Raw genomic sequence first — 72089 nt, 5'->3', positions numbered from 1 at the left:
GTATTCATTATGAAGATAGCCAATTTGAAGGTCGGACGAATATTGATAGACACGGGTAGCGCGGCCGATATCATCAGCCTGGCTGCCTTGAAAAATCTAAGCTTCCCAGAGGATGCTCTCCAAGACATCACTCACCCGTTGGTCGGATTTGGGGGGAATGTCATCCACCCGGTGGGCCGGATAGATTTACCCGTCCGATTTGGGAAAAAAGGGGAAGGAAGAGATATGGTCGTCTGCTTCTTGGTTGTGAAAGAGCTTACTGGATATAATGTCATACTCGGTCGTCCTACGCTGAATGCAGAAAAAGCAGTCATTGTGCCTCACCTAATGCTGCTAAAGTTTGAGAGGACGGACAGGAAAATAGGTACAATCCAAGGAAGTCAGAAGATGGCAAAAGAATGTAATCAGTTGGCGGTTAAGCCTACTGCGCGCGGACTAAAATCGTCCGAGCCAAAAGAAGAAGGAACCTCACTCCCAACACACCAGGTCGGCCAGAAGCGTAAGGCGGCCAAGATAGAGCAAGCATAGCAGCTAATGACTGTTGGTCGGCCAGAAGAGTTACGACCCCAGCCGGCCGACAGTCACCAGGATATAGTGCTCGACCCCGATCAGCCAAATCGGACAGTCAGTGTGGGCAATATAGCTTTGGGTGTGCTTGGGGATGAGTTAATTCAATTATTGAGAGAGTTCAAGGATGTATTTGCGTTTGAGGTCGGCGAGATGCCAGGTATAAGTCCAGAACTGGCTGTGCACAAATTAGCGGTAAATCCGGCCGTTAAACCTGTCCTCCAGAAGAAAAGAAATCATGGAGAGGAAAGGAATCAGGCGGCCGCAGCAGAAGTTAAGAAGCTTCTGGACGCCGGTTTCATTCGGCAATGCTTTTACCCAGAATGGGTGGCTAATGTGGTCCTTGTCAAAAAGCCGAATGGAACTTGGAGAATGTGCGTGGATTACACAGATCTAAACAAGGCATGCCCTAAAGATAGCTTTCCCCTGCCCAAAATCGACCGGCTGGTTGATTCGACGACCGGGCATGCCCTGATGAGCTTTATGGACGCATACTCCGGATTCCATCAAATTCCGTTATGGGAAGAAGACCAGGAGAAAACGGCGTTCGTGACTGAGCAGGGGTTGTACTATTACAGAGTCATGCCATTCGGCCTTAAGAATGCCCCAGCTACCTTTCAGCGACTTGTAAACACAGTCTTCATAGATCAGCTTGGCCGGAATATGGAGGCGTACATTGATGACATGATTGTCAAGTCAAAAGAGCCGGCCGACCATTTGAAGGATCTAAGAGAAACTTTTACCGAACTCAGGCGGCATAAGATGATGTTAAATCCAAAGAAATGTGTCTTTGGTGTTGAGTCCGGTAAATTTCTCGGATTTTTAATTGATCAACGTGGAATCGAGGCCAACCCTGAAAAAATCCAAGTTGTCTTGGACATGAAGTCACCAAGGACAATTAAAGAAGTCCAAAGATTGACCGGCTGTTTGGCCGCACTTGGTAGATTTCTGTCAAGATCAGGGGATAAGTGCCGCTATTTCTTTCAAACCATAAAAAAGAAAGCCATGTTTGAGTGGACAGAGGAAGCCGAGGAAGCATTCGTACAGTTAAAGGGCCACTTACATACATTGCCTCGGCTTGTCAGTCCACTTAAGAGCGAGAAGTTGTTCATCTATCTTGCTATCTCAGAGCACTCCTTAAGTGCCATCCTACTTGCTGAGCGGGACGGCCGCCAGATCCCTGTCTACTTTGTTAGCCACGTCCTACATAACGCTGAGCTAAGGTATCCCCCCATTGAAAAATTTGGTTTGGCATTGTACATGGCATCAAAAAAGCTGCGGCCATATTTCTTGGCACATTCAATTGTGGTCTACACAGACCAACCCTTGAAGAAACCATTTACAACGCTAGAGGCAAGCGGCCGTATGCTCAAATGGGCCTTGGAAATGAGAGGTTTGGATATTACATTTGAGCCAAGAAAAGCAATCAAGGGGAAAGCCTTCGCTGATTTTTTAGCTGAAATGACTCGGCCGGATCTTCAGACGGCCGGAGATCAAATCTGGAAAGTATTCGTGGATGGCAGTGCGACAGCCACTGGTTGCGGTGCAGGTGTTATATGCCAGTCACCTGAAGGAGATAAGTTTGAGTACGCCCTGAGATTCCAGTTTCAAGCCTCTAATAACGAGGCCGAGTACGAAGCCCTCTTGGCCGGCCTCAGAATGTGTAAGGCGGCAGGAGCGACAAAAACTGACGTGTGCTCGGACTCCCTACTTGTAGTCGGCCAGGTGAATGGAGACTTTGAGGCGAGGGAGCCGGCCATGGTAAAATACTTGAAGATTGTAAAAGAGGAGGCAGAAAGCCTAGATCATTTTACCTTACAGCAGGTCCCACGTTCGTCCAATCATCAGGCGGACGCCTTCTCTAAGTTAGCATCCTCAGCATCATGTGATACTCCCAGGTCAGTGTTTTGGGAAGTAAAAGAGAAGAGGAGCATTGATGTTGAGCCAGTGCATGCAATTGATAGAAGCTCCACTTGGATGGACGGGATCATATCTTACCTCAAGGACGGATTACTCCCGGCCGATCCTAAAGAGAGCTGGTTGATGAAAAAGAGAGCGGCTTGGTTTGAAGTTAAGCAAGGGGAGTTGTTCAAAAAGGCATTTGTAAAGCCATACCTGAAATGCATTACTCCTGAGAGAGGGTATGATGTCTTGGATGATATTCACCAGGGGCAGTGTGGTTCTCACATTGGAGGACGAGCTTTGGCTGAAAAGGCTGCCCGCCTGGGTTACTACTGGCCGAGCTTAAAGTCGGACGCAATGGAAATGGTGAAGAAGTGTGACAAGTGCCAGAGGTTCGCAACATTAATTCACCGACCCGCCAACAGCCTTTCGGCCATCAGTAGTCCGCTCCCCTTTGCCAAATGGGGGATGGACATCTTAGGACCATACACACCAGCGTCCGGCCAGAGGCAGTATGTGTTTGTAGCAGTAGACTACTTCACAAAATGGGTAGAGGCCGAGGCTGTCCGAGGCATCAAGTGGACAGATGTTACAGCTTTCATATGGAAGAGTATCATTACACTCTTTGGCGTTCCTCAGTCTATGGTGTTTGACAACGGACCTCAGTTCGAAACGCCTCAACTAAAAAAATGGTTGGAAGACCAAGACACAGCTCATTGCTTTGCTTCGGTCGGCCGCCCACAAGCCAATGGCCAGGTAGAGGCGTACAACAAATTGATCTCCAATGGAATTAAGCGCAAGCTAGAAAAAGCAGGTGGCTTGTGGGCTGACGAATTGATTAATGTGTTGTGGTCCATACGAACCACGACCAAAAGTTCCACAGGAGAAACTCCCTTCTTCCTAGTCTATGGTGCTGAGGCGATCCTTCCAATTGAAATGTACGAGCCCACTCTTAGGGTGATGCTAATGATGAAGCGGCCAATTGGGAAGCCATGAAGACCGCCCTAGACTTCCTTCCTGAAGCTAGGGGCAATGCGGCGCTTAGACACGAAATCTATCGTCTTCGGATGTCCAGGGCATATAATCGCCGAGTGTCAAAGCGGCCGATAAAATTGGGAGATTTGGTCCTAAGGAAGATGGAAGCGGTGGGGCGAGCAAATGAGGATGGCAAGCTGACCCCAAATTGGGAAGGGCCTTATCGAGTCAGGGAAGAGGTCAGAGATGGGACTTACCGTCTTGAAGCCATGAACGGCCGACCCATCCCGCGCACATGGAACACCGACAATTTGAAGAAATATTATGTTTAATTACTTAGCCAAAAAGTTGTGTATACAGCTAGGTCTGTCGACCGAGCAATGTAAGCCGTACGGCCACGACAATGTAATTTTGACAAATTAATGAAAAAGTCAAACATTGTTATAATTATTTTTCCATTTTATTAATGCTTATTTGTACAGTCATAACTTATACGGATAGGCCGCGTGAAAGTTGCAAGTAGGTTGCTTGCAACATAGCAACACGGTCGCAGAGCAAAAATAAATTAAGTAAAATAAGAATGGGCAGCTTGATCCCAAAATTCACATGAATGCGTCCGCCCTAAATTAATGCGGACGATAGGGGTAAGGTACCCTGTGAAACCTACATAGTGGGGCAAGGGCATACCAAGGCATTCCAGCCTAGCCGAGCATGAAAATTTTAAGTTGAGATCACACTTGGAATTTCCTGAGTGCGTCCGAGCGATAGTTTCAACGGGCAAACTCAAATAAAGCCAATCGAACGGCCAATTTATGTGTTGATTCGGCGTACCACCTAGTCCAAGGGCAATCATTATTATGATTTGATTAACTTGGTAAAAGTCATACCACCTAAGGTATAAATTCTACCAAGCCAATCAAATCACCCAAAGTATGGACTAGGCGAACGCCGAATAAAGGGGCATACCCCCCAATTGTACGAGGATATAAAAACCAGAAAAGTACGCGTATAAAAATGGAAAAAACTCGTTAAGTATGAACTATGCAAAGTGTAAAGAAGAATCATCAAACTCAAATTAATAAAAGGGCCGCACAAAAGGCGGTAAAATTTCTTACATAAAAACCGCTCAAAAAGGCGGTTGGAAAAGTCAAGAAAACTATACATAAATATAGCTTAAAAGCAGAGAAAGCTGAAAGTCAGGGGGCGGCCAGGGCAGAAGCTAAATCAAGGACTGGGATGGGATCCTGAAGAGCTGCAGGAGAGGCGTCCTCAGCTGGCACCTCTTTGCTCTCCGCTTCACAATCATTGCCGTCCGCCACTTGATTTTCCTCATCCTCTGAGGTTGTTGGTGTGGCGTCCAGCTCAGGAGAAGGCTGGCCAGCCTTCTTAGCCTCTTCCCTGAGGCAGACGAAGTTGAGGCGCTTGGTGAAGCGCTCTTGAAAATAGGCGGCCTCCCCATCCTCCACCATGAGCTCGAACGCTTCGAAGAAGAAACTCTTCAGCCTATCCTCAGCGTTCTGCTCAATGCGGACGACCTCGTCTGCGCTAGGGGCCCGAGGCGTCTTCATCTGGAGAGTCAAGTCCTCAACGGACTTCTTCAAGGTCTCCACCTCGGCCCTCAGAGTGTCCGACTCGTCCAAGGCCTCCTTCAAGTGTTTTTGGGCCAAGACCACATCACTCTGAAGCTTTTTGGAGGCCTCGAACCCTGCCCTCCAGCGTTCGCCGTCCAGCAAGGCTTGGTCCCTCTCTTGTCTCATGGCCTCCCTGGACAAGGACTCTTGCTTTAGGGCCTCGCCCAGCTTCACCAAATCCTCCGTCTGCCGCGCAGCCTTGTCGGACAGCGCGTTGATTTGGGTCTCAAAATAGCGGCGCTGGACGGCCACCTCCCCAGTCATGGCATCCTGGGTCTTCTGAATCTGGGCCCAGGCGTGCTTCAGCCGCTCGTTCTCCTTGTCCTTCCATTCCAGGAAGGCATTCAGCCGCAGGAAGAGCTGCGTACAGGGTAAATGTGTTAGCAAAATGAGCGAAAAATTGGCTAAGTGTATTTGAGGGAAAACTTTACCTCAGCGCTGCAATTGATCATAGGGCCGAGGAAGCCCTCATGAATTCCCCGCAGCTTATCTCGCTGCTCAGCAGGGACGGCCCGGGCCATGGCCTCCCGCATCGCCTTCCTGTCCGCTCCAGTAAGGGACTGGCCGGGCAGCTTCATTTGTAGCTCCTCTGCAATGTCTGTAGGCGGACGCAAAGAGTTAAACGTAAGCAAAAAAAAAAAAAAAAAAAAAAAGAGATCCAAAGTTATTGGAGCTGACCGTCAGAGAAGCTTGGAGGAGTTGGGAGGTTGAAAGTGAATGACGGGGGCGGCGCAGGCTCATTACTCTCCTCCCCCGTTCGGCCGGGCTGATCGCCGGCCGACTGATTGGCATCAAGCCAATCAGATTCATTGACTCTTTGGACGGGTGGAGTCATTTCTGGCCCGGTCGGTTTTGCCTGGGTCGACTTACCCCTATCTTCCGATTTCTCGGACCTAACATGATCCGGCATGGCGGCCGGATCTATGGACTTGGAGGCCCCGCTATCGCTCAGCCGGGGTTGTTCTCCTTTGGACTGTCTTGAGACAGTCCGCGACGTTGTCTTGGCCGCAGAAGTGGAAGTGGTCTTGGATGCGACCGTCTTCCTTTGCTTGGAGGCCTTGCCGTCCTGATCCGTCTTGGACGCATGAGACGACTGCTTCCGTTTGGATCTGGGGGTTGGAGTGGCCAGCTATAGAAACAAAAGTTAGAAAAAGAAAGCAAGATAATATAATAGGCCGAGCCTAGTTAGGAAGAAGATCTCTTCCGAAATGCATACACGGACGTAAGGAAGAAAGCTAGATGGCGAGCCTACTTACTCCTTTAGTTTGCTCGTACAGTCTCTGGCGAGCCTTGTACCGAGCCAGGTCAATCTCGGACATGTTGACCTCCCCTTTTTGCTCCTTGTCCAGCATCTTGTACGCCTCAGCTGAAAGAGGAAGAAAAAGAGTTAGAAAGTTTTTCAAGTTCAAATAATATGTGTAAGTGTAAGAATATGTGTCCGTGCATCCACCTTGGGGCAGGTTCCTGTATAGGCCATAGGCGGACATGAAGGTGGGATCCCGCAGCCAGCTGGATAAAGGAACCCAGTTGCTTGGAACGCGCTCGGTTTTGCCGTTCCTTTTCACCCGCTTGACTTTGAAATATTCAAGCTGGTGCTCCTGGCTGGGGTGGACGGGTGGCTTATCGGGCTTGAGATCCCCACGTCCAAGTTGAATTGGCTCAGCATTGAACCGATTCATCCGCAAGTTAAATTCGACGTCCTTAGTTTTGATGCGGTAGAATCGGTGCTTCCAGTCACGCCACTTGGAGACGCGGTCCATCACCACCATGTAATCCCTAGTGGTGCTCAAGATGAGCCAGCCGTCCGTATCCGCGTCCAGCCTAGTCAGTGAGTGCATCTCACAGAAAACTGCAAAGTCTGGCTCGAAGCCTTTGCAGATGCACGTCACCAGGTACCCAAAAATGTTCAACCAGCTGTTCAGCATCAGCTGGAGGAGAGCAATATCATACTCGTCCAAGATCGTGCGGACGAAAGGATGGAGGGGGAAGCGCAGTCCAACGTCTAAGGCCGCCCTGTAGACGCTGAAGGATCTTTGGCACGACCTCTCTTCTTCCCAGGCGGCCAAAGCACGGGACTTCCTTGGAGGTTGGATCTCAAATCCTTCCCCAAAGAGGAGGAATGCCTTGTATTCCTCAAAGTTGTGGTTCAGGTACCCCAAGGCCGTGCTACCCACCATGCAGGCGTACGGATCCTTGAAGTTGTCAATGTTGGCAACCTCCTCCTCTTCGCCCTCTGCGGCCGCCGCTCCACCCTCGGCCGCATTTTCAGCTTCGCCCTCCTCTCGTTGAGGAGCGCTCCCAAACTTGGAGGACAACACTCTATCGAGGTGAGCTGCCTCCGCCGAGCTGCGGCTCTTAGAACTATGGCCGCCCCGGGGGGAGATTGTGTCTTCAAGTGGTCGTTTGCCCTTATCTTTGGCACCGGCCGCCTGACTCCCAATAGGAGGGGCTCTGCGAGGGGGCAGGTCGGACGGTTCGTTAAGAGAAATCCCCGTTCTTGGTCTATCCGACCCGCCATATCGGAGATAGAGTTCTGAAGGAGTGGGGACGGACGCACAAGTGTCCGCTCGAGAAGAGGAAGGAGGCCCCTCACAGAGTAGCAACTCGGCCCCATCCATGACCGAGCTGGCATATTGGGGGAACCTCAACTCCGGAGTTTGCCCGGACGTTCCCCCCACTAAAGAAGCGCCTTGAGTTCTTTGACGCTCCTCAAATGATGAAGTTACCTCCACGGCCGAGCAGTGAGTGCCCGTGGAAGCGGTCGTAGGAGTGGTAGAAGGGGTCTCAGCATTAACTCTGTTTGGGTCATAAGGCGGCCTAGGGTTTACCAGACTTCCGTCTGGATTTCTGGCCGCGTGACGGTCGTGCGTTTGCATTGTCCGTGCCATGTTCAACTGCAGGGACAGAGAAGAATGGGTGGATATGAGTTGGTACACACTAGAAATGGACCCACTCCATGAAGAAGACAACTCGTCTCCGTCCACTCTAGACTCCTCAGTCCTAGGCGAACGGCCGGCCTCATGAGGAGAAACGGACGAGGCCGAGTGTTGAGCCAGCTTTTAAATAAACAGAAATAAAAAGACAAGGAAAAGAAAAACAGGCGGCCTACCTCTGTACGTGTTGAAAACTTGGAAAAACTTGAAGATTGATCGGAAAACTCAACCAATGTCACCGGAAAACTCAAACGCACGGCGGAGCACTTGAAGATTCAAAGGGAAAAACACTTTCTCTCTCTAGAAGCTCTGACTTCTCTCTAGAAAATGTAAAGTTCCAAAGTGCCAAAATGAAGTCAAACCCCTTGTATATATAGGAAAAATTTGTGGGGGTAAGATAGTAAATTCAACTTTCCCGCCCAACTTAGCTAAACGGTTACAATTTGAAAAAAGTGACCTAGAATTTGGAAGGACAAGGAGTAACTCCGTTAAACTAGACGGAAAGGGCGACCTAATAAACGGCTCGTCCAAGGGAAAGCTGGCAGAACTAAGGCTCTTTCCGAAATGGCAAGACGGTCGCAAAAATCGACGGCCCAGTTTCGTCCGCGCCGCTTGAATAGACAAGCGTTCGCCCTAAAAATGTCAGGCGGACAGAAAGTTGACAAAACTCTAATACATCTGTACGCGCCAAGGCTATTAAAGGTCAGAGGAGCCGGCCTATAAGCGTACGAGCCATCCCCTCTGAGGGGCAAATGTTGAGGGTAAAAATACCCCGTATACGTGGACCAATCCCACAGTGACACGTGGCCCAATTATGGGGTGACACGTGTCACCACGGGAAGATGCCACGCAATCCAGAGTTCTTAAGGTCTCAGGCCAATCCCATAGTGACACGTGGCCCAGTCATAGGGTGACACGTGTCACCACGGGAGGATGCCATGTGTCTAGGCAAAGTGATCCTTCTAATAATCAGCACGCCAAAAAGCCCTAACAACGTCAGGCCCAAATCCCGAGAGATGACGCTGAAAGCCGCAAAACGGCGCCTCCAGAGGGGCACGTGGCGTTCGCTGATTGCGCAGCCAATCACATCACGCAAATCTAGGGTATAAACCCTAGAGAGGGGCACGAGTCCCACCCCTATAAATACCCCAATCATTTATGATGGGGGGGGATTTTTCAGACAATCAAAAACACAGAGCATTAAATAAGCTCCAACTTCTCTCTACTTTCTCTCTCTAGCCTTTTCCGTTCTGATCACTGACTTGATCGTCGGAGGCGAATATTCTGTTGAACGGAATATTCGTGGTTTTGCAGGTGGGACCAACGCATCGCCAGCAGAGCGTGACCAGTATCCTAGGATATCCAAAAAAGACCCGAAACAAGGAGCGTCTTGAGGAGGGAAAGAGAAGAAAAGATGAGTTAGAAAGCCAATTGTCATCCTTGATGCTTGTTTGTGAAAAATATCAATTTGATGTGTGTGTTGAGGATGATGATGATGATCATTTTGAACAACCAAGAGTGTGTGAGGATCCTATTGTTGAGCATAGGAGTGAAGGAAAGGGAGTTGAGAGTGATGATGATTATGATGATTTTGTGAATCTAAACTCCTCTTCCTTGGTTGATTATGATGAGTCTCAAGTGTATGAATGTGACTCTTCTATCCATGAGTGTTTGGACTTGTTTGAGGTTATGTCCAATGTGTTTATTGAGAGTCAAATGAAAACCCATAGCCTTCTAAGTGAGTTCATTGATGATGCTTCATGGGAGAGAGATGATTTTGAGTTATATTTGCATCCATTCATGCACGGTTTTGAGGACTTAGGTTTTGAGTTTGTGGAAGGAAAGGTTGTTTATTGTGGTGCAAAGAAGGATGAGGTTGATTCCTTTGGAGTTTTTGAGCTTGAGGGAGATGTCGATTGTGAGAGAACTTCATTTGAGGACTCTATGATTGATTTTCATGCCCTCATTGGCGATGTGAGACCTTGTGTTGAGGGAGTCGTGAACCCTTTGCCTATTTCTCATACCCCTTTTTCTCAAAGGTTTGACCACATCCCCTATTGCCCTATTTTTCTCCCTTCCTTTTTTGATAAGCCTATTGGGGACTCCCTTGTCTATGATGATCTTAATTTCCCTCATTCGTCTATTGTTGAGGAAAAGGGTGATGTTGCCACCCAAAAATATTTTAGTGAGGAGGATTTGCCTTTTTCTTTTTCTTTCCATTCTTTTATTCCCCCTTCTTTTTCTTCTTCTTCTTCTTATTTTCTTGTTTTTCCTTTTGATCCTTCTTCTTCTTTCTTTTGGCACCTCCCTTCTCACTTGCGTGCAATGATCTTGTTTCACGTTTTTCTTCCGTCATTTGCCTACCTTCTATCATATGAAATGTGTAGTAGTGCATTTGACAAGCTCTTGCGATCGTTGCAATATTATTTTACTAGAGCGGTCAAGCTTGGACCTTAAGCAAGCCTTTCTCGGGAAGTAACTCGTGTTTTAGAATAGATTTTCTTTTGTTTTTAGAATAGATTTTCTCTCATGGAAATTTTTGTGTGCCTTTTGCTAGGTACATGAGTTGATATACTTCGGTGCTTCGATTTGGATCAAGAATCGAGGAAGTTCGACTCCTATTTTTGCTAGCATATGGAAACAAGGTTTAATTCTTGAGAAATTAGCTTTGAAAGGTTAAATTGGGTCATTTGCGGGTATTTACACCCACCTAATATCCGGTAATATCCTTCCTTGCTCTTTCTCTAGTGGATGATGACTTGTTAGACATATGTTGGTTTGTTGGATTGATCTCCTTGTTTTCCCCTCCCATCCATGGATTATATGATTTATGTTTGAGTGTAATGTCTCATTCAAGCTTGGGGGAGGGTATTCTATCATGTTTGGTGGGATGTTGATTCATGTATGCTATGCACCTTTTTATATGCTCTTCCATGTTCTTATATTTTGAAAAACTCCAAACAGATTTTTGTTTCTATCAAAGCAAATTTGCAATGTGTTTTGTTTTGTTCTTGCTTTGGACATAATAACATTTGGACTTGTATAATTGAATTCTTTTCTTCCTAAATGGTAGTGGTGTGCACGGTTTGAGATTACGTTTGGTTGATTCTAGGATAAAGCATGCTAAGGTAGTTGTTTAGATCTAGGGGGATCACGAAACCGGATTCTACTTGTTTGTGGCATGTTTGGTGGTTGCTCCCTATCTTCGATTTGACAACCTTAGTGAGTTTTTGCTACAACCATGTGAGATTTATATTTGTTCAAGCTTTCATCATATTCTTGCATGAGCGGCATGGGGTCCTTGACTTTGCAAGCCTAATCTATAAAGCTTGATGTATGATTCTTAAACCCGAGACCGAGCTATCTAGGGAGGACAAAGACACCTTTTTCGGGGTGGTATTTTTCATTTTTAGGTTAGTTTGATTCATATTTGTTTTTGGGTTTCCATTTGCCTTCTTGCAACCATTTGAGCCTTATACCTTATTTTCAAGCCACATCTTTAGTTCTTTGGCCTTTTGTTTCATTTTCTTTCTATTCTTGGTTTTTTGTGAAGCAAATTGATCACGTATGATGGAGTTTGTGGTGGATAAGTTGGAAATTTGGTTTTTATGAGTGCTAGTTTGTGATTAAGTCTTCTTTGTGAATAATGGCAAGTGTTTGACTAAAAGCCGTCCTTAATCATAAAAGGCATGGACTAATAAATTGCATTATAGAAAAAGCCGTCCGAATTTAGCAAAAGGCGAGGACATTGCAAGTTTAAGTAAAAAAAAAAGAAAGAAAAAAAAAATTTGAAAAAAGTAAAAATTTAAAAATATTTTGATGTATTCTTTTCTCCTTCTAAGCATTGAGGACAATGCTTCATTTAAGGTTGGGGGAGAAGCGTTTACGCTTTTTGAATATATTTCTTGTGAGTATAGCTTCAAATAAGCTTGGGGGTGTTGCTTTTGTTTGGTGATTTCTTGATCGTATTGTTAAGGATTGATCACCCTTTTGCTTCACTTTTTAGGAAAACCTCCAAATTTTAAATTTTAGCCTACCTTCACCCTTTATGCCTTATGTTACAACCTTTGGGAAAGACCTTTCGACCTAGAAAGTTGAGTCACTATTCGGGGGAGGGAATCATGGGTCATTGCCTAAGGAAAGGGGATGCGAAGTCAAGATGTCGAGTAGCCCCAAAAAAAAAAAATTGATTTTTTTCCGATTCCTTCGCGGAATCTATGAGATGCTCACTAAGGAGAGATATGAGATTAGTAGGGGGAACGCGGTAAGACCGTTTGGGATGAAAGTGGAGTGTGATAACTAGTTCCTATGCTTAGCATATTTATGTTTCAATCAACCTTAGGTATCTTATAGCGTGCACTCCCTTACTTGTTTAGAAAGATTTGCATTCACTTGTGCTTGTACATTTGCAAAAGTCCTTTCATGAACATTTGTTTGCTTTTCTTGTATTTTGTTTTCTTTTTCATGCTTTCCCTTGTTTGTATTATTATGAGAGTTATGGGTAAACTCTTAGGATACCCTTACGAGAGCATCACTCGTCCTCTAGGGCGATCTAGGGGTTTAAATGGCTTGTCTTTAGTTGCTAAAATTGACCGTGATTCCTACGAAAGTGAGTTACCTATTTGAAATATGTGACTCTACCAATCAAATAAATCTAACAAAATCCCATAAAACAACAAGTTCTTTAAGCATATATCACATGTAATTAAAGTACATTATGTACACAATGAAAACATTGCTAGCAAAATAAACAAACGAAGTAATAAACAAAGGGTTAAAAAGAGCACATTTGAGCATGAGGGATAACTCAAGTGATTAGAGCTTTCTTCCCGGCTTTAGATCTTGAAATAAATTCTCATCACTTGCCCTTGTAGTTCTCTAAAAAAAAGGCACATCTAACTCTAGATACACTCTCTTACATCACACACTTTGCACTTGGGCAAGTAAGATGGTTTTATTTTGTGTGCATAAGCTTTGTTTCAATTGTGCAACTCACAAGTTGAATATCTCAGGCAGTCAGGGACTCAGGGTTAGTGGTTTAGTGTTCATTTGAGTTATTGTATCAATGCAGAGATTTAGGCATGATCTTCTATCAGCAATGGCACAAATATGAAAACTAGGAACTAACTCAAGTGACTCAGAAATTACACTATTTACATACACCATCTTTCACCCATCCATAAATGTAAAAGATAAGAAAAGCAACCGTGGATACAACTGATTACATTAAGGATGATATCGCTACTGGAGATACTGCTTCTAAAAGACATGAAACACGACTAAGCAGATCAAAAAAAATATGCCAATCATGATAGCCAATCTAAAGTTATCCGTCCCTTCTTATCTCCAGTTGCTGCTTCTGACTACCATCAAAGAAGCTGTCCGTGTGTGTGTTAGCGGGTTGTTTTTAAAATCAATTGTCAATCCAGGATTAGTACTACAGACGTGTTGTCACTTGTCAGGCTAAATGTGAGCGGTTAAGCTGCAATGTATGCGTCCTCAAGCTACAATCTTTGACCTGATTTCCAACAGTAGGATTGTCTGTCAGATTACAAAATTAAACTTTGTATATATCTAGAGAAGGAACACCAAGTTTCGGGATCTAACCTGCATGGCGGCTAACATGGACAATACTTCCTTGCTTTTTTCAAGCAAGACCCTTTCTTTTGTAGCAATATTTGACAGTTCAGCCACCAATGAATTCACTTCCTCCACCTACAAATATACACAACAGATTAGGTTTATTCATATAAGGATCAAAATAACACTACCGTAAACTCTGCAAAGGGGCATTAGAACTTTTCACAAGCCTTATCAAATACAAATATCTATTTACTTGGCTTCTGAGCCAAGAAAATTAGCATTCATATAAACAACATAACAACAAAGCCTTAGTCCCAATGATTACCGCTCATATCACAGTAATAAATTTCTTTCCACTACTTTCTATTCAGTTTACCATTAATACACTATATACAAAAGTTTTTGCTCTAAGATCTTGTCAGCACTCTTGAGACATTAATCCATTAAGATGCCAGCTACAGATGGCCTTTCGCTTTTTCCAGATCTAGAGAGATACTACGTTCTTCTAGGGTGTATTGCAAAATAGCTCTACATAATTAATTAATTAGTCATTTTTATCATCACCATAATCTTTTCCACACATTCTAGGCCTGACTAGGTTTACTAATAGGTATTATCTTCAGGCAGGAAACAAGAGGTAACATTTGGTGCTAGGATATTACATTAACACTAGACAACTACACCTTTCATAAAACATAAACCTTTTGTGATGATTTTGCCTGAAAATCATTACCTTTTTGCTAAATTATCACCTACTTCAATATTAGGCTTTATCTGAGTTGTTTAAATTGTTTTTAAGAAAATAATTATGGAAATTTGGCAAATTATGATCCCATCAGCATACCAATAGTTTGCAGGAAACTATCTTAACACAATAATTAGTACTACAAAACTGAACTCAAAAGCTATATTTAATGTAGTATGATACCTTTGGTTAAACATTAATTCAGAATTAATCAATTTTGTTCAATTCTCAGTATTTTAATTTATGAAGTCAAGTTATTTCACTGTCACCATGTATTAGAAAAAGTATAAAGTCTACACCTATTGCCATGTATTGACCAATGAAAAACAGAAAAGTTTTGTTTTCATCAATGAAGTGAAGGGGCCAGCTGAAAATGAAAGTTTATATTAGTTTGGCTGAGAATTGAGGCACTGGAAATAAAAGCTTATATTGGTGAGGAGACTCAAGAAAACATATTGCCTAAGACATATCTAGATTTTTTTTTTCAATCATCATTGAATATTTAACCCCAAAAAGATTTATTTATTGAATACCTTATACTTTGCATATGCAAGCCTATCGCATGATAGCCTCCTACAGTACATTGATATGAAATGGGGATAGGGACTTGGATAGGTTCATTCAATTTATCCATCTTTCTCAGTTTGGTATGAGTAAAGAAAAAGATGGAGATGTGCAACAAATTTAATAAATGCCCTTACTGCACTCCATTCTTCTGATTAACGGAACAATTTTCTTGTCATCCTCATGTCTTACCCCTCCCTCTTAATTTCTTATATACCACACCTCCCTAAATATAGAAATAGAAATGGAGGGATTTTTTTTTTTTTTTTTGGGGGGGGGGGGGGGGGAGGGGGGAGTGTTATTCCCATTTATAGCCCCTACACACAAATACATGGGATAAGGGTGAATTGAGATAGTAAATCCTTATTCCTTATATATCAAACTTCCTTTTGTAGTTTCCAAGCCTATATAAATTTGATATGGAGCAAACAAATGGAATCAAGGGGAACATATGATAAGCAGAAACTCTACCTTAGTCAAAAGAGAGCAAGTTGAAGAAGCCATGGACTGCATTACATCGACAGCTGAACCAACAGCTTCCTTTACACTCTGAATATCAGCCTGTTAATGACAATAAACAAAAAGATCATTACAAAACTCTACGTATCCATTATTTCTGCACTTGCATATTAATATATGTACAACATACAGTTGCTCCCCCAACTACTGGAAGACGAAGGGTGCTAGCCTTTAATGCCTCAATAGCTCCTAGCAAGGAATTGGTGTGATCTTTATCCAGAAGGGACCACTCTTCCAAATATGCCATCTACAAATGAAATGATGCAAGTAAATTAGTTCCTCACAACTGACCAAGAAGATAGCCATACAAACATCAAGTAGACTTAGAAACTTACAAAATGTTCAAGGAAAAAAAAAAAAAAAAAAAAGAGAGAGCAAAACCTATACCAAGTGGCAGAAGTGGCTTTCTAAAAATTTATAGTACTTAATGTAGAAATTGATTCTTACAAACATGTGTTAGTGTATTATACAATGGCATCAGTTGTAGGTTTATAGTTACTTCCATTTTGGAAAGGAAGGAAATGACACTTTATCAGGAGCAGGCTGCAAGATAATGATTGAGAACCTCATCTTTCCAGCCTCAAATTGCTTGAACAATCTTTGCTACACTTTATAGAATAGTTCAGACTAAACAGTCATCAATGAAAAGTAAAAATATTTTAACTTGTGTTTATGACATCTGGTCGATAAGTGCACTAATGCAGTAAGTGAATACAAAGTATTGTTTTACAGTGAAAAAGCTATCAAAAAGTATATATTGTACCTATGCCAAGTTTTCTTAGGCAGTAGAGGGCAATGGGGCATCTGACTGTTTATCAACTAATACACAATACACATAACAATACTAGATTTCGGAGAAGTATTTCCTAAATCACCACCAGTAACAGCAGTGAAACTCTCAAGCCCTCCAAAAGTTGAAATAACAATAACAATTAGTCACTCCATTCTCAAGCTGCCAAAGAGTTGAGAATCTTAAGATCCTAAAATATTAACAAACAATTCCACGAGAAAAGGATAGATAGAATCTCAAATCAGCATACGAAATAGTAAAAATACTAGAGAACAGCAACGACATAAGATTAATAGCACATAAAATGGTGCAAACAAGGAGATAAACAAAAAGAAGGATGAATAAGAATTTATACTTGTCCCCGAAGGATGGAGCTGAGCTTCAATTTTTGCCTCAGTAGTTGTACTTGTGTTCTTTTATGTCTGACAGAGTCACGTAAAGCAGTTATTGCTATCCACGCATTCCACAAATTTTTCTGCAAGACCCAAAAATATCTTATAACACACATATGGCAAAAACATTAAACATACAAATACTAATAAATCACATGAACAAACAAACTTTCCACAAATTCTAAGCAAAACTTTCAAATCGATTTACTAGAAATATATTGAAAAGACCTAAGCAGTCAAGTTAAAATTTTCAATGTAATAGTAAAGTCATATAGATGAAGTTCTTCACAAGTCAGATCAAGTGATCAGCCACTTTGCACACATTTGTGTTAGAAATACCAGTGCAAGGTTAACACTTGACGGGACAGGACAGGACAAGCATAACCTTCTGCAGCGATGCCGAATTAATCAAAGAGGGGAGTCCAATTCCACCTGGATCTTCAAATACAAATTTTGTAATAAAATTAATTGTTTCTTACAGTCTACACACCTGATAGTTACAAGTCATACATTATAGGTATTTGCAGGTATCGACACTTATCTTTAGCTAGGTTTTCTGACTTATTTTTAATACACTATTCTTCTGATGCAAATTATTCACAAACTTTACCTGCTGTAATTGAGCTTCAGGTATGACACAGAATAGTATGAACTGAGTACTAATTTAACCTTCCTGGTCCACCAGCATTATTATAATCTCAACCCTTCCTTCCAGGTATTAAGTACTCAGTACCCAAGGGAGCAGGATGAGCCATAATGTAAACTACAAGAAACTTTCTCTCCGATAACAGCAAGATTGACCCAGAGAATTGCATATGTACATAGAGCCTTTGAAAGTCTTCCAACTAGAAATTGTTCTACTCTTGTTCAATTCTTTTTACTATTAGTAAGCTACAGTGCTCAAGCATGTAAATACAAGATTTTCTTTAGCTTTCTAAGATAGACAACACTCACAACAGCTTAATTAGATAGGTAAGACAGAGCACAGAATTTCTCTAAATAGATCTAAGCTGGATGAGATGACGAATCTCAAAAAGTCACATGAAAATAGAGGCTTCTGCTTCAAAGCAGGCTATGTTTGCTAAGCGCAAAGCTGCAAAATCAATTGACATCCCCTAAATAAAAACATACCTTACTATTACAGTCAATTAAATATTCAAGATCTACTGACTCCTCAGTCCTCACAAATGAAAATTGAAGGTTATAATCTTGAAGCTTGTATATCCAAGATCCCCCCCAGCCCATATCTATTAAGTCATAAATTAAGTATGACAACACTGACATACTTTGGATAAAGTCATTAATGACAAAATCCAAAAAACCTGATTATTATATTTATTTCTATCTTTGTTCTTAAACTAGCGTCAGGAAATTGGACAAAAGTAAATGTTTTACCAAAAGCCTTTTCGCCCAACCCCTATGTGTTTCACAAAATTATCTAAGCATTAATATCATATAACAAAAAATGATATGCACATTGGTGAAAACAAGACAATATGGAAGAAGGAAGAAAAACAAAAGGAACTTATTTTAAAGCCTATGCTCACCAATCAGTAACAAGTACAGCAAGGTTGTATTAATAGTCGATGATTTATTTAAAAAGGAAGAATATTACTTCCCTTTTCATCTCCATGTCAATGAGCTCTCTTGAGATGGGATTAAAATTAACATATAGTTCCGCCCTTCTCAATGAGGGGAAAAGGGCAGAAAAAATAATTACATTAATTAGTAACAATATCCATAAAAAAAACTCCCTTGTTGCCTAATTCTGATAATCGAATCAAGTATGTTTCCTGGTTACGAATGTATCATTTTAAGATAATTCAAAAGAAAAGTGCACAAATAATGGTAGTGTACCTCGGCATTCTGTCTTTGCACTGATAAGGCAGCATCTGCTCTAGCATTAACAAACCGCCATTGTAATTGTCTGTTATAAAGAAGTCTCAACTGATGGGCATCAACAATTCGATTCTCCCCAACCTTGCCTCTTCGAACATCAACTGCAAAGCTTAGAACAGATGGTGTATCCCACGGACTACAACCGACAGAGCTTCCAATGGAACTTCTCACCCGAGATGGACTAACTCCCCTCATTGGTGAAGATATTGGTGTGTTCATAAGCTTACTAGGAGAAGCTGCTCTGACAGCACCTCGAATAGGTGATGACATTGCCCTGGGAGATGACATAGGCCCATCACTGAACTTTCTTGACTGGCTTAATTTCGGAGGGGCAGAAAACTTTGATGTAGGACTTGGTGACAACCCCAACCCAGGATCCTGTAGTCTCCTTAACCGCATATTAGTCTCCTGCCAGAACCTTGCCGAGACTACAATACCACGAGGCACACTACGCCCATGAGACCCATTATTAACATCCTGCGCTCCAGAAGTGCTACCAGAAGAAACACTGTCAGTATCCGAAGCTGTAAGATCAGACGGAACAGAAGAATCATTCACAGAATTCTCATCCATAGCACCCCTTATCCCATTCAAAACATCACCATTACTCGAGTCAAGGTTCAATATCCCATCAAATGACGCCCTTCTACTCTCATCAAGAAAAGAATCCTTCAATGCCCTAGCCACAACACTAGATCCAAGATACTCCTTACTCTCGTTATTAGAACAGTCTAAACTCCTGGACAACATATTCAATTCCCGGTTTCGAGCAGGCCATCGTTGCTGATCACCAGGCTTAGAATTCGAGTTCGAGTTATCAACTTGATCTCCACCTCCATCAACCTTCCCCTTTACAGGAGTCCCTCTCCTCCTCTCAGGTGTAGCCTTCCTAGCACTATTACTACTCCCATTACCCTGATTCACAGCCTTAGTCTTACTAATCGGAAGCGAAAACGATTCCCCTTGAAAAGAGACAGATAAACTCCTAGTTGAAGTGACTAAAAGCTTAGTGGCAGCTGAAATTTCACCAGCATTGGCAACAGGAGTAGGTTTTACAGTCCCAGATCGCCTCCGGTCCACAGATTGCGACCGCTTCGGCGTCACCGGAGTTCTATTGTTTCTAGCTGTTACAGGGGAAGGAAATCTTCTAGAAATTGAAGAAGAAGTTGAAGTACTTGAAGTTGAATTAGTGGTAGTTGTACTAGTTGTTGTGCTACTATTTGCAGAAGAAGAAGAAATTGACATATACCTTGAAGGAACTTCTCTGGGTCTGAGTCTTCTGGGTTGCTGTTGTTGCTGTTGCTGTTGTTGTTGCTGTTGATGAACACCATTTTCTCTCTCCTGCTGCAACAATGGCGGCCGAGAATTTGCTGGGTTTCTATGAGTACCAAATTCAGAAATGGCAGCCACCATTATCATCTAAAACAATTTAATAAAAACCCCAACTCACATTGTATAATTGAAGACCCAAAACCACGAATTCAGCAAAAATTGTTGAAATTTCACGAAGATTTAAGATACCCAGATGAAAATTGAAGCAGATTTAGCATTTCCAACCCAGAAATCAGCTTTTTTTCCGCCAAAAAAATGTGGGAAATCATCCAAAACTCTGCTGTAATCTTAAATTCAGAGATAACCCCAGAAAAATTCGACACTTGTTGAGTAAATTTCTGGCAAAAAAAAAAAAAAAAAACTCCAAGAACAGGAAGAAAAAAAAGGAGTGTAGCAGTGAAGAGTGGGGTCGGTGAAAGAATTGGGGCAAAGAAGACATAAAAAGGTAGAACAGTGGATTAGAGTTTTATTTAGTTTGGGGTTTTGTGAATCTTTGGAGAGACGTTACGTTAATGATAGTTTTGTTTAATTTGTTAATAAGTGTTAAAAAAAATGAATGATTTTGGTAAAAGGATCCAAATGTTTTGGGAGTATATTATTATTAGTAGTATAAAGTTTTCATTTGTTTTCATAAGTTCATTGAAAATGACTACAATACTTGTGGTGGATCCATGTATACAGTGTATTTGTGTATATGGTTTGAGAGTTTGGATGCATAAATGTCATTTCAAAAAAATAAAATTGTTTTTTGGTTGAACTTTTTGAATTTAGAAAATTATTGAATTAACTATTTGCACAATTTTCTTTTGAAAAAAAGACGATCATGTTGCGTATTTTCCATACAACAGTTTGCAAATACGACAAATTTACTTCAATATTGTATATTGTTTGAGCTTCTGGCATATTTCGCTTAATTACATGTGAAATGACAACTAAATTATTAGATGATATTTTAAATAGTAATTAATAAAGCATACCTAGTATTTGTTAGATATAAGCAAAAGAATTTTTTTTTAATTAATGTATGTCAATCAATCAAATCTAAAGGGGAAGGGTAATCAAATTGTAACTTTTACTTTTAAAAATACCGATAGATATTGAATTTCAACACAATTTATGTTGAAATTATAACCATATAAGCGTCTAACTCTTAAAATTTAGATTGCCAAATTTTGCTTATCGATTCTAGTATAGATTTAGTTCATGCATCTCTCCAAACTTTCTTTCCATGTATGGTATAGACGTCTATTAGTATGATAACCATAATTTTTCAACATAAATATAATAGTGGGCAGTTGTGGATAACTTATTTATAAAATGTGGTACACGATTGCCATTGATACATCATCAAATTCATGGTTATTGTTTAACACCCTAGCTCCCATAACGATCACATAACTAAATAGGGATAATCCGATTCCATGATTATATTACCACACTCAAGAAGTTTTGTGATCATGGTAATGGAAAGAATAATTGTTTCAAATTAGTTACCAATGCAAACTGGAACACCTAGCTACTGGCCATATTAATGATAAGTAGGAATTTTAAGTCTCAACAGCATGTTCTAATTAAAAGCTCTTCTCCTCCTAAGTGAAATAAGAGATTGTTTGTTGACCTAGGAATTGAGCATCCTTAGACCTTAGCCATATGTAAATAAAGACAAAGAATGATTTGTGAGTTGGCCTTTATTAACATAATCTTATTGTATAGTTCCATGTCTTGAAATTTGGGGAAGTATAGACGGGGCAAATACAAATTTATGTGCCAGATAAATTAATTTTTGTTAATATGGTGACATTTCTGTAAATTTATTAAAAGAGCGTGGTGATTTATTCAGTATTTTTGGTTAGCTGTCCAATTATTATTTGCAACTTGCATTTAGGAAATTACACATGTACCCCTCAACTAGTACATGAAAAATGCATGTACCCCTCCATTGGACTTGAAATGACAATTATACCCTCAGATAAACAAAATCTGGGGAATTAACTAGACACAGCTCGTATGTATGTACACGTGTGCTTAATTTAAATTAAATTTCCCCCATTCTAAAAAAAAAATCGTACTTGGTAAAAGTTAAACATGAAATAAGGTTCAGCAATTACATCTACGCCATGACCAATAGATATACAAACAAAAATATAGTAACATAACAAAATAAAATCATTGCTATACAAAAGTGAAAAAGAAGAACACGTTCAAAGAAACCAAACCAAAAAATCATGAATAACTTTGGTAAGAAGGAAAGGAATAATAGAAGTATAAGGTTAAGAAAAGAAAAGAAGAGAAAGAAAGGGAGCAAGAAAAAGAGAGATCGAGAAAAGAAAAGAATAAGACAGTGCATCTTAAACAACTAAACTTATCAAATCAAATTGGTTAAAGCTTGGCTTGCAAATGTCATTAAAAAGGCTACACCACCTTATTATTATTAATCTAATTTTTAATTAACCTTTACAAAACCGTGCAATTTTTATGTGACATCATTTACTTCACCCGCATTTCATGAACCTTGACTATAATTATGCTAATAATTAACTTTAATTATTCATTCACTTTATATAAAAATTATTTTGCTAATGCTAATGATGGGTGTTATTAAACTATTATTACATGCTTTAATTAGCCTAGTAATAATAGTAATTAGATTGTTTTATTGGTAGTTACTCTTGTTGTAATGTTGTTATATTATTGTCTAATCATACTAACTCATCACTAATGACATGATGATAGTCAATTATAAATCAATCTTTAGTAATCTAGTTAAGATTAAGAATAATAACAAACTTAATATATATTGAAACCAATGGCTCACCATGCATGTATAATGTTTCTTTCAAGTCGTTGTGAGCTTTAAAAAAAGGTAGTTAATGAGGACTATTAAGGACATTAATCTATGGTTTTATGCATATGAGACATAAAAGGTTGGTATAATAATATAATTAAGAAGGGTAATTTATATATATCCGTACTAAAGAGTTGACCTATATCAAGGACTTTGATCCAATGTTAATTTTATGGAATTACTCATAAACTACGTAATTAATATCTTGTCAGCATGAATTGAATGTATCAGCTAACAGTAGAGGCCAAAACTACCAAATGAGTACTTCAGTATATATATAACTTATTTAATTTTTACATATGTGTAGTTTAAGAAATTCCAAAAATGAGAGATTATCCATAATAAAACTCTTGTGGCACTAGATTTTGATTTTAGAATTGTATCTATTACGTCACTCATTTGGTAAGTAAAAAAAATAAAACTTTAACATCTTATCGAGAACAGGAAAGGAGTAATAATTTACGGTCGCTAGCTATATTATAATGTCATTTCAATAATCTTCGAATCACAAATTAATTATTTATGTGACGCTAATAATCTTTGAATGAGAGGATTAGAGGAATTCTTTTATTACGACCTAAGTAATTGTGCAACTTGGAGAGTTGGAGTCATGGATAAAATAGTTCTTTGTTGATGCCACAACTTCAAAGTGTCTAGCAAGCTAGGCCAAACCAAACCAAATTTTATTGGGATTTGTTTACAAAGACGAGAATAGCCTAAAATTTTAAGCTTTTTGGCAAAATGGGAGATTTTTCAAGTTCAAATTCGAGCAGGCCTCTAGGGTCGGAATTTTCTTATCACCTCTATTTAAGGAGAAGTACTATATTATATTTTTATTTTAATTAGTTGTAATGGTTACCTCGTTAATAAGGAAAAAAAAAACACAAAAAGAAAAAGGCGCCAAAATTTTCTAATATTAACAAATAAAGATAAGTTTGTTATATTATGAGTATCAATTAATCAATATATATCAATAAATTAATCAATCAATATATATAAATAAATTATAGCACCAATATATCCATTGAACTAAAACGAAAGCCATAATAGCAAGTGTATAAATTAATAAGCACGTGTAACATTGATGACTTAAAATCAAAGTACTGTTAACTGAAGCAATTGCAAAAGATAATGGAGTAACCACCAATAGTCGTACATATAATTAAATTAATTAGTACATGTCTCATGTGTTTAATAAAGTACAAGGAGTAGCAATACCTCATGATCACGGACGCATTCAATCATCTAAATTAATTTATTTATTTGCATTATTTATTATAATAACTGCAAGTTCAAGTGCATCAATGAATCATTAACATATGATAATTTTGATGATTAGCTAGTTTATCAAATCCGTTGCAATGTACAAAACTTTAATTATTACTCTCTCTATACCCTTTTGATAGTCCCTTATGAACAAATTTTATTCCCAAAATGTTCATCTCATTTGCTTTTTCAACAACCATTACGGAGTAATATTAAATTTTTCCAAAATTCCCTCCAATTTGCAACAATATTTGTGCAAATTTAACTTTTCCATGTAAATTTTGTTTTCCCATGTACTTTTATTACTTTCTTTCTCTACTTTTTGCATATCCAATATCAATAACTTTTTCAATGTACTGTAACTATTCTTATTTGTGTTTATTAATTCCAGTAAAAAATGTCCATAAGGGACTATCAAAAGGGGGCGGAGGGAGTATAAATTATGACTCACATAGTATGACATTATACTACAATAATAAGCTACTTGAACGTTCTAGAGCATTATTGACTTGTTGGGTCTAGGTCACCCACCTTGTCGGGTCGCACGCACACTCCATTCCACATTACTATGATATTATCCGCTTTGGGCTTAGCCTGCACGGATTTGTTTTTAAGCACCTTCCAAAAGGTCTCATCCTAATGAAGTGTGCACTCACTTATAAGGAGGTTTTAACCTCCTTACTTCTTCCATGTGAAACTTGGGATGAACAACCCCAACAATTTGTTATGAATATTGAAAAAAAAGTGGAATGAAAACAAATAAGACCTTTTCATTTGTTTGGTTTTACCATGAAAAGACTCACTTAAGGGGGCATTTGGTTCGGATTATGAAAACGGAATGGAAATGAAACAAATAAGGGGAGGGGGAGGAATCATTTAACTATTACCTTTAAATTTGCTTGGTTAGACCATGGAAAGAAATCGATCAAACTTTACTCCCTTTGTTTATGTTTGAGGAGGGTAAGGGTATTTGTTACCCTAAGTTTTTGTGAGGTAACAAGTGAAAGGTAACCATTACCCATAGGTAATTATAATTGTTATCAAGCCTTCAACAAAAAAATCAGTAACAGCTGTTTAGGGTAATTTTACCCCGCCACGTGGTCCAATCAGAGGATGAAACGTGTCAGCCTCAGGATGGCCCAAAGTGGACCAATCCCTGCTTGACACGTGTCACTCCAGAAATTAAGGGAAAAAGGCGGCCTTCAGGCCCAAATCCCGAGAAAGCCGCAAAGCGGCGCAGACCACCAATGATTAGGGTTCAATGACCTAATCAGGGGCACAATTTCCAAAGACCCTATAAATAGGGAGATGTCCCTCATTTTGAGGGGACGTTTTGATCATTTATTACACATTTGCTCTTTGATAGAGACATCCTGAGCTTGGAATCCGAGCAGATCCCTACCTAAATTTCCGCACCTTTTTCTCCCTTCAAGTTTCTAACTTGTGCGTCAGAGGCGGAGCACCACCCAACTGGTGTCTCCGTTTATTTTGCAGGTACAGCTCACCCCGGATCAGTCTTCGTGTTGTAACTCTCCCGAGGGACAAAAACACCCAAAACATTTGGCGCCGTCTGTGGGGAGAGTACCTCGAAGATGGTTCAAGAGTCTGTACCACCCCCTAACCGTCTGGGTGATGACCCGGAAGTTTTTACAGACCAGGAGGATGAGGATCCTCAGGTCGAAACCTTTACAGCCGAAGACGGCTCTCTCAGAATCAAGCGCATCCGGCCCAGAGAGACTCTGGAGCGGGGTGCCTCCCAGGCGGGTCCGAGCAGACCCACTGGGCAGCCGGAAGGGGAAACCCAAACGACAGCTGGATCAGCCCCTGTCACCCGAGACGAACTCATGAGATTCATGACAAGTTTCAAGGGTGAAATTAAAGAGCTGATCACCAAAAGCCCAAGTAAAGGTCAGTCGGCGAAGAAGACTCCTCCAGAGAAGGGGAAGTCAGTTAGAAACCGGCAGCCCACTCCTCATCCAAAGGAGAAGGCAGCCGGGACCATTGATTGGTAAAAAATTCTTCTTCATGGGAAGAACACCAATAACACTCGCCGGACTCAGCAGCCGGTGAGAAGTAAAAAATCAACTCTTGATGCTCGGGAGATCATTAACCGGAAGAGAAACCAATCGCTGTCTGAGTCGGCTTCAACGTCGAACTTTCCAGACAGCTTCAACAATATTTCTGCAGGGAGTGCACCCTCCTTGCATATGAGCCAGAGAAGCGGTAATACCGTCCATTCTGGCCCTCACATGATTGGAGTTGTACCGTATGTGCCTACTCAGGCTTACGGACAATATCCTCCTCACTTCATGCAGCCGACCTTCTTTGGAGGTCAGGCGGCATATCCAAATGTCCAGCTATTGGACTGACAGCTTCGTCTGCTGCGCCTGGGTGAACAGCCCTCTGCGTTCAACCGGGAGATAACAGAGGCGGCCCAGCCGGCCAAGGTTAAGAATGTGTTGGTTGGTACCTATGATGGTACCACCAATCCGGAAGACCACCTCGTGGCATACACCAACCTCATGTATCTGCAGGGGTTGGATGATGCCACTTGGTGTCGGTGCTTCCCGGCTACATTGAAGGGCATTGCCCAACAATGGTTTGGCAATTTGCCAGCCGGGTCCATCGATAGCTTCAGGAAGCTCGCCTTCCTATTTGCTTCCAACTTCTCAATGAACATCTCTGCTAAGAAAACAAGCCTTGATTTGAGCACTGTTAAGCAGGGAGAGAGAGAAGGGTTGCGCTCATATGTCAGGCGGTTCAATCTGATAAGAATTCAGATTCAAGGACTGTCTGACGAGGTAGCTTTTACAGACTTTTTTCAAAGGTTTGAGAGACGGGTCGACCTTTAAGTTCGACCTAGTCAGAAAAGGGGCTTTCACCTTACAGGCGGCCCTGAGGGAGGCGGAAAGCTACATCCAAGCTACCAACCTCTGCTCGCCTGGTAACCAGTCGGACTCCAAGAAGTCCGACAAACAGAAAGACAACCGGTCTGCTCAGCCGGCCAAAAACAAAGAAGAGAGCAAGAAAAGAAAAGAAGTATGGGCGGTTACTGACTCTGACCAGCCGTCCCAGAAGAAAAAGAAAGAGTTTAAACCGTACGTCCCCAAGTACGAGTTTAACAAAGTCTGCAACTCCATCCTCATGGAGGTAAAGGACCGGCTGTCCATTAAGAAGCCGAACCCTATGATGAGTTCTGTCCAGTCACGGAACAAAAATAAATTCTGTCAGTTCCATGAGGAGGTCGGCCATGACACCAACGACTACTTCAGTCTTCAGCGGGCGTTGGACCGTCTGGCTGACAAAGGGCTGTTGAAGTCCTACATTTCTAAGTCCCCAGCCGGGGCAAAAAAGAAAAACAAGGGTCAGTCCTCCAAGACTACCCCCCAGCCTGCTAGTAGCTCGGATACCGATAAGGAGCCGGTCTACACAATAGCAGGCGGGTTCTCTTGTGGAGGCCCTACCATCCGGGGCACCAAGAGCCATCTTCGAAAGATGGACAAGGATGATGACGAGCAGGCGTCTGCAAGCACCTCTTTCCCATACGTCTTGATTACTGAGAAGGATAGGGGCAGCGTCCGCCGTCCGCATGATGACCCTGTTGTTATTGAATGTAAGGTTGCCAACCAACTGGTTGGAAGAATCCTTATTGACAGCGGCAGCTCATCAGACATCATCAGCCTCCGGTGCTTGCAAAAGCTGAAATATAACGTCAGCAGCATGCATCCGGTCACCCACCCCTTGGTTGGTTTCGGGGGTGGGATGGTCTACCTAGCCGGAAGAATTGACTTACCCATCCGGCTGGGAGAGAAGGGCCAAGGACGACATATTGTCGTCAGATTCTTGGTCGTTGAGGAGTTGACCGCCTACAACATTATCCTTGGTCGGCCGACCCTCAACGTAGCCAAGGCAGTAATCATCCCATCTCTCATGCTCATCAAGTATGAGAGGGATGACGGCACTGTGGGTTCCCTGAATGGGGATCAGAAGACGGCCCGAGAGTGTTATCTCTCAGCCGTCAGAGACACTGTGGCCCCAGACGGCCAGGAACCAATAGACCTTGACAATGTCAAGGATGCCGACCCTGGGCCTGTCCCACCAGCAGCCGGGAAGAAAAGAAAGGCACCTCTGCTGGTGGAGGTGAAGAAAGAGAAAAAATAGCAATCACTGACCGGTGAACGGTCAGAGGAGCTCCGCCCTCAACCGGCTGGTGAAAGTATTGATCTCGTTCTGGATGAAAGCCGTCCAGAACGTACTGTGAAGGTTGGGACGGTTTCTCATGCTACTTTGGGTGTAAGCTTGCACCTTCTGCTGAAGGAATTCAAAGACATTTTTGCCTTTGAAGTAGAAGAGATGCCAGACGTCAGCCCGGATCTCGCTGTCCACAAACTCGCCGTGGACCCTAAAAAGAAGCCCATCCGGCAAAAGAAAAGAAACCACGGCGAGGAAAGAAGTCAGGCAGCAGCTGCCGAAGTCAAAAAGCTGCTAGACGCCAAGTTCATCTGGCCCTGCAATTTTCCCGACTGGGTGGCCAATGTGGTCCTTGTTAAGAAACCGAATGGGACCTGGCGCATGTGTGTTGATTACACAGACCTCAACAAGGCGTGTCCAAAGGACAGTTACCCGCTTCCAAAGATCGACAGTCTGGTCGACTCTACAGCCGGTCACGCCTTGATGAGCTTTATGGATGCCTACTCCGGCTTCCATCAGATACCTCTGTGGAAGAAAGATCAAGAGAAGACGGCCTTCGTCACTGATCAGGGGTTATTCTGTTATACTGTGATGTCATTTGGCTTGAAAAATGCGCCTGCCACTTTCCAACGGATGATTAATACGGTCTTCATTAATCAGATTGGGAGGAATGTGGAGGCGTACATTGATGACATGATAGTCAAATCCAAGCTACAGACGGATCACCTTGTTGATCTCCGAGAAACATTCACCACCCTCAGGCGGCATAGGGTTATGTTAAATCCTAAGAAATGCGTCTTTGGTGTTGAGTCTGGGAAGTTTCTCGGATTCCTGATTGATCAAAGGGGGATAGAGGCTAACCCTGAAAAGATACAGGCGGTGATAGACATGAAGTCACCCTGTTATGTCAAGGAAGTGCAGAGGCTCACCGGCTGTCTGGCCGCCCTGGGGAGGTTCCTCAGCCGGTCAGGTGACAAGTGCCTCTACTTCTTCCAAGCAATCAGGAAGAAAACCAGATTTGAATGGGGGGAGGATGCTGAGGCGGCATTCTAGAGTTTGAAAGAGCATTTACATTCTCTACCTAGGTTGGTCAGTCCTTTACCTAGGGAGACGTTGTACATGTACTTAGCCGTCTCAGATCATGCCCTCAGTGCCGTTCTCCTTGCTGAGCGAGACGGCGTGCAGCTCCCGGTTTACTTCATTAACCATGTTCTTAAAAATGCTGAACTCCGGTATCCCATGGTTGAAAAATTTGGCCTTGCTCTGTATATGGCTTTCAAAAAATTGAAGCCCTACTTTCTGGCACACCCGGTGGTGATTTACACCGACCAGCCACTCAAGCGGCCAATGTCTACCTTGGACTCATCCGGGAGAATGTTGAAATGGGCTATTGAAATGCAAAGTCTTGAAATCACTTACGAACCAAGAAAGGCAGTGAAAGGTCAGGCGTTTTCCGACTTCATTGTTGAAATGACCCGTCCGGTGGCTCCGGATAATCTTGATCGGGTTTGGAAAGTGTATGTAGACGGGAGTTCTACTAAGAACGGCTGTGGTGCAGGCGTAATTTACGAGTCTCCTGAAGGGGACAGATTTGAGTATGCACTACGCTTCAAATTTCAAGCCTCTAATAATGAGGCGGAATATGAAGCCCTGCTAGCCGGCATCCACATGTGTAAGGCGGCAGGGGCCATGAAAATTGACGCCTACTCTGATTCTCAATTGGTCGTTAGCCAGTATGAGGGAAGCTATGAGGCTACTCATCCGGCTATGATTAAATATCTTCAGGCAATCAAAGAAGAGACCAAGGCACTTGAGGAATTTCGTCTGAGTCAAGTGCCCAGGTCGGAAAACAACCAGGCGGATACATTGTCAAAGCTGGCGTCTTCCGCCTGCCATGATACGCCTCGGTCAGTGTTTTGGGAAGTTATTGAAAAGAGAAGCATCTATGAGGATCCCATTGGAATTCTGGACCGAAGCTCTACCTGGATGGATGGCATCCGGGCCTACCTTTCAGACGGCACACTTCCTGATTCGCCACAGGAGGCAGCCGTCCTGAAAAAACGAGCTGCAAGATTCGAGTTGAAAAATGGAGAACTCTTCAAGGCGGGGTTTCTGAAGCCTTTGTTGAAGTGTGTCACCCCAGAAAAGGGGAAAGAAGTTCTCGAAAACTTGCACTCGGGATTCTGCGCCTCGCATATAGGCGGCAGGTCCCTAGTCGTCAGAGCAAGACGACATTATTTTTGGCCCACTCTTGAGGTAGACGCCAAGGAATTGGTGAAGAAATGTGACAAGTGCCAAAAATTTGGCAAACTCATTCACCGTCCGGCTACTGATCTGACGACCATCCACAGCCCAATCACGTTTGCAAAATGGGGCATGGACATTCTAGGTCCTTACACGCCTGCTCCAGGCGGAAAGTGCTACATCTTGGTGGCTGTGGATTATTTCACCAAGTGGGTGGAGGCTGAGGCGGTTAAAAACATCAAGACCTCAGACGTAATTTCCTTCATTTGGAAGAACATTATCACCCGGTATGGGGTACCTATGTCTATGGTGTTTGATAATGGTCCTCAGTTTGAGAGATCAGGGGATCTCAAGCTATTTTGCATCTGTTGGCCGGCCCCAAGCAAACGACCAAGTTGAAGCCTTCAATAAACTCATCTCAGACGGCATTAAGAAGAAAATAGAAAGAGCCGGTGGCTTATGGGCAGAAGAACTAATCCATGTCCTATGGGCCATCCGGACAACAGCAAAAGGGGCAACCGGTGAAACCCCATTTCTCATGGTTTACGGTGCTGAAGCCGTCTTGCCCATCGAACATTACGAGCCAACTCTCAGAGTCATGCTATATGATGAAGAGGCAAACTGGGAAGCAATGCGCCTGACATTGGATTCACTCCAAGAACGCAGGGGCAATGCCGCCTTGCGTCATGAGATTTACCGTCTGAGAATGACGAGAGCCTACAACAAAAAAGTACACAAGCGTCCTTTGAAAGTTGACGACTTAGTGTTACGAAAAATGGAGGCAACTGGTAGGGCCAATGAGCCGGGGAAGCTAACCCCAAATTGGGAAGGCCCCTACCGGATCTATGAAGAAGTAAGGGATGACACCTACCGCCTGTAAACTCCAGACGGCAGGCGTCTGCCTAGAACTTGGAATGTAGACAATCTAAAAAAGTACTACTTATGAGAATGTAAACTTTTTGTAAACAATGAGTTAATTAATGAAGATTCAGACTTTGTTTGCAAAATTGAGTTATTGTTTGATTACCCATCCGGGTAATACCCAGACGGATTTTTCATTTACCTAACTAAGTTCGATACTTAGTAAAGGTTACCTTTGTTTGACCGCCTGGGTAATACTCGGATATTCGGATCTCTTGTTTATTTAAGTTTGATACTTTGTTCATTTAACTAAGTCTGATTATCCGCCTGGGTAATACTCAGACGGATTTTTCTTTTACCTAACCAAGTTTGATACCTGGTAAGATTAAATAATTGCCTGTCCGTCCGGGTAATACCCAGACAGACTCGTTCGTTTAAACAACTAAGTTTGATACTTAGTGTAAATTCAATACTTCAACTAAAAACTAAGCACAAAAACGTTTAGTGGCTATACAACCGGTCTTAAACAAGACCAGAGGCTAAAATGGCCGGATGGTTGCTCATTTTATAAAATCGCCTGTCCCAACATGGACAAAGGCGTCCGGCGACACCCCTCCGGGTGCAATCGTCGCAGAGAACAAACTATTTGTCGGTTCTACGTACCCATGCAGACGACAAAGATTGAACGACCTAATTGGTCAACTCATAGCCGTCTGACCAAAATGACCTGTGAAGAATGATCAAGTTGCCAAATACCGGATGATATGGGGCATCAGTTGGTCACCGGCTGAAGGTCTCACTTAGGTTATCTATTCCAAAATTGCACTTCCCACCCCAATTGGGGCAAAAGAGTTGTTCAATGGCTATGAAATCTCTACCTAGACGGACAAACGTCGTCTGGGTAGTGACTGGAACGCCTGTTAGTGTACGGCTGTGCACTTGGTTTGGGGCAATCACTACTGTGATTGATTGACTTACAAACATATCATGCTCTTTGCAGCATCAGACGTTTTCAAGTCAATCAACCAACTCCACTTGAAACCAATCACACAGCCGTCCAGGGGCAAGGACAGCCAGACTATTGACTAGTTAGGCAAAAAATCGCCGCATGCTTTGGATAAGTTAGGCAAAAATGAAAAATTAAAATTTGCACAAAATAAAAATTCAAATGCAAAATGATCAAAACCGACTCTGTCGGTGCATTTCATAAAAGTCCACCCAACCAAACGGTTGTAGTGGATCAAATGTTAACCGGACCCCGTCCGGGAGAAAGAAATTGTTAATTAACTCGGCTCCTTAGCCGGTAAATACAAGGATACTCGGCACGCAGGCCGGAAAAAGCAAGTTTTGGCATACAGCCGCTGAATAAAAGAAAAAATAAAAAAGCAGAGATTGGCATATTGCCGCTGAATGGTCACTTTTGGCCTGCAGACGGTGCCTCCTGGTCCTCCTCCTTTTCCTCATCATCTGAGGGTATCTCCTGTGCTTCACCGGGACCAGGAAGCTCAGGCGCGGACGGCTCGTTGTTGGAGTTGACCCAGGCTTCGAAAGAGGCAGGCTCTGGCTCGCCTTGTTCTCTCAAGTACACCACGTACTCGGCATAGCTGTGCGCCAGTGCCCAGATGCTGTAATCCGCGTCTGGGTACAAGGCAGCCCAGGCAATCTTCTTACGGGCGTCATTGTCAGCGTCACTCTCAGCAACAAGGCGGTTTTGCTCCGCCTCCAGGGTTGCTGACAGGGTAAAGTCGTATCCCCTAATAAAAAATAATTACCTAAATCACTAACTAAGATAGACAGGGAAGTAGGGTCGATCTCCACAGGGAAACAAGTATTTTTACTCCTAATTTATTATTATAATCTAAATTATTTAAGTAACCAATATTTATAATTAAGTATGAGACTAAACTACAAAGAATAAGAGTAGGGAGAAAACGATATATAAAGGGATCTAGGGCATAGGTTCACCAATAAATAATACTCCAGGGTAAAACATAGTAATCAATCATTGACATTGCATAAATAACATGATTAACAGGCTCTCGCAATTTATTAATCAACATAAATCTAACAGGCTCTCGCAATTTACTAGATCTAAGTTCTTATTGAAAATAGTCTTTAATATCAAATTAACATCTGCTCGATTCATCAATTTAATATTGCTATACTTTTACAAGCCGCAATTGTAAAACATTAAAACAATCCAATAAGAAATTATCATGCAATACCAATAATAAAAAATAGTCAATCATCAATGCATCAATTAACCAGATTGTAAAGGGCTCTCGCTACGTATTACAATCACACAATTAATTTATCGGTATTAAATCTAATCTCTCGAATCTTGACTTAACCATTTATAAATTAACTTGCCTATTGCAACTAGACCTAAACATTAATTCTCATCTCTCGATTCTTGAATCAATATTGTCAAACTCATGCATAAAAGATAGGCCTAATCTAGTCACACAGCATTAATCCAATCAATAGGAAATTAATCTAGCATTGATAATCAACAACAATAAATTACCCCTTCATATTATTTATGGATCCCCACAAACCCTAGAAATTAAACTACTCACACATATTAAAAACTAAACTAATCAAAGTAATAAAATAAATCATGATGAGAGGAATAAAATAAATAAGATCAAAGGAAGAGAAATCGTTACCAAAATAATCTGGAATTAATGAAAGAATTAAGAACAAAAGTTTAGAGGGAATTTAAGAGAGAGAAAACTAAGTAGAGAGAAAAAGTCTAAAAGAAAGAGATTAAGAGAGGAGGAAGAGAGATCCTTCCTTAAGCCTCCTAAAAACGTACTTAAACAAAACTAAAAACTACTCCTAATTAGAAACTAATTGCTCATCAAAAGACCCTTCCATAAACACGCGCCCAATCGGGCCCGCCTTTTTCCTCGCACAGGTCTTCTCACAGCACCGCCCGATCGTGCTAAGCCTCGCACGATCGGGCGCGCCTGGCTTGCTGCGCATCTTGCCCTTGCGTGCATCCGCCCGATCGGGCCCGGTCTTCTCCTTCGAGGCTTGGACTTCGATTGGGCTAGATTTCTCGGCCCAATCCATATTTCCTCTCGGGTTTCGAATACATGGCCCAAATGCCTCGTGATCCAAATCACCGAGCCCTTAGTCACCGGCTCGATGGCTCTAGCCGGCCTTGGGCTCCAAAAATGGTCGTGTTCTTCTAGCTTCCGTAGTTGATCCAATAAGGCCCGGGAAAATGCTCTAAGAGTGCAATTTCCTGTAAAATATAACTAAAACTACGAAAACACTAGAACACACAAATTAGTAATAAAAGTGGCCCGAAAGAGCCAAAAACACTACTAATAATGACCACGGGACGGGGGTAAAACACTATATAAAATAGACATATCAAACTCCCCCAAGCCAAACCTTTGCTTGTCCCTAAGCAAAGAGCTCATCAACGAACATATAAACATGCCCCACCCCAATATTAAAAAAAAAATCAAGCTCAAACGATTCAAGGTAAATCAAATAAACATGCTTCAAGGTCAACCAATCAAATCCATCTAATTGCCTTTCCTCCCTAACAATTGTCAAAAAGAGCAAACCACAAGAGCATATAGAATTCAAGACTAGTGCTCACACACTCAACTCTCATTTTATGTGGCGAGTAAAGAATGTACTCGATCTCTCTCCAACCAACCCCTTTAATGTGAACAATGCCCTCCCAACTCACACTCTCGTGTGTATAAAAACATTGAACGCTCATCCTACTAGTCGACTCGAAATATGCCAAGTCATAACTTGCATTGAAAAACAACACTTTCACATTTACATAACTTCTATGCACAAGGTCGGAAGGTCTTTTAAGCTTGTAATGTAAGGCTAGAGTAAAGGTAGGATAAATTTGGGATCATGTGAGAGAAAAGCTATGCAAAAAGGGAGCCAAATCCTAATAAACCCATGATCAAAAATAATGATCATACACATCTCCAACATAACCAACTCCAACAACAAACCACCAAATATACTCCAAACAATAAAAACAATCCCAACACTTACAATTTCACTCATAAAAATATGACAATATGGAACAAGAGTGAATAACAACCCTTGAACTCATAACTTGAAATATTTACATTGAAACTCAACTTTTTTTTTCCTTTTTCTTTTGATTAACCTTCACTTAGAACATTTGAACATCAAACATTTTTTTTCTTTTCTTTTTTTTCTTAGAAGTTCACTTTCTTTTTTTTTCAAATTTCTCACTTTTATTTCTGAACTTCTTTTTTTTTTTCCATCACACTTTTTTTTATTTTTCTCAAACATATACAACTTTCAAACTCATAAAAACAAAAATATGATCAAGAACACATTACTTCTCAAAACCCACCCAAATTGTGCAAATAAAGTGCACACTACAAATCCCTCACCTCACTCACTAATAGCTCCCCCAAGCCAAGCTTGGGACTAGTAACCAATGGGGCAATTAAGGCTTGTAATGTGGCTATAAACAATAAAAGGACACAAGCAACAACATGGGTGACAAGAAGGGAACAAATGTATCTAAATACTCTGAAGGCTACCTAAAAGAATGAACGCCTTCGTCCTCCTCATGTGCATAATAAAAAGTCATGAAACACTACTCGTAGTTGCAAATCAATACTCAAATTCATTGACATACCAGGAATTATGGAACTATCACACATTTCCTAACCAAATCAACTAGTCAAGCACTATAATCACAAGTAGTTGGAAAAAATTGACGCATGCTAAGGTTTCAAGGCAATCAAACATCATATCATGATCAACTAATCCACAATATTCATCATTAAATACCAAGAATCAAAACAAATTTTCTCAAGTATGGGGCACAGGGAAGCATGATTTACAATTCATTGGAACGTATTTTTGGATTTTTTATTTTTCAAATTTTTTTTGTATTTTTCATATAAGGAAAGCAATAAAACTAAATTAGAAAGCAAATAAAAACTACACTAGAAAGCAAGTAAATAAAGAGAAAGGAAAGAGAGTTACCAAGCGAAAGATTACCCCCCCAAGCCAAATCAAGCAATGCCCTCATTGACTTGGGAGTGTAACCTACTCCTCATCCTCATCCATCCTCGAATAGCCGCCACCACTATGGCTAGAACCGGCCCCTCCATGGCTCGAACCACCACCTCCATAACCCGAACCACCTGCAAAATAGTTAGGGTCTACATTCCCCCCAAGCCCACCAAAAGGAGCATCGGTCCCATATCCATGGACCGATGAATAGTCCACATAGGTACCGTAGGCACTTGGGTCCGTGTATCCCCCTTGGGGGTATTGGAACCAATCGGGGACAAGTGGTTCAGGGGGAATAGCCCCCCGACGGGCGTAATCATCATACCTGGGGTATAAAACCCGCCCTAAGTTCCTCTCCACAACCCCAACCCTAGCATCTAGGGCTCCTACCCTAGTGTCCAAATTCCTAACCATACCCTCCATCCTCCCTTGCCCACTCTCTATCCGATCCAATTGGCTTCTAAAAGCCGAAAAGTCATATGGGGCGTTAGGGTCGATGTTGTAGTTGGTTGAAGAAGTGGGAATGTTATGTGTGTAGTGTTGGGGTGATGGTTGGTGGAAATGTTGTGGTGGTGAGGGAGGTGCTTGGTGGTGTGCTTGGGCCTCCCCTTGGTCTCCTAATTCAAAGATATAAGAGGGAAGACCCTTCCCAAATTTGGTCAAGGCCGGGTTAGGCAAGGTGAAAGCGTTGTCTTTCCTACCCGACTCCCTATGAATCACCCACCAAGTCTCACCCCCTATCACATTTATCCAATTAAGGCCTCCTAAGTAGGGTGCGTCCATTAAGGTTGGTCCGGCTACCTTACCATCATCGCTAGGGGTCCAACTAAGGTATTTGACCGCAATGTGGGTTACTAACCCACCAAAGTAAATTGGGACCTTAGACCTACCCGATTTGGCCGCATTGGCCACCCTCTGAAAGTGTTGGGCCATCCTATGAACTATTTTAAGCTTGTCACTCTTAGGAATCATGTATGATCCTAATAGCTCTAGTTCATCTCTCCTCACATTAGCCGGTTCATGCCTCCCAAAGATGGTAAGGCCAACAAACCGTTGCCAAAGTTTTGGCACGGGATGTTGAATCCAAGTGCCCTTGGCATGTTGGAGGTTTAAGTTAGGATTCCCTATTAGAGCACGGTAGACAAAAGTAATGTTGTCTTGGGGTGGTTCAATTGGTCTATCGGATTTCAATTCAAACAATTTTCCAAAATCTTTCAAGGACAATCTAATATCATTATTAAACAATCGAAATTGAACATGAGAGATTCGAGCATTTGATTTTATGACATTAAAACTAGAAATGAATTCTAAAGTCAAATAATCATAAGTATCATAGTGTAAATTGAACAAACCACTCATGCCAATTCCTTTGAATAGTTTTTCAACACGTTTATTAATTCCTAGTCTAGAAAGCGTAGGATGGTGAATAAAACGGGTAGGAATTACCTGCCGTGTGATGAGGTTGAGCATCCTTTGCTTTTGCTCTTGGGTGGTGATGACCACCCTCTCCCACCCCGGAATTTGCAGCTCCGGGTCAATGCTAGGTGCTTGTTGCCTCGATCCTTCACCCCTAACAGTTCTAGACCTCTTGAAAGCCATTTTAATGTGAAAATAGTAGGAATTGAAGCTTTATCACTCTTAGGGTTTGAGAAGAAATTGAGAGAAAGTGTTGAAAATTTAGTGTAGATTGTAGAGGAAGATGAGAGGAGTTGGAAAATGTAAGAATTTTTAAGTTTGGATGGAAGAATTGGGGAAGATCTTGGAATGAAGTGTGAGTTGAAGGTTTGGAAATGGAGGTTTTAGAGAGAGAAATTGAAATGAAGAAGATGAAATAAGGGGAAAGTGAGGAAAGAGAGAAGAGAAAAGAAAATAAAGGGGGGGACGGGCTGTAGGCGCACCCGATCGGGCGAATGGGGAAATTTCCAGAATGCAAGTTGCGTGCCCGATCGGGCGAGCTCCGCCCGATCGGGCGCGAACGCGAACATAATAATTCGCCCTTTGCTCGCCCGATCGGGCGAGCTTCGCCCGATATTTCGTTTCTTCTCACTCGATTTGCGCCCGATCGGGCGACCTCACCCGATCGGGCGAAAAGAGAACTCGTTTCCAGCTCTCCTCTCGCGCCCGATCAGGCAAGCATCGCCCGATCGGGCGAAATTAGCCTCGAAAACAGCTCTGCTTTCGCGCCCGATCGGGCAAATTTTTCTCCGATTTTTGCCTCACTTGCGCGCCCGATCGGGCGAGCCTCGCCCGATCGGGCCCGACCAAGCCCTGGAGTTTCTCCGATTTCCTTTCTTCTTCAAATTTTTCTAAGTCTTTTTACCTATCAAATTCATACATGTACAACAACACTTTAAAAATGGTAAAATATCACTCTCCTCACCTCTCTAAAATTAAAATAAAATAAGAGAGAAGGAAAACTAAACTAGAAAGCATGAAATACAGGTTGCCTCCCGCAAAGCGCCGGTTTATATAGGTCCCGCACGACCTTCTTACCAAGTATAATTCCTAGGACCCTTTACCTAACGCTTGATCGGGTGGTTTCTCACCCGGTCTAGCGATGTTTAGGCTGCGATGCGGCTTCCTGACATAACCTGTGGGGCGCCAAGTCGCCTTATCTGGCGGATCCTCCTTGACTTGGACTGGGGGATCTTCAATGCTACACACTAAAAACCCTTATTTGATCGAATGTTGCTTCAAATTGTTATTGCGTTCAACTCTTGTAACTTGATCTGGCGGAACACTTACCGTAGGCTCGAGTCGCACAACTTGCTCGATCGGTTCCACTTGTTCATCCTCGAAGCCAAGACCAGCATTGTAGAGTGCTCTTTCTATTGCATCGACTTCCTTCTACCATTTGTCTATCTCATCTGAAAAGGATGCAACACAAGATACCGCCTCCAAGGGATCTTTTTCAAGAGCTTGGGGCTTGTTAGAATAATGTTCAACCACATTAACACTGAAACATTTCTCCTCAGTCATGGAGCTTTTGGGGGCATTATTCAGATTAAAAACAACTTTATCGTCCCCTACTGATAGTGTTAACTTACCACTTTTTACATCTATGACTGCTTCTGCAGTGTTAAGGAATGGTCTACCCAAGATAATTGGGGTTTGCGTATCCTAAGCCATATCAAGAACAACAAAATCCACAGGTATATAAAATTTACCTACTCTGACGGGGACATCCTCTAAAACACCTAAGGGGTATTTAAAAGAACGGTCGGCCATTTGTAGAGTTATATTGGTAGCTTTTAATTTACCCATATTCAACTTAGAACACACAGATAATGGCATGACGCTAACACTAGCACCCAAATCACATAATGCATTATCAATCAAGAGATTGCCAATATGACAAGGGATAGAAAAACTACCTGGATCTTTTAATTTAGGTGGAGACTTATTTTGAAGTACGGCACTACATTCTGCAGTGAAAGCTACTGTCTCTACCTCACTAATAGACCTTTTTCTCGTAAAAATTTCTTTCATAAATTTTGCATATGAGGGGATTTGTGTGATCAATTCAGTAAAGGGGACTGTTACCTTCAGATCTTTAACCACCTCCAGGAACTTACCAAACTGCTTATCCAAGTTTATCTTCAATTGACGATTGGGGAAAGGGAGTTTGATGATTGGCTTTTTAGCATTCTTATCTTTGTCTGGAGTAGCCACCTTCTCTGGAGTTTTACCCTGCAATGTAGAATTAGATATGTTAGTATTATCTTTTAGCCCTGCAGGGCTATCAACTACATTGTTTGGTTTAATGGAATCAAGATTAGCATTATTTAATAAAATAGGTTCATCAACTCTGGGCATAGAGGGCCCTTCATAGTTTGAACCAATCCTTAGAGTAATTGCAAATGCTTGATCCGTAGGCCTAGTCGGCTGTGCCGGCAGGGCTCCCTGTTGGCGTGCTTGTAGAGTAGCGGAGAGTTGCGCAATTTGATTATCTACAATTTTATTATGCGCTAGAATTTGATCAATTGTCGCATCCCTGCTCTCCATGTGCTTTTGCATATTGACCAACATTGCTCTAATTTCCCCCAAAGAAGGGTTGGAAGATGAGGGGGGTTGTTGTGGTTGATTCTTCTGGCTAGCATTGGGGTGATAATATTTCTGCTGCTGTTGCTGTGGCACCTGTGGTTCTTGTGGTGGTGGATTTTGAACGTTAGTGCTCCGGTAGGAAAGGTATGGATGATTCCGATACCCAGGATTGTAAGTGTTGGAGTATGGGTTATTCTGCCTATAAGCTTGGAAGGCATTAACTTGCTCCACGGAACTCCTGCAATCCTGCTCCCAATGACCTACAATACCACAATTTTCACAGAAAGCCTCATTAGAATTATTATTAATTGCAGAAACATTAGCTACATTAGCTCAGATTATCTAATTTTTGGCAAATAGAGGTCAGTTGAGCTTGCAAAAAGGATACAGAGTCGACACTATGTTTCCCCTTGTTGGCAAATCCTCTGGGATTCCCATATTGGGAATTGTGTATCGCCATATCTTCAATAACCTGACCTGCATCATCAACATTAAGATTCATAAATCTCCCACTAGCTGTAGAGTCTAAAATTATTCTCGAAGAATTTCCAATGCCGTTATAAAAGGCTTGGATTAACTTCCATTGTGCTAAATTATGGTGAGGGCATTCTCTTTGTAAGTCCTTGAACCTCTCCCAAGCCTCATATAAAGACTCATCGGCTTCTTGGGCAAAGTTCTAAATCGCACTCCGTAGTACTGCTGTTCTCTCTGCAGGATAATACTTGTTATAGAAATTTTAAACAAGAGTTTCCCAGTCAGTTATACCAAGTGTAGTTCTATTTAAGCCATTAAACCACAATTTATCTTTTCCAGTTAAAGAGAAGGGAAAGAGAATCTCCCTAATTTGGTCTTGAGTGACCCCAGCTTGCCTGATGGTGTTGCAATATTGACAATAGTCGGCAATGTGAAGATTCGGGTCTTCGCCCTTGGCTCCACTGAATTGCTTCGTCTCTATCATCGTTATAAATTGAGGTTTGATCTCAAATTGAACCCCATCAAGAGCCGGAGTAGGGGTGAGATGTGGAAAATCCGTAAGCTTTGGTTGTGAATAATCACTAAGCTTCTTTGGAGTCGCCATCTCTGATTCTGTGTCTGATGATGTCTCTAAATCGCTAGAATTAGTTGGAGGATCGCGGTGATTATTATTAGTATCACCAGAATCCGCCAGGATTTTCTTGTAGAAGTTTTTCTGTCTATGGAAGGAACGTTCGATCTCAGGATCGAAAGGGATGTAACCTGATCTGGAACACCTGGGCATAAACAAAAACTAGAAGCAAATATGAGATTTGTCTCAGAGAACTAACGCTCTCTGAGACAAAAGAGAAATAATCTAGACTACAAAAACAATCAGAAATAAAAATAAAACCGTTTCCCCGGCAACGGCGCCAAATTTTGACAGGGTAAAGTCGTATCCCCTAATAAAAAATAATTACCTAAATCACTAACTAAGATAGACAGGGAAGTAGGGTCGATCTCCACAGGGAAACAAGTCTTTTTACTCCTAATTTATTATTATAATCTAAATTATTTAAGTAACCTATATTTATAATTAAGTATGAGACTAAACTACAAAGAATAAGAGTAGGGAGAAAACGATATATAAAGGGATCTAGGGCATGGGTTCACCAATAAATAATACTCCAGGGTAAAACATAGTAATCAATCATTGACATTGCATAAATAACATGATTAACAGGCTCTCGCAATTTATTAATCAGCATAAATCTAACAGGCTCTCGCAATTTACTAGATCTAAGTTCTTACTGAAAATAGTCTTTAATATCAAATTAACATCTGCTCGATTCATCAATTTAATATTGCTATACTTTTACAAGCCGCAATCGTAAAACATTAAAACAATCCAATAAGAAATTATCATGCAATACCAATAATCAATAATAGTCAATCATCAATACATCAATTAACCAGATTGTAAAGGGCTCTCGCTACGTATTACAATCACACAATTAATTTATCGGTATTAAATCTCATCTCTCGAATCTTGACTTAACCATTTATAAATTAACTTGCCTAATGAAACTAGACCTAAACATTAATTCTCATCTCTCGATTCTTGAATCAATATTGTCAAACTCATGCATAAAAGATAGGCCTAATCTAGTCACAGAGCATTAATCCAATCAATAGGAAATTAATCTAGCATTGATAATCAACAACAATAAATTACCCCTTCATATTATTTATGGAGCCCCACAAACCCTAGAAATTAAACTACTCACACATATTAAAAACTAAACTAATCAAAGTAATAAAATAAATCATGATGAGAGGAATAAAATAAATAAGATCAAAGGAAGAGAAATCGTTACCAAAATAATCTGGAATTAATGAAAGAATTAAGAACAAAAGTTTAGAGGGAATTTAAGAGAGAGAAAACTAAGTAGAGAGAGAAAGTCTAAGAGAAAGAGATTAAGAGAGGAGGAAGAGAGATCCTTCCTTAAGCCTCCTAAAAACGTACTTAAACAAAACTAAAAAATACTCCTAATTAGAAACTAATTGCTCGTCAAAAGACCCTTCCATAAACACGCGCCCAATCGGGCCCGCCATTTTCCTCGCACAGGTCTTCTCACAGCACCGCCCGATCGTGCTAAGCCTCGCACGATCGGGCGCGCCTGGCTTGCTGCGCATCTTGCCCTTGCGTGCATCCGCCCGATCGGGTCTATGCTTGCCCGATCGGGCCCGGTCTTCTCCTTCGAGGCTTGGACTTCGATTGGGCTAGATTTCTCGGCCCAATCCATTTTTCCTCTCGGGTTTCGAATACATGGCCCAAATGCCTCGTGATCCAAATCACCGAGCCCTTAGTCACCGGCTCGATGGCTCTAGCCGGCCTTGGGCTCCAAAAATGGTCGTGTTCTTCTAGCTTCCGTAGTTGATCCAATAAGGCCCGGGAAAATGCTCTAAGAGTGCAATTTCCTGTAAAATATAACTAAAACTACGAAAACACTAGAACACACAAATTAGTAATAAAAGTGGCCCGAAAGAGCCAAAAACACTACTAATAATGACCACGGGACGGGGGTAAAACACTATATAAAATAGACATATCAGTTGCTGCAAAGTTTATCTGAGCCTGAGCAGCCTCCTTCTCCAGCCTCTGAACCTTGGTCTTCAGTTTGGTGTTCTCTTCGGAAACACGTTTAAGTGTGCCAAGGTTCGTCTAGGCCTTCTTGAGCGCCTCAGCAGCCTTTTTAGCGCTCTCATCCGCCTTCTTCTAGGCCTCCTCCGCCTCCTTCTTAGCCGTCTCAGCATCCGTTGCCCGCTGCTTGGCCGTCTTCAGATCTGACTCCAGCTGCTTGATTCTAGACGCCTGTTTCATAATTATTGCTTTAGTTTCAAGTTCATTTACGATAGTCGAGTGTAAAGCAATATTATCAGCGTCTATGGCAGACTTCTTGGCCCTTTTTACCTCTTCCCGTTTGCGGGAATAAGGACGTTTGAGCCCGTCCACCCGCAGCATGGCCTGCAAAAAAGTCAGGCGGCATAAGTATTGCAGGCGGGATAAAACACTTGGAAAAAATAAAATTGAATTGACAAGTTTCTTACCTCAGCCAGAAGGGATAGAATGCGTTCAAGATTGAACGTCTCTATCCCAGGGATATTGTCCTTATCCCTCTTCCAAACGGCTTCCAGCATGGCCTTGGCATGCTTCTGGACGTCTGGCCAGCGGGGAGATTGATCTGCACCACAATCAATACGTGATGAGTGCGAAACTAAGGCAGCACCTATTTGTTGCCGACCGCCTGAGGATGACGTCTGTTGAGTGTGGGATTTCACCCGTAAAGGCCACCCCAGATCAAGCGGGGATTCAAAAGGGTTCTTACCTTCAGAGCCGGCCAAGCGGGAACCGCTTGCAGGCGTGGTGAACCTCGCGGCTGCTGATAAGGGGTTGACGAGATCAAGGCACAAGCTGCCGCCTATCTTCTCGTTGCGCCCCGCTATCCGCATCTGCTGATGCTTGGCTGAGGCGCCAGGAGTTGACGCAGAGGTGGCTTTTTTAATTTTGTTAAGAACGGCGGGGTTCTCCTCCCTAGCCCGTTTGAGTTGTTTCTCAAATGACTTTCCAACCTCTCCTCCCTGCAAAAATAACCAAAGTTAAGGTTAGCTTCCGGGAAAAATGATTTTAAAGGATCAACTTATGAAAGGGTCAGGCGCTTAATACCTTGGCCTTGACCTTAGCCGCAGCTTTATCCGCAAGATCTTTGCGGATGGTTGCAGAAGACCGCTTGGGAGTTTTCACCGACTGTAACATTTTTAATGCTTCTTCTGCAAAAAGAAAGAAATTGGTCAAAATCATAAATCAATTTCGATAGAAAATACTACAGACGGATATAAACTCAGGCGCATACGTTTGGTAAACATGTGTCCTAGCCCGCACGCGGCTAGGAAACACTCATCCCTGAATCAGGCGCTCTTGGGGATCCAGTTCTTGGGGACTTTTATTGTTTCCCCGGTTGACAGAGTTGCGTTTGTGAGGCCGAAAAAGTCTACCTCAATTATCTTGTCAAAATCTTTCTCTGGGATCCGGGGAAGAGCGCACTTCCTGCCCAACAAGTCGGGCTTCTTATTGTACAGACGGAATTCATAGTTCTCCCGTCTAGTTGGGGCTGACATCAGGTAGAACCTATGCTTCCAGCCATCGAACTTTGAGACCTTGTCCAAGGTCATCATATACTGAGGCTGCGTGGTTAGAGTGTACCACGCCCTCCAGCCGCCTGGGCTTCTGCTAAGATAGTGCATACTAGCAAAAGCCTCCCAGCCGGGGTTAAGCCCATAGAACTCACAGGCGGCAACATACCCCAGAATGTTTGTCCAAGAGTTGGGGGTAAGTTGCCAGATTCCGAGGCCGTAGCCTCTCAAAATTGCCTTCACCGCCTGGTGAAGGGGAAAGCGGAGACCAGCCTTGAACGCCGCCTCATAACAGCCGAAATAGCTGTTGGTGTTCTGTTCATTGTTCTCCTAGGCGATGGTGCCATTCTCAGGCGCACCCGGATTCTATACCCGTCTCCTAGCGGATGTATTTGGGTAAAATTCTTTAAGTTCTTCTCCATTTGGATCCGGTCCTTGGAGGAGACGTGGATGTTGAAGGGATCATCCTTCTCGTACCACTTTTTCCTTTCTTCCTCCTCGCTATCCGGAAGCGGGGGTAAGTCGTCACTGCTCTGAGAGGTAGAGGCGGAGCTGTCGCTCTCCGTCTCCTCCTCACTCTGATTCAAGGGGGCAGAGGCGGCCTCGTCGCCGCCTTGGTCACATTCCTCTAAGAAGGAATCAGCAGGAGTTGAAGGGGGGCGCGGAGGGGATCTCTCCAGAGCCGTCTGGCCTCCCTGACCAGACGTTTCTCCCTCAGGCGTTTGGCCGCCTGAGCCTTCGCTTTTGTAATTTGGATCAGTTGCCGTCTGCATTGTCCGAGCCATGGTGTCCTGCACAGACACATAACTGGTCGGAATCCAAGGCAAAGGGTGGTCCCAACACCCCAAGACGACACTCCCAATCCTAGACTCAGCCGTCCCTGGTGACCAGCTGGACTCTAACCTAGGCTGTGCCGTGTGTGTTGGTGATGCATCCATTTATTGCAAGAAATATGTACAAGCGGTGAAAAAAGAAAAGGAGCTGAGAGAGACAGAGACGGTACCTTTGGATGTGATATCTGAAGGAAGGCGGATCCGGCTGGGTTGATGGAGAACAAACTTTCTTGCTTGCGCCTGACTCAGACGGATGACTTCTGCTCTCTCAAAGTTTTCTCTCTAGAAAGTTTTTGTAAACGTACAAAATTATGAGGGTAAAACGGCTATATATAGAGGGTAAATACGGGGGCATTTCCGTAATTTACTCGGAAGGTGAACAGTTACTCTTTAATGGTAAAATTACCACCAACCGGAGCGTGACATGTGTCACAGATGCCACGTGGCGTGCCACGTCACATCTATGAGGGGCAAATGTTTAGGGTAATTTTACCCCACCACGTGGTCCAATCAGAGGATGACACGTGTCAGCCTAAGGATGGCCCAAAGTGGACCAATCCCTGCTTGACACGTGTCACTCTAGAAATAAAGGGAAAAAGGCGGCCTTTAGGCCCAAATCCCGAGAAAGCCGCAAAGCGGCGTTGCCCACCAATGATTAGGGTTCAGTGACCTAATCAGGGGCACAATTTCCAAAGACCCTATAAATAGGGAGATGTCCCTCATTTTGAGGGGACGTTTTGATCATTTATTACACATTTGCTCTTTGATAGAGACATCCTGAGCTTGGAATCCGAGCAGATCCCTACCTAAATTTCCGCACCTTTTTCTCCCTTCAAGTTTCTAACTTGTGCGTTGGAGGCGGAGCACCACCCAACTGGTGTCTCTGTTTATTTTGCAGGTACAGCTCACCCCGGATCAGTCTTCGTGTTGTAACTCTCCCGAGGGACAAAAACACCTAAAACAACAGCATTGGTTTTATCAAGTGCATTTCTAATCCAAAAAACACACTAACCAAACATGATTTACATCTAACTCCCTTTATTTTTGTTTGAGGAGAATAAGGGTAATTATTATCTTAGGTTATAGAGACGTAATAAACAGGTGGAAACTATAACCCCTAGGTAATGGTAACTGTTATCCAAATTAAACACATCGTAACCGATAATAGTTAAAATGAATCTGTTTCCAACCAAAAAGTCACTTACCAAATATGCCCTAAATTTGATAATTTTTTTAGAAAAATTGGTTTTAATAATTCTAACTTTATCTTATTTTCTTTTAATAATCCCAACTTTGGATTATTCTTGTAGACACCCATTTGTGTCTCCCCAAAACCAAACCCAGTGATGAGTACCTTTCACGTCGAATCATAATCGAATGAAACGAAAGTGTGGAAAGGTCTAGTGTTGCGGAAAGTTTTAATTTCTTTTCTCTTCTCTCTATTTTTGAAAACTTTATTTTAAGAAAACAGCCAATCCAGTTTTGTTGGTCCATGATATAGGTCTAATAGTGGTTTAGTTGGATGGGGCTTGCAAAGATCTTTCCAACGATATATTATAAGCCCAATTCCGATGAATATTGAGGAAGTTATGACCAATTTACCAAACTGGGCCCGGTTTGAGCTTTATATGCGGCCCAATGATCTCGGGGAGGGCCTAATATGATTTATCATTCCTAATGCAATTAGGAATGGTTTTAGTCTTCTAGATTCTGCTAGAAGGTTCTTTTCATTCCTAATTCAATTAGCATTGATAAGTTGACTTTGTTGACCTTTCAGAGTTTTAATCGAAATCAAATAGCATTTTCGAAGAAATTATATTATTTTATCCTCCAGTACGGTAAACTTATCGGATTTTCGAAAGCGCGTTAAAATCAAGATTGGCGTCCAACCCCAGGCCTTGGCGCTTGGAACTAGGCTTGGCGCCAGGCGCTAGCCATTGGCGCCTGGCGCCAACTAGCCAGGGTTGGCGCCAACCTTGTTTCCTGAGCGTCAGACTCTGTTTTGATAAATTATCTTTTTTGGCTGATTTTCTCTATAAATATCGTATCAAAAAACTCCGTTTTCATGGACCAATTCTATTCATTCGCAAGTTTTAATCAACAATCATTAATTCTTTAGATTCTTTCATTCAATTATTTTCATACAAAATTCCGCATTCGCAAGATCTAGAAACACCTAGCCATATTCGAAGTTGCCTTCGCCCTAGACGTGAAAGGTTTTAATTTCTGAGGGTTTGGTCCCAAATCTCACTTTCAATTATTTAATTTAATTGTTTGATTATTATTTTCCTTGAAGTTACTAACGTGTGTATTTTGTTATTAGAAAGAGGTACGAGGCATCAAAGTAAGTACTTTAATTGATTTATTGATATTATGATGTAGAAATCATGTTTACATTGTTATTATGATATTCCTAGTATCATGTCTAGGTTAATTTTAATATTAAATATGATTGTTATGATGCTTCCTATGTTCTTCCTAATGTTTATTCACGTTAGTATCATGTTAGGGTTAAAGGTTTGATTTTTATTGCTTAGTGACATGCTAGGGTTTGTTATTAATCTTGTTAGTATCATGCCTAGGATCTTGCTATGTTTATTATGCTTTAATATTAACATGAACATGATAATTATTATAATTGTTATAATTTATGATGATTATGTATATTATTATTATTTTTTGATGATGATTATTTTTATGTTGCTTGATGCTATTTCTTTATTGCTTGATCACACCTTTTATTGCATGTTGAAGGGAATTTTGTACTTGTAATCACGCTTGATAAGATAATTAATAATCTTGTTAGGGTTAATATGATTATAATTCAAGTGATCGCCAATAATAGATTTATTTGTGCATTAAATTCAACCAACATAGATTAAACAGGTTTAGGGTTAATCCTATTGATTGTATGTTAATTAGAAAGCGCACATGAATACGATCAGAATAAAGTAGAGGCCTATTATTAGGGCAGGTTCAACCTCTTTTAGGTTGGATTTGTACCTTCATCCCCGAACCCTTATTTGGTTCATGACCTTATGGAGTTGACGATCTCTTGGATGGTTAAGGGGTGTAACCTTCACCTCGTGAACGGTTTACAAGTTCCTTAAAAACTTGTTGGCGACTCTTTTGCTCTATCTTCTTCCCTTTTGGACGCTACCGTACTTTAATGTATGATCACAGTGGGGTTCAAGCTAGTGGGATTTTAAAGGCTTGAAATTATTCCCTACAGTTTTTGGCGACTCCACTGGGGAGGATTTCTATTTTAATTCCTAAATTTGTTTCGGCAATGATTTAGAATGAGTGGATGAGACTCGAAAAGTTCTAAGTATTTCATGTGCGTAATTTTGATTAACATTACTGTCATATTCATAAAAAAGATCTCATTGGAAAGACCATCCGTAATGAGTTAAAAACATAGGATTTTACACGTAGGAAATTTGAGAAATATCTTTCACAACTAGGACTGAAATAACACCGCGCGAAACTGGAAGATTTTATCGAGCACAGAAAGCTGCTGAGGCATGTGGGAAGTAGCGTCAGGGGCCAGAGCTTGGCGCCACACTTTTAGCCATAGCGCCAGACGCCAGTTTTGGCGCCAGGCGCTACAGTTAAAAGTTGGCACAAGTCTCTGATTGCTGGCGCCAATTTCCCCCAATACCGAGCCAGAAATATGCGTTCTAATTTCGACCGGTTTTTCGTATTGTTTGCTCGATCCTACTTCCTGATTGAATTTTTTCTCACTTTTCTGAAACCCATATGTGTTCTACATATGGACATAACTATGGGAATTCATGCTCCATCTACCCGATTGAACGCTCCGTGCAACAAAGGGTACATTCGAGATGTTGAATTCACCAAACCATGGAAGCGAGTTTTTTCTAGAACTCGCGGTTTCCCATCCACTCGCGCCAACCCTTCACGGTTAGGCTTCCGCGCGGTGCATCCGGACAATTAACCATGGACCCTCTTTAACTAAACCATATCCCGAACTTTAGAGAACTAGAGCCATGGTTAGGTTGCGAACTCATTGCATCATATCGTGCCTACTTGACTAATTGTGCATTATTTGTTGTGCATATATATTCTATGTTTCTCTTAACAGTTTGTTGGTTTGTGTTGAGAATAAATAAATTAATGACTTAAAGAACTTTGCCTAATTAATTAATTAATTAATTAATTAGAGTCAATAAAGTCTAATTTTTTTTAATCGGAATTGACCTAGTCGACTTTAGGCATACCCCAGTTGACTAATAATACCGAAAACAGTCCCAGACCGAAGCTCCACTATTGGCGCCAAATTCTGAGCTGTAGCGCCACACTATGGTGTGTAGCGCCAGACAATAGCTAAATTGTCTGGCGCCAACCACCACATTGTGACGCCAGTCCTGTCGCTTGGCCGACAGTTCGGATTATTTATCGAGTCATCACCTAAAGTCTAATTAATCAGTCTTCTGTTTAATTCGGTTAATTTTGCTGACAATAATGCTTAATTGAATCAATGATCGAGTTTAGGCACTAAGTCCCATGGTCTTACACAAGAGTCCAAGCATGTCACTTACACTCAATACACACACCAATACACATACTTTGACCATGATTAAGAGAGTCTTGTGTGCGCGTTTTTTCTGTCATTTTTTTTAGGGGGGTAAGTCGGATATTAATCCTCCAATATAAATAATAATACTTAGTTCCCTAAAAATATGTACATTATTGTTGCCAAAAATATGCACCCTTTTTTTTTCTTTTAAATAAACCATAAAGTCAAGTTGACTCGAGTCAAGTAATTAAAACGCAAAATGGTTTAATTTACAGCGCGTGGTCAAGAAAGGAAGGACGATTAATCAAAGATAACCTCTTCGTACAAGTCCAACTTTTCGACAAACCTATAGCCCGCAAGAGGAAAGCAAGAGTTATAATGGCAACTCAAGAAGAAGTCAATGATCTTAAGAACCAACTGTCTACTGTGACCGAGACACTGAAGCTTCTCGCACTTAGGATCGATGATCCCGTGAAACAACAACAAATGGACCTCATGCAAGAGAGCCTAAGCAAGTTGTCCAGCGACTACAAGTTTCAAGAACTCACATCCCAAGGGGTCTCGGTGGATAAAGATCTTCTTCCGCAGAAGTTCAACGCCAACGACATCCCAAAATTCAGAGCAATTGACAACCCTTACTTCCACTTAAGAGCATTTGAAACAATAATAAGTATCAAGGGTATTGATAAGAAGGTCTTCCCTTCTCTGTTCTCACTATCTCTCGAGACCGTTTGCCAACAATGGTTCTTTTCTCTCGAGAAAGAAAAGACCTCTACCTGGGAGTCTATAGCAAACGCTTTCGTTGATAGGTACAAATGCAACATTCAAGTCGAGACTGACCATAGAGAACTTGAAATCCTCAAACAGAAAGAGAATGAAGGCTTCACCTCTTTCTTTAACAAGTGGAGAGAAACCTCAGCTAAAATGATTGAGGTACCAAGTGAAAAAGAGTCTGTGAGACTGTTTATCAAGAATCTCCAAGAAAAATATTCCAAACATCTTAAATATCAAAATAACCTCCATACCTTTAAGGCTGTTTATGATATTGGGATCAATATTGAAGATGACTTGGCTAAGTCAAAAGCTGCCAACAATAACTCCAACAGTGGCTGGAAAGGAAAGAAGAACGACAATCCTTCTTCTTCCAAAATCGCCCACTCAAATAACTTTAGCACCTTTAATCTAGGAGAAGTCCTCGCCATGAACAACCAAGGACAAAGGAAACCATTTAGGAGGAACTTCACTCCTATTGGCATGAGTTATGACACCGCATTTGATCGATTAAATGCAAAAGGTCTTATAACTCCCATTGGACCATTTGGGGATCCACCAGTTGAGAAGAGGTCGGTTAACTGGAACCCCAACGCACATTGCAAGTATCACCAAGGTAGGGGCCATTCTACTGAAAGCTGTTGGAAGCTCAAGGAAGCTATCCAAGACCTAATCGACAATAACAAACTGCCGTTGCCCCCTTCCAGTAAGAAGCCAAGCATTAACAACGCACCTCTAGCGCATGCTTTGGCTATCTCCGATGAAGGAAACGAGGTTGACCCCTCATCTCTCATTAAGCCTGTCGAAGAAATCAATGTCGAAGAAAAAGGAGAGGAGATCTTTTTCGATGTCAGAGATAACCTTCCAGAACCGGCAAATAAGGAAGACATACAATTGCTCACACTGTCTATGAAGGAGGCATCGGAACTACTACGTGAAGCTCTCAAAGTTATGAACGAACTTCACAAGAAATATGATGAGCTTCCATGTCCAAAGGAAGAACCTAAAAGAGAATTCACACCAGTGAGAACGACTTATGAGACAAAATATTTTCCCTTACAAGTCACCGAAAAACCCAAGAAGAGCAATAGAATTTACACTCCAATTGGGATCCCATATGCGCAAATGTTCGAAATGCTCTCCGAGAGTGGCGAGGTCAAACCTCTCGAACCGAGACCATTTGAGTCATTGAAAAGGACATATAGATATTACTGTCAATATCATCAATCAGGAGGGCACACCATAGAAAACTGTTTCAAATTCAAGGATTTGGTACAGAAAATGATTGATGAAAAGAAATTAGTCCAAGTTCAGCAAGAAGAGGATATAACCGTTAATGGAGTGTGGGACAATGATGAAGAAGATGTCTACCTAAAGGACATAGTAGGACCTTCACCTTCTGTATCATACACCACAGACGATATTTGGGCTGAAGAAGATTCATCAATAGACGTCCTCACAAGATCCGGGAGGATGCAACCTCCCGTTTCAACACAACCTATGCCTACCGTACAACAAGTTCCCATACCTATCAAAGAAGACAACGACATTGTTAAACAGTTTAAGAAGACAAAAGTTGAGATGAATGTGTGGAAGCTCCTGGCAACATCTCGAGAACATAGGTTGGCTGTAATGAATGCCTTGGATAAAATCGGGATAGATTCTGACACTACTCCTGAGGGACTAGCTAACTTCCTCACAAGTGACCTTCCTAGTCCGATTAATCTAATCACTTTCTCTGACAAAGATTTACCCCCAGAAGGTGACAAACACTACAAGGCATTAAACCTCACGGTAGTCTGCAAAAGGATGAATGTTCCCATGACTCTTGTAGACAATGGATCAGCTATCAATGTCTGTCCACTTAGAACTGCGAGGATGCTCGGCATAACGGATGAAGATTTAACTCCGTCCACACAAGGAATAAGAGCCTACGATAATACTCGCCGTCAAGCTCTTGGAAAAATAACTCTAAATGTGACGGCAGGAGCAATAGAACATGCCACTACTTTCCAAGTAGTAGACATCAAAGCCTCATTCAATTTGTTGTTGGGACGCCCTTGGCTTCATGATCTAAAGGCCGTCCCTTCATCTCTCCACCAACAAGTGAAAGCCATAGTTGGAGGAATTCCAATCACTATTGATGCTTCGCCGATGAGAATCAAATCCATAGAGAATCCAATCATCAATGTGGAGCACGACGAAGATGATGAAGACTTATGGGCTTTAACGAAGAAGTCTCCTTAATCCAGGAGGATGAAAGGACATCTCTTTGCCATGACCCCCATTCCAACATGATTGTCAACACCATGCTGAAGAAACAAGGACACTTCCCTGGGATGACCCTAGGAAAGATGAAGGGGATAGCAAAATCGGTGGAGTCACCTGGCCTCCCTAAGCTAGATACTTTCGGACTTGGTTTCGAACCGACTCGGAAAGATCTCAAGCGAGCCCAGGACAAGTTGAAAGCACGTAGAGACGCTCGCATTCAAAAGAAAGCAATTCCAATGGATCAATACCCTCTTACGCTTAATGGTCAGTTTATAAAAGAAGGAGAGGACTATCCATGCCATGAATTTCCCGAGACATTTGTTGTAAATGGCATACGACAACCAGGATTCGAGATTTTCTTGGATTGCTACTTCACTGATGAAATCCCAACTCCCGTCCATAAGGAGAAAGCACCCCCATGCTTTGACTTTAACGTCATGGGATTACTGTTTGGGCGAGAAAAGAATGAGCCAGCTTATGAAGAAGATAACTCCTCGCTCATTCAAACAGTCCTACAAAGCGAAAACTTCGACCCCTCGAAGCTAATTACTCCAGCCGAAGGATCTCTACAAGGGTGGCGCAAGACTATCAAAGTGACTACTCCAAGTGGAAGGAAGATATCAATCACGACAGGGCAAGGGCCGATGTTCGAAGAGTCGTCGGAGTCAGAGTCCGAGTCAGAGTCTTTCCCTTTAGATTCTTCTAAGTCTTTAGCAATAACACCTCCCCTTCCTATTTCTTCTCCTAGGATAGTTAGTGATCCAGTCCCCGAGGACATATCACTCTTTGATGTAATGATCTCAGAGTATAATATATTTCTCGTTCTCCTTACTTCTTGTGTTCTTCCCTAACCCAAGATGACGAGCATTGCTTAGCTAATGATGAAAAAGAAATTATTAAAGCAATGGAAACACTCGAAAAGAAAACACCATTAATTGAAGAAACTGAAACAGTTGACATCTTGAATGATTCAACTCATAAAAGAGAAGTTAAAATCGGACTAACATTGAATAAACAAGAAAGAACCGATTTAATTAACTTGCTTAAAGAATTTATCGATGTATTTGCTTGGTCATATGAAGATATGCCAGGCAATAACAGAGAAATATCTCAACACACTATACCACTAATCCCAGGAATGAAACCTGTAAAACAAAAGTTGCGTCGAATGAAACCCGACGTAGCTCTTAAAATAAAAGAAAAAGTTCAAAAACAAATAACTGCAGGTTTCATCACAGTATCCAAATACCCCGAATGGGTCGCCAACGTCGTCCCAGTTCCAAAGAAAGACAGAAGGGTAAGGATGTGTGTCGACTATCGAGATCTAAATAAGGCAAGTCCAAAGGACGACTTCCCTTTGCCACACATCGATATTCTGGTAGACAACACGACAAATCACGCGCTTCTCTCATTCATGGATGGATACGCAGGGTACAATCAGATTCTCATGGCAGAAGAAGACATGAAGAAAACAACCTTTATCACACCATGGGGCACTTACTGCTACACGGTAATGCCATTAAGGTTGAAAAACGCGGGTGCTACTTACCAACGTGCAGCAACTGCCTTACTCCATGACATGATGCATAAAGAAGTCGAAGTATATGTCGACGACATGATTCTGAAATCAAAGGACCGTCCAGGCCATCAAGTAGCCTTAAGGAAATTTTTCGAAAGGCTAAGAAAATATAATATGAGGTTGAATCCATCAAAATGTGCTTTTGGAGTCACCTCGGGAAAGCTCTTGGGATACGTCATAAGCTCTAGAGGAATAGAGGTAGATACAACCAAGATTAAAGCAATCATGTCGATGCCATCGCCCAAGATCGAGAAACAGATTCGAGGATTTATTGGCCGGTTGCAATACATAAGTAGGTTCATATCAAAACTGACAACGATATGTGAACCAATCTTCAAGAAGCTCAAGAAGAATGTACCAGTAATATGGGATGATGAGTGTCAAAAAGCCTTTGACAAGATCAAAGCCTATATCGCAAATCCTCCCGTATTAGCGTCAGCATTTCCCGGAATACCTCTTAGGTTATACTTGACGGTTACTAAAGAGACAATGGGAGCCATGCTAGCACAAGAGGTAGAACGTAAAGAGAACGCAATCTATTACCTAAGTAAAAAGATGCTCGAATACGAAACACGCTATACACCGCTCGAGAAATTGTGCCTCACCTTGGTGTGGGCCACAACTAAGTTGAGACATTACATGTTGGTACATACCGTTTTCGTATTCTCCTGACTGGATCCACTCAAGTATCTGTTCGAGAAATCAACACTTAATGGACGTATTTCAAGATGGATAGTCAATCTAGCCCAGTTTGATGTACGGTTCATGCCACAAAAAGCTATTAAAGGATCCGTGGTGTCAGACTTTCTGGTAGACTTTCCAATAGAAGACTTGACACCAATACAGGACAATGAATTTCCAGATGAAGATTTGATGGTTACCGAAGATGATACTTGGACCTTGTATTTCGAGGGAGCCTCAAACCAAAAGGGATGTGGCGTCGGAGTGCTACTAGTAACACCCAAAGAAGAGCACGTTCCAATCTCAATAAAGCTTGATTTCGACGTTACCAACAACGCTGCTGAATATGAAGCATGCGTGGTAGGCCTTGAAACAGCCCTGACATTGGGAGTAAAGAAGTTAAGGATATTTGGAGACTCTTCTTTGATCATCAATCAGATATCTAAAAGGTGGAAAGTAAGGAGTGAGAGCCTAGCCCCTTACCAAACCTATCTGGAAACTCTTACCGATCAGTTAGAGAAGGTAGAATACACATACCTACCTAGAGAAGAAAACCAATTTGCTGATGCCTTGGCAAGATTAGCCTCGATGGTTAGGATTCCCACGGAAATCGAGCAAATGCCTCTAACTATCGAAAAAAGGCATATACCAGCGTATATCCAGGCTATAGAAGACGACGACTTAGTCCAAGACGAAGAAGAAGAACAAGAAGAAGAACCATGGTACACAGACATACTCAACTATGTCACCAATGGAGAATACCCTCCTCATGCTGACAAAAGAGCAAAGCGAGCACTGAGACTTTTGGCTTCTCAATATGTACTCATAGACAACGAACTACATAAAAGGGTACCTAAAGGTCGAGCTCTCCTATGTGTAGGAAAGGTGGATGCACAAAGAATAATGAGAATAGTTCACGAAGGAATCTGTGGAACTCATGTAAATGGCAAAATGTTAGTCCAGAAAATAATGCGAGAAGGATATTATTGGACTACAATGAATAGGGATTGCCATCAATACGTAAAAAGATGCCCTAAGTGTCAAATTTATGCCAATTTACAACACGTCCCTCCATCTTTGCTCTACACCTACACATCGCCATGGCCATTCTCTACATGGGGAATTGACATAATTGTCAAAATCACTCCCCTAGGGACAGGAGGCCACGAATTTATTCTAGTAGCAATTGATTACTTTACAAAGTGGGTCGAATCGCAATCATACGTTAAACTCACTGCAAAACATGTAGCACTCTTTATCGAGAGAAATATTATTTGTCGATATGGAGTCCCACATGAAATGATAAGTGACAATGGAACTCACTTTCAAGCCGAATGTGAAGAATTGCTACAAAAATATGGCATCCAACATCATCATTCGTCCCCTTATAGACCTCAAGCAAACGGAGCAGTCGAGGCAGCTAATAAGAATCTAAAGACTATCATCGAGAAAATGACAGAAAATTATAAGGATTGGCCTGACAAGCTCCACTTCGCATTGTGGGGTTATCGCACGTCAATCCGTACATCAACGGGAAATACGCCATATTCCTTGGTATATGGAATGGATGTCGTACAACCTGTCGAACTAGAAATACCATCTCTACGCATTGCGCTAGAGAGTAAACTCGATAAAGTTGAATGGACTAGGGCAAGATATGAAGAATTGATTCTACTCGACGAAAAACGACTAGAAGCTCTACATCACACTCAGTGTTATCAAACTCGTATGGTTAGGCATTTTAATAAGAAGATCAAGACAAGAAATATCAAAGTAGGGGATTTGGTATTAAAAGCACTAAGGAAAAATGTTTTAGACCCAAGGGGAAAATTTAGACCTAACTGGTCTGGCCCCTACATTGTCAAAGCAATCCTGTCAGGTGGTGCAGCAAAACTAACTGATATGGATGGCAATGAATTCTCAAACATGACCAATCTTGACCAACTTAAGAAATACTACCCATAATTACTTGAGTAGGATACTCAAGAGAGCTACGTTCGACCTGATTCCTTAGGAAAGGATACGTAGGCAACCCTTTACGGGTGCGACACTTTATTTTTCGACATCTCCGCATTCCAGAATCAATTTAAAAGTCAACAGAAAATCGGCAAATTATTGGCGTCGCAGAACAAAGCCTGGCACCAGCCAGAAGTCATCAGCGCCGGCCGATGGTATTGGCGCCTGGCGCCATACCTCAATAGCTGGCGCCAAACCCCAATTACTGGCACCAATTTGGAAATAAAACCTGGGCAAATTTCGGTGTTTTTCGGAAAATTTTCGACTTCCGTACTCGAAGAATTCTGGAAAATTAATTTTTTTCGATTTTCATTGCTTTAATAAAATAAATTTAAAGTAACAATTTAATTGAAAGCTGAAATTTCATTAATAAAATAAAATTACATTATTGATGGAATTAAAAAAAGGCTGAAATAAATTAACTTTAAATAAAAATAACAATTTAAGTCTAAATAAATCTAAAGCTAAGCAATGCTTTTAATCTTTCTTTTCCTTTTTAGCTCTTTTCCAATTCTTTTCTGCTTCCTCCTCTTCATCCATCACTTTATCTAGTAGGCATCTGTTAGAGGACCTACATTCAATTTTGGAATAGATTGTCTCCCCTTCAGCTAGCACTCCATGCTTCTTTTTCACCCAAGCCTTTTTGTCTGTGGTGTTAGCTTTCCTTTTTCCTTTGTCTCTAGTAGTATTTTTCTTCCTAGGCATTGTAGGTGTTTTGAATTCAATTCTTGCACCTAAGCGTTCTTTGGCAAGTGTCACCCTGTCACCTAGACGATTCTTCACATCGGTTTTACCCTGATCAATCGAAGATTTCTTCAGCAACCACTTCTTTACATCATTAGGTAAAGAAGGGGGAACCTTTTGGGTAATCACTTCCCATAAAGGTCTAGCGCTCCAGTAAGCGTCGAATCTATCTACTTCTTGAGATACAGGGTACTCATAGGGAGGACGAAGATCCCCGGAAGGAATATTTTGAAGTAAGCCGTATTGTCTCTTTACCCTGCAAGGATAATAATATGTTACGCGAGACAAGCTTGGAAGACGGCAGAAAGGTTGCTTGTTAACACCAACCATCCTTTCTATTTTCCACCATGGGATGACCCACTTGATAGCAAAATCATGTGATTCAAATACTTTTCTCCACCCATGGCGCCCAATCTTAGGGATGCGCTTATTTCTTCTCACGAAGCAATTGGGAGTATATTTTTCGATGTCATCCGGAGGGCTAATTAATCCTAGCCTCTCCATTAGCCACATCTGTAAAAAAATTGCAATGCAAACAAAATTATTATTACAAATACAAAAAATATATTTTTTGATTTTTGTAATTAAAAATGTTATTTTTCTACCTGTAATAATATTGGAGAACCGCGAAAAGGCGCTTTTGGGTCCCTTTTCAATTCATCAAGACTAATCATGGTCTCTCCAACTATTAATAGCATTGGATTCCTCCCTGATTCAATTTGTTCTAGTACAGTGGTGATAATTGATTGATCCTCATTATTTTTACCACTAGTAAGAAAGAATTGATTGAGCATGCAAAATAAAAACGCCCTTCTTCTATAAATATGAAAGGATTCAGAAAGAGGTTTATCAAAATAATAGCGTGCGAATTCTTTCAAATTAACTAAATTGCCATCTACTATTTTTGATAAATCCCTTTCCTTTAAATTAAAGAAGCGCTCAAAATCCTTATAGTAGTATGCATCTACTCTAGGGATTACTACCAGGTCTATTGCAGGGAAGCCTAAGATAGCACCAAATTCCTCTGGCAAAGGGCTAATCTCATAATACCCTATTCTGAAACAATGCGTATCAACATTCCAAAATTCTAAAGCGGTATGTATGAAGTCTAGGTCTAGATCTACCCCTTTGATGCCATAAATACCCCCCAAGTGAAATAAATCTAATTCTTTTTTGTCTCTAGCACTAAGGGATCGACAATATTCATGAGTGTATTGGGTGAAGGTTTTAGTGGCTAAAGACATGATTATTATTTTTTCTAAAGAAGAGAATAAATTTTTTTCGTTGGAATTATGAGAAGAATCGGCTGAGCAGGGGGCTATTTATGCACAAATTGCAAAGAATTTTAATCTGAATGAAATACGGAGTCAACGTCAATTGGCGTCAAGGCCCCGACATTGGCGCCACCCTCCAGAGCTTGGCGCCACACGCTAAGTGTAGCGCCTGGCGCCACGCGCCATAGTGTGGCGCCAGCTGGCGCCAAGTCACCATGACAGCCGCGCGTGCTCAGTTTGCGTTTTCGATATTACACTTGAGTCGGTTAATGACTTTATGGCCCCGTTTAATTTTCCTAAATATCTTTTCTATCTTTTTTCTTAATTAATTAAATATATCAATTATTTTTAATTTATATTATTCTTTTATTTTTTTGGACTTTATTTTAATTTTCAAAAAACCGGCATTTTTCCGTTTTCTTTTCCTTTTTATTTTTTCTTTTTGGGGGAGAGAGTCGGATAATATCCTCCATCATTAATAAAAATGACGGAATTTTTGCGCAAAAATTGTTATCACACTTCCTTTGCACACATTAACATACACTAACATTATAATAAACAATCAAATAAATTTACGATAACATAAAAATACAAAATGCATCTAAATAATGAGTCAAAGGCAAAGTTCTATAAAAAGTCAAAATAAAATATATATACAAAAACAGACTGCGGCGTCGGAGGACGTAGGCCCATCATGCCATAAAACTGCGTCGTACGAGGAGTCACCTCTCCACCAGCTCCAGCTTCAGCACCAGCTCCAGTCTCCGTAGGAGGAGGAAGACTCAAGATAGGACCGCTCCAGCCAGGATCAACCTGAGGCTGAGACCGCCGAGGCTGCTGCGATGACGAGCCGACCTCGTACATCCCACCACCTCTGAAAGCCGAGGTAGCCTCTCCTACCGGTGCAGTAGGAGCACCCTCAGAAGAAGATCCCGAGCCCTCAGCAACGTCGGCTCGAGCAGCCTCAGAGCGACCGCCTCTACCCCCTGACGAAGTACGACGACGTCTCGAGCTAGACCTCGCCGGATCTCTCCGCCCCTCAGGTCTCGTACAGGTGTGAGAAGCGATAGGCTGGCCCTGCAAAAAGAATTAAATCAGAAACAAGGTAAAATTGAAGCCATTATGCAGAAATAATGAGTGAAGAAAGGTTACCTCTCGGATAACTTCATCCCGACGACAGGTGGCCGCGTTCCTCATCCGGACGAGCTGGCTCCGGAAGGCATCTATGCATCGTGCCATAGTCGAAACCACCTCGCGTCAAAACTGTCAGAAAAATAAGTCAGCGAAAATACATGATAAATAAACACAAAAAATTCTGAATTTAAAGTAGGCTCACACTAGTCTGGTGGCGAGGAATCGACCGCTCTACGAAGCGCTCGCCCTCGGGAGCCAGAGAAATCATCTCCTCGATCCGCCCGTATATCCCCTGGTAGTGAATGGACATACGGGGCGGCACAAACTCAGCAGGACCATCCTGATAAAAAAAAAATTTAAAAAAAAAAAAAATCAGTAAAGTATTACTTGGGGGCTACTTAGCGAAAAATAAAAAGCTAAGAATCTTACCCTCACATCCTCAGCCGGTACAGGGGCTGAAGCTAATAAAGGTAGTAGCTCCTCAGCGTAACACCGCCCGAGGATCACATGGGACCGCCAGAGGGAACCAGCTCCCTCAGCCATGCTCGATAACCGTGCCTCGTCGAACATGTGACGTGGCGGAGGAGCAGGAACGACGAAGACATCAGAAGAGTGCTGTCTAGCGACTCTCTCCCCTAAGTACGCGACCGCTCCATAGGTCCCCAGAAAATAGCGACGCTCAGCAGAGTACTGTGCGGCTAATCCAGGGACTGTCCAACCGCCCCACGATCGGTATACCACCTCAGGTCCCTATAAAAAGCATCAATCAGGCAAGAATATATCTAAAGCACCGCGGAAGAGCAAGATAAACATTAAAAGTCATACCGAGATGATCCAGCTCCGGACACGTGCAGTAGACATGTCCACGTGGTGGCCGCCCCAAGAGGCGCTCATCGGAAATCCCCTCGGCGATGGTCTCGCCGGCGCAACAAAAGGAAAGTGCTCGTAGAACCAGATCTACAAAGAGTTAGAAGTGTGAATAAATGCTAACTAATATGTAGGGCTAAACTTTATAGGGAATAATGTTTACCTCTACGACCTTCCAAAAAGCAGATAAAGCAACGTTCGTCCTAAAGGACCGATGACGACACGAGTCCCTCAGAGCACGAACGAAATAAGCATAGGCCAAGCTGGCCCAGTCATAAGTCCCGATCCGCTGGAGATCACGGACAGCAGGGAGGTAGTAAAGCAATGCCCTACTACCCTTGTCAGGGGAGAATGTCCCCGACAACAACATCAGCACAAAGATGCGCACCCGCTGCTCTCGGGTGGTCGCATCGTCATCAAGAGCCGCTGCCAGCGTCGAGCGGCGAATCCCTCTAGCACTGAACTGAGTCGTCTCAACCTCAGCTCGGGCCCGAATAGCAATCGGCCCCATCAACTCCTCGACCTCTGAAGAAAAGACGTCGATCCCACCGTCGAACGGCAGTGGCACAGAAGTGAACTCCAGCCCTGTGATAAGACTGAAGTCTGTAGGGGTGACCATCATCTCGCCCCAGGGAAAATGGAAGGTGTTGGTGGTGTCCCAGAAGAACTCCACCAAAGCACGCACTACGTGATGACCCCCGCTGGAGGCAACCATAGCCTCTGAGGTCTCAAACAGAGTAACTAACCCGCAGGACTCCCATAGGAGTCTCGTCTCGAGGTCCCTGGCGATGTGCATCCTGTACAAGTCGCCTAGACCGTCACAGCCAGAGCCGTGATGCCGTGTCCTCCCGGGCTCGGTACCCCGTCTCACCCTCTCAGAAATGTGGTGGACAGGGGCAAAGAACAGAGTCTGCTCGTCCCACTCCGGAAGTCGACCAAGCGAAGTAGACGGCGTGGCGTCGTCCTTCACGGGCTCATGCTCCCGTCTAGTGTTTCGGGACCGTGAACCATAGCCTCGTTGTCTGGCCATGCTACATTGTGCAGAATCATCATAAATTAAGGTTCTATAGTATCTAAGGTTCGCCTAGCCGCATGATACTATGTTCGCAAAAACAGAGTACGTAGTACTAAAACAGAGTAAAATTCAAATTGGGCATGACAGCATTTTTTCAAGCAATCAAACAATTTCTTGCAACACTATAGTGATTATTGTGACAAATTGAATAAGAATTTCTAGCAAAAATGTCAAGAACAAACCACATTGTTCTTTACGACCTTAAGAGGTCCAACAATAGCAGATTGATCATTTCTTCACCAAATTGAGTCAAACAAGTCTCAAATTACTCCCAAGGCAATATATAAACATAAACAAGCAATTTCATGGCATAAAACTTGACAAACAAAGCAAATTGAGCATCACAGAATTCAAATTTTCATGAAATTCGTGAATATTCGTGCCAAGAATTCATAAAAACCGATGTGAGTTTGAGGAAAACTTACATAGATCGGTAAAATAGATGAGAAGAGCTTTGATTTGCAACAAATTTGAGCGAATTCGGTTGAGAAACGAGCAAGCAATGAGAAATTGAAGTTTCGGACTTTCTTTCGAGCAATTTCGCAACGAACAGAGCAGCAAATGAAGAAGAAACGGGCATTTAAAGAAAATCCCGTGCTGGCGCCAGTCCCTAGGCATTGGCGTCACAATCTGGGCTTGGCGCCTGGCGCCAACATCAGCGTCTAGCGCTAACACCATATTTCTGGCGCTGATGGTTTTTCAGCGACGCCAAAGTACTCAGCTACCTGTTTAGGTTGTGCTAGTCTTATGCAACATATTTTGGGTTCCTTGGTACGCCAGTTAGCCCCTCTAAGCAATTTGACATGATTTAGTAATCGGCTTGATTACATAAAGTGATCGACCTGATAAGAGATCGTCTCACTTATCTTAAAGCGCCTAAGCATTGGCCCATTAGCAAAGAGCACCGACATATAGGTTCAAGAGCAAAAGGCACCGACATATAGGTTCAAGAGCAAAAGGCACCGACATATAGGTTCAAGAGCAAAGAGCACCGACATACAGGTTCAAAACAACAAGAGCGCCGACGTACAGGCATAGCGGAGGCAAAGTTCAGGCGAACTTTTAAAGATCGACGAGCGTGGATCTTCGGTAATTTCCTTTGAGAAATTATCGCCTTTAATGAGGATGACTTCAAGAGAAGATATCTTCGACAGCATTCCCTAGCTTGCGGAGAGTTGTCACGAGCAACTGGAGGTAATTTCGGGCGAAGTTATCTTCGATAATATTCCCTAGGATGTGGAATATTATCAATGCGGATGAGGATTATTTCAACAGAAATAATCTTCGATAATATTCCCTAGGATGTGGAATATTATCAATGCGGATGAGGATTGTTTCAAGAAGAAATAATCTTCGATAGTGTTCCCTAGGATGTGGAATATTATCATTGCGAAGAGGATAGTTTCAAGCGAAGCAATCTTCTAATTTGGAAGCAGTTACAGGCGTAGCAGTTTTCAAGCTGGATGGCATTCTCTAGCTTGCAGAAGGTCATCAAAACAGCGAGGATATAGTAAAGCAGCAAATCGGTTACTTTTAGAGACGTGTGCTCGACGGTGCAAGATACGCCTTTCTTAACTCTTTTATCTGTTTAACTAACGTTAGTTTTACAGGTATCGGCGTTACAAGATTGATTTAGGATCGCAGAACGTTCTGAATCATTCTCCGTCCCTATCGCTACTTTGACTTTTTTTTTTCGAAACTTGCGTTTCTCCAAACTCAGTCAAAGTGGGGGCTTCTGTAGACACCCATTTGTGTCTCCCCAAAACCAAACCCAGTGATGAGTACCTTTCACGTCGAATCATAATCGAATGAAACGAAAGTGTGGAAAGGTCTAGTGTTGCGGAAAGTTTTAATTTCTTTTCTCTTCTCTCTATTTTTGAAAACTTTATTTTAAGAAAACAGCCAATCCAGTTTGGTTGGTCCATGATATGGGTCCAATAGTGGTGTAGTTGGATGGGGCTTGCAAAGATCTTTCCAACGATATATTATAAGCCCAATTCCGATGAATATTGAGGAAGTTATGGCCAATTTACTAAACTGGGCCCGGTTTGAGCTTTATATGCGGCCCAATGATCTCGGGGAGGGCCTAATATGATTTGTCATTCCTAATGCAATTAGGAATGGTTTTAGTATTCTAGATTCTTCTAGAAGGTTCTTTTCATTCCTAATTCAATTAGCATTGATAAGTTGACTTTGTTGACCTTTCAGAGTTTTAATCGAAATCAAATAGCATTTTCGAAGAAATTATATTATTTTATCCTCCAGTACGGTAAACTTATCGGATTTTCGAAAGCGCGTTAAAATCAAGACTGGCGTCCAACCCTAGGCCTTGGCACCAGGCTTGGCGCCTGGCGCTAGCCATTGGTGTCTGGCACCAGCTAGCCAGGGTTGCCGCCAACCTTGTTTCCTGAGCGTCAGACTCTGTTTTGATAAATTATCTTTTTTGGCTGATTTTCTCTATAAATATCGTATCAAAAACTCCGTTTTCATGGACCAATTCTATTCATTCGCAAGTTTTCATCAACAATCACTAATTCTTTAGCATTCTTTCATTCAATTGGTTTCATACAAAATTCTGCATTCGCAAGATCTAGAAACACCTAGCCATATTCGAAGTTGCCTTCGCCCTAGACGTGAAAGGTTTTAATATCTGAGGGTTTGGTCCCAAATCTCACTTTCAATTATTTAATTTAATTGTTTGATTATTATTTTCCTTGAAGTTACTAACGTGTGTATTTTATTATTAGAAAGAGGTACGAGGCATCAAAGTAAGTACTTTAATTGATTTATTGATATTATGATGTAGAAATCATGTTTACATTGTTATTATGATACTCCTAGTATCATGTCTAGGTTAATTTTAATATTAAATATGATTGTTATGATGCTTCCTATGTTCTTCCTAATGTTTATTCATGTTAGTATCATGTTAGGGTTAAAGGTTTGATTTTTATTGCTTAGTGACATGCTAGGGTTTGTTATTAATCTTGTTAGTATCATGCCTAGGATCTTGCTATGTTTATTATGCTTTAATATTAACATGAACATGATAATTATTATAATTGTTATAATTTATGATGATTATGTATATTATTATTATTATTTTGATGATGATTATTTTTATGTTGCTTGATGCTATTTCTTTATTGCTTGATCACACCTTTTATTGCATGTTGAAGGGAATTTTGTACTTGTAATCACGCTTGATAAGATAATTAATAATCTTGTTAGGGTTAATATGATTATAATTCAAGTGATCGCCAATAATAGATTTATTTGTGCATTAAATTCAACCAACATAGATTAAACAGGTTTAGGGTTAATCCTATTGATTGTATGTTAATTAGAAAGCGCACATGAATACGATCAGAATAAAGTAGAGGCCTATTATTAGGGCAGGTTCAATCTCTTTTAGGTTGGATTTGTACCTTCATCCCCGAACCCTTATTTGGTTCATGACTTTATGGAGTTGACGATCTCTTGGATCTTTAAGGGGTGTAACCTTCACCTCGTAAACGGTTTACTAGTTCCTTAAAAACTTGTTAGCGACTCTTTTGCTCTATCTTCTTCCCTTTTGGACGCCACCGTACTTTAGTGTATGATCACAGTGGGGTTCAAGCTAGTGGGATTTTAAAGGCTTGAAATTATTCACTACAAATCTATAATCCAAACTTTAGGTGTTATTTTCTTTCTTCAATGTCAGTTACCGCCGACTTGTTAAATTGCCTTTTTTATTTAATGACACGTGTCACAACCTAATTAGTTAAAAAAAACAATTTATTAAATTAAAAAAAATTAAGAAAAAAAGCCACCGAACCCTACCCTTGGCTCTCACGGTTTCTCACACCCAACCAACCCCCAAAAGATCCAGCCATCTAGCCCTTGACTTCGGCCGGCCAGCCGCCCCCACCCCTTTCTTCCTCACCTCCCACGCCAATAAACCACAGTCCCCCTCCCATTCCCCATCCTCCGAAAGCACAGCCCCCTCCTGCCCATTATTCCCCCATACCCCGAAATTTTGAAACAAAACGGAATATGCCCTCACTCACCCTCATTCTAACCCCCACCTAGGAGCAATTGGTGGAGAGTTGTTATTATAGTGAGTTGGTTGCATGGTGAGTTGGTTAGGGTTTTGGGGTGGGGGAGGTGGTGGTTTGGGAATTTTTGGAATGGGGGGAGGGTTTACTCTTTGGTTGCATAGGGGAATGGGAAGGGTCTCGGGGAAGGGGGTAATCGGCAACGTCAGGGGTAGGGAGGGGGCGGTGGGCTAGGCATTGGGGCTGGGGGTAAGGTGGTCGATAAGGGAAGGGGAAGGGACTGAGTTTTTTTTTACCAATCAGGACTTGACATGTGTCAGGTAACTTGAAATAATAGGTCACTGGCTTTTGTTGACCTATTTGGGATTGAAGAATTAAAACTACTCCTGAAATTCGAATTATTCCTAATAATCCAAAGTTGGGATTAGAAAAAAAAAATGGACAAAGTTGGTGTTTTGGGTAAAAATACTCTATCCATATGGACCAATCAGAGAGGGCCACGTGTCAAGCCTGGACAGATCCACTTGGGCCAATTACCAACTGACACGTGTCAGCCTCAGATACAAACTAGAATTGCGGCCTTCAAGGCTCAATTCCCTAAAACACCGCAAAACGGCACAACCTACCAAATCTAGGTCAGATTGACCTAAGAGAGGACGACTTTCCCAACGACCCTATAAATAGGGAGATATCCCTCATTTTTGGGACACATTCAATCATTTATTACACCTACCCTACATTCTCTCACATTAGAGAAAACATCTGATCTTGGAATCCGAGAAGATCCTCTTTACTTTCCGCACCTTTTTACATTCTCCAAACACGTTCTAACTTGATCGTTGGAGGCGGAGCTCCAACCACCAGGAGTCCCCGTTGTTTTGTAGATACAGGCATAGTCAGACCAGTCTTCGAGCTGTAACTCTCTCGAGGGACAAAAACACCCAAAATAGTTGGGATTAGCAGATCCAATTTTTCTTAATTTTTTTGGGATGTGTTGGTGAAATTACAGGGCATATAGTTATGTTGAATTCGAAGAATAGGCACCAACAAGCTAGGCAACATGTGTTTTGATCAAATGGTAAAGAGATGTTGTTCCAACTTAATCCAAATGTTAAGTTTGAGACTTAGGAAAAGCTTTTACCTCTTTCGGGGCTTGAAATCTGACTTATATTTAGGGCCTCTTCTGATTGACTAAACTGAGCTGAACTAAACTAAACTTATTGGAGCTTAGCTGAAATGATATTTTATGAGAGAAAGAAATTAAGAATTGAACTGAACTAAAAATAATTTGAAGAGAACAGGCCCTCAGATTAGTAGATTCTAGTTAGTTTTGGATTAAGCTAGTTATTTATTTTCTATTTTCTATTATAATGAGCCACAAGAGTGATACAGATTACAAATGAAGGTGGGAAAGTTTGAACTTATGACAAATAATACACAAACCATCAATTATTACTCCCTCCGTGTTTTTTTAAGTGTTACACTTTCCATTTCTGACCGTGTTTTTTTAAGTGTTACACTTCCTTTTTTGGCAAAAAGTTACATTATTAAAATATTATATCTCTTTCCTCTCATGATTGCCACCCAAACCCACTACTACTTTTTTATTACTCCCTCTGTTTTTTTATTTGCATCACTTGGTGATGCACGGAGATTTAGTAGGGTAATATAATATTGTGAGTAGGTGAATAATTTATTATAGTATAAGTAAGATGTGGACCATGAAAAAGAAAGAATGTGAGGGAGAGTAGATATTTTTATTATATGTGGAGACCATGCATGGAGGAGAGAGAAATGATAAAATAATTTAAGTGGAGTTTAAAGTAAGAGAGAGAATTGATAAAATATAGTATAAAGTTTCCAAATAAGGAAGTGTTGTATTTTAAAAAAACACCCATAAAAGGGAAGTGATACATTTTTTTTTTTAAAAAAAAAACGAAGGGATATATCTTTCCTCTCACATTTATTAATTTTCAATAAACTATTAACCTCACTATCTTTCTTTTACAATTTTTTAATACTTCAACTACCCCACTTGACTCTTATTTTATTTACGTCAATTAAATTGCCTAAAACTATGTGCCGGTCAAACTGTAACCCTTAAAAAAACACGAAAGAAGTACTATAAGTCCTAAGTCTTCATCGGTTGTGTTTTTACCTATTTGATGTTAGGTTGATTATTGCGTCGTTTGTATGTATTATACTAGCACTGAAACAGTTTGACAGTTCGGGTTCGGTTCGATTTGAAATCGGTTTGGCATTAAATCGGGTCGGTTTGAAATCGGTTTAAGTGTCTCGCGAGTCGGTTTCAGTTCGGTTAAATAGTTATCGATTCGATTCTTTTTTGGTTTATTCTTGAGCGGTTTTTATTCGGTTCGTGTTGTAAATAGTCCGGGTAGTAAACAGTTCGGTGCAGACGGGTTGCGGTTTGTTAACGGTTCAGTGTAAACGGTTTTAATCCCGGTTCAAACAGTTTTGGGTTGGAAATGGTTTGGGTTAGAAACAGTTCGATTTCTTTTCGGTTCAGTTTATTAGTTCGGTTCTTTTTCGGTTCAGTTTATTATTGGTTCGGTTCTTTTTCGGTTCAGTTTATAACTGGTTCGGTTCTTCTACGGCTTAACGTTATTCGGATCAGTTCCATTTTGAGTTTACTAAATTACGATTCGGGTCGGCTTTCGGTATCAAAAAATCGATTGTTTACCGAGTCGTTTGGATTTGGGCAATTAAATAGTTTTGTTTGAAATTTGATAGTACTTGCTAACTGTTTGGATTCGGTTTGCAAGCAGTTCAGTTTATATACAGTTCGGTGCTAACGGGTCGCGGGTTGTTAATGGTTCGATGTAAACGATTTTTATTCCGGTTTAAACGGTTTTGGGTTATAAACAGTTCGGTTCTTTTTCGGTTCGGTTTGATTTCAGTTCGGTTTAGAACTTTTTGGTTCATTAACGGGTTCGGTTCTTATACGGTGTAACGTTATTCGGATCGGTTCGAATTCGGGTTCATTCACATACGGTTTGGTTCGTTTTTGGTTTTAAAAAAAGGTTTTTAATCGGTTCGTTTCTCATATGGATCGGTTTATTTCGGGCAGCTAAACGGTTTTGGTTTGAAATTTGACAGCACTATATTATACGATTCGTTGTATCAGTTATATATATTGGGCAAAATATTCGGCAAAATATTTCAAGCCACATAAATGAGAAGGTGGTACAAATTTAAGGAACTTAATTAGAGATTTACTAGGTTAGAACCCCTACGATGCACGGTTTACATAAAGCATGTTTTTAATTTGTACATTTTAAAAATAAATCATTATTATACAGTAATTATGATAAGACGTTGTAATTTTAAATTTTTTTATTTTAATCAAAATTATGATATAGTATATGTTCAATGTTGTCTAATTCATAGTTCAATGTAGGAGGTCATTTATTAGTGCGTTATTTAAAATTGTTTCAATTTCCTACGATAAATTGATAACTTTTAGTTGTAATTTCCAATATTTAAATTTCAACAATATTAAATATGATAGCTTCCCACAAAAAAAAAAAAAAAAAAAAAAAAAAAAGATGACATCATCATTGCATTGAGGCGGGAAATTTTTTTTATGGAGAAAGCGTCACGTGGACAATGGTGATGTCAGCATCTTCTATTTTAGTAATAGCTAATAGATAGATGGAGAAAATGAGAAGTTAATTGTAAATTGAGAAAATGCTAATAGTAATTTTTTTTTATAATAGGTATCTATGTTATCCTCCTTACTTCGAAAGATGTTTTTTTAAAAGCTAGTTCAAGCTTAAGATGTTTACTTTTTATGTACACTTTTCATTGTACCGTAATACTGACTTGGAGACTTTTAATAAATAATGGGATAATATTTATATAATGAGATCAAATTTTATCTACATCATTTGTCTTTATCGGAAATGACCTCATCTCCCTAGTCCCTACCAAGACCAAACATAAAGTTGATAATCGTGGTATTGCTACAAATTAATAAAATAACATGTTCTATTGGCACTTGGCAGCGTAGGTATATTAATAAACTGCTAACTAATTAGTCGTTGTATTGGAAAAGTTAAAAACATTATATTAGTGCCTAATCTATTCTGCAACCTTAAAGTTGAACAAAGAATAACAATAGATAGTGGCATTAATTAACTACTTAAAAATGCAAGCCACACATGGCTTGGAATATACTCCAAGATAATTTGGTTAAGTGTTATAATTTGCTGGTAACACATCCACTATTACAAATTAAAGTGATTTTTTTGTTAATTAAAGTACTAGTTTACCCACTTTGAAAGTGATCACAAAGAATCTTCTGCTTATTATTTTGTCTAGTGATTTTTTGTGGAATGTTTTTTTGTTTATTTTTATTCCCATCAATGGAATAGTAGTAACACCACAACATATAAACTTGGGGATCATTTGATAAATGCCGGCTAAATTGATTAAGGGCCTGTTCATATTTACTTATTTTCAGTTCAGATCAGTTAATTCAGTTCAGTTCAGCTCCAATCAGTTCAGTTTAGTTCAGTTCAGCTCCAATCAGTTCAGTTCAGTTCAGTTCAGCTCTTAATTTCCCTCTCTCATAAAATATTCATTTCAGCTTAGTTCAGTTCAGTTCAGCTCCAATAAGTTCAGTTCAGTTCAGCTCCAATCAGTTCAGTTCGGCTCAGCTCAGTAAATATGAACAGGCCCTAAGATTAAACCAATATTATTAAAAAAAAAAAAAAAAAAAAAAAAAAAAAAAAAAAAAAATTAGGTGATCTTCAAGCCATGCTTGAATTTTAAATTAATACATATAATATCATTTGAATTTAAAGTGCTTAGTGGCATTTGGTGAAATACCCGTAGATTTAAGAAAAATAATTAAGTGTATTCAACAATTGTTTTTTTTTTTTTTTTTTTTTTTTTTTGACAAGAGCTTAAACAACAACAAAAATTAAACAAACTAGAAGACAAAATTAAAAGACGACAAACTACCGTTAGCCATCGTAGGTAGAACGTGAGTGTAGACACCCAAATGTGTCTCCGCAAAACCAAACCTAGTGATGAATACCTTTCATGTCATTTAATTATCGAACAAAGCGAAAGTGTGAAAAGTCTAGTGATGAAGATGTTTTTATTAAAATATCTCTTCTTTTTGTTTTTGAAAATATTTCTTTTCTTATCCTATTTTTGAAAACCGTGCATTCCAGTTTAGTTTGGTCCATAATACGGGTCTAATAATGGTGTAGTTGGATGGGGCTTGAAAAGGCCTTTCCAACGATATATTATAAGCTCAATTCCGA

At 41.2% G+C, this 72089-nt stretch overlaps 1 protein-coding gene and 1 non-coding gene across 3 annotated transcripts; one reads left to right on the top strand and one right to left on the bottom strand.

Moving 5' to 3' along the window:
• Positions 1-13107: 13107 nt before the first annotated feature.
• Positions 13108-20181, bottom strand: LOC145634698 (QWRF motif-containing protein 2-like). 2 transcript variants are annotated; one of them, XM_081686097.1, is made up of 7 exons: positions 19750-20181; positions 18459-19624; positions 16565-16684; positions 15550-15666; positions 15372-15461; positions 13616-13723; positions 13108-13526 (listed from the first exon to the last, which is right to left on the bottom strand). In XM_081686097.1, exons 1-7 carry the CDS (start codon positions 19829-19831, stop codon positions 13467-13469), a joined length of 1743 nt encoding a protein of 580 aa, XP_081542223.1. In that variant the 5' UTR covers positions 19832-20181; the 3' UTR covers positions 13108-13466. The 2 variants fall into 2 exon arrangements, with proteins under 2 accessions (XP_081542223.1, XP_081542222.1); XM_081686096.1 differs by having other exon boundaries at positions 18459-20181.
• Positions 20182-40916: 20735 nt separating this feature from the next.
• LOC145637389 (small nucleolar RNA R71) lies at positions 40917-41023 on the top strand. Its single transcript, XR_014114180.1, has one exon. It is a non-coding gene; the product is annotated as a small nucleolar RNA R71 (small nucleolar RNA).
• Positions 41024-72089: the final 31066 nt, after the last annotated feature.

This window comes from Chenopodium album, chromosome 6, assembly GCF_948465745.1.
Source record: "Chenopodium album chromosome 6, dcCheAlbu1.1, whole genome shotgun sequence".
In the NCBI taxonomy this organism is placed as follows: Eukaryota; Viridiplantae; Streptophyta; class Magnoliopsida; order Caryophyllales; family Amaranthaceae; genus Chenopodium; species Chenopodium album.
The sequence above is the reverse complement of the archived record's forward strand: the minus strand, read 5'-3'. Positions and strand labels throughout refer to the sequence as shown.

Excerpts from the sequence above, each read along its gene's own strand:
- LOC145634698 (XM_081686096.1), bottom strand. The coding sequence starts at position 19,919 with ATGATAATGGTGGCTGCCATTTCTGAATTTGGTACTCATAGAAACCCA. Across the intron at positions 15,667-16,564 it reads GCTCCATCCTTCGGGGACAA|ATGGCATATTTGGAAGAGTG; the intron begins GTATAAATTCTT and ends TTTCATTTGTAG. Across the intron at positions 13,527-13,615 it reads CCATGTTAGCCGCCATGCAG|GTCAAAGATTGTAGCTTGAG; the intron begins GTTAGATCCCGA and ends GTTGGAAATCAG.